The sequence below is a fragment of the Aethalodelphis obliquidens genome, unplaced genomic scaffold, assembly GCF_003676395.1.
Source record: "Aethalodelphis obliquidens isolate GAN/ISIS:26980383/991018 unplaced genomic scaffold, ASM367639v1 scaffold1, whole genome shotgun sequence".
Lineage (NCBI taxonomy): Eukaryota > Metazoa > Chordata > Mammalia > Artiodactyla > Delphinidae > Aethalodelphis > Aethalodelphis obliquidens.
Window position 1 is genome coordinate 71935225 of NW_020837945.1, and position 72089 is coordinate 72007313.

Below are 72089 nucleotides of genomic sequence, written 5' to 3' on the forward strand. Positions count from 1 at the left end.
AACTCATTGTTTGCAGTAACCTCATGGATTAGTCAAGAAATAAATATAAACTATCTTTAATCTTTTATCTAATTCATAATGAATATCACTGGTAGACACAATCAACAAAATAAAACCCAAAAAAAACGCTTATACCGAAACATTTAAAAATTTGTTTTAGCTAAAAATTAAAAAATAAAAATCTTCTAGATAAAATTAAGGCCTGTAAAATTTGAGTCAGAAAATCTGGACTTGATAGAAACAAGAGAAAATCCACAGTGGGTGTATCAGCTAAGGCATTTTCAGTTGCAAGGAACAGAAAGTTCAACTAAATTGGCTAAAAAGGGGGAGTGGGGGAGATTTAATGGCTTGTATAACTGTGAAGTCCATAAATAGCTCTTTCAGATGTAGTTTGATCAGGGCTTCAGTTGTTTCCATGGAGACCTATAGGTCCTGTCCTGCTCTATGTGGTGGCTTAGCCCTCAGCCAGGCTTCCCTCATGGCAATGAAATGGCTGCAGTGCTTCCCAGCTTCACAGCTTCATATCACACTAGTCAATGGAAGAGAAGAGAACTGCTTTCCCAGAACACCCCACCAAAAGTTATTTTCCAGCCTCACTAGCCTGAATTAGGTCACATCCTACCCCTGCAATAATAACAGTTCACTGGAGTTGGGATTTTGATGATGAGCCCTGGCTTGAGCCATGGTCCTTTTTAAGCTGGGGGTGGAGTTAGCTTCCCTCAAATCCCCTGGGTTGCCTAGTGGATATACGGCTACCGGACCAAAGTTGGGGTACTCACCAGGAATAAGGAAATGGATGGGAGATGATGGGACAATCACAGTGTCACTGAACATGGCAGAAACTTTAGTAAAATTTGATACAGATCTGATACAGATAAAGAAACCAAGAAATGAGACAAAACTAAATTTAAAAATCTAAATGAAAAAGAATTGATCCTAGTGAAAAACATTTCAGTTGAATAAAGAGAAAAATGGAAATGTTTCAAATGAGTGTCATAGAAAGATGATCAAGGAATTAAATTGATTTCATGGTGTTTGTTCCAGAAAACACATTCCCGATGAAAATTCATCAATGTTAGTATCATTCATTTGAAATGTTGGCATTGAAAACCTCCTTGGGGACAAAATGGCAGGGATGGAAATATTCTCTGGCCCCCTAGTGACGACTGCCTCTTTGAGGTGCCCATAAGCCATCTCATTAATAATCCATTTTGATTCTGGGACTGGCAATAAATACAATGGCTTGTGATGTGTAGAAGTGAATTTTCTCACTGTTTTGAAAATTGTAATGTGTCTGTCTCCAGAGGTCTGTCATTTAGACAATGCCTCAAGGATAATTCACCTGCAAGTCTCCCCGCAGTCTGGAAAATAATTTCTCTCTCTCTTTTTTTTTTTTTTTTGCGGTATGTGGGCCTCTCACTGCTGTGGCCTCTCCCGTTGTGGAGCACGGGCTCCGGACGCGCAGGCTCAGCGGCCATGGCTCATGGGCCCAGCCGCTCTGCGGCATGTGGGATCTTCCCGGACCGGGGCACGAACCCGTGTCCCCTGCATCGGCAGGCGGACTCTCAACCACTGCGCCACCAGGGAAGCCCTGGAAAATAATTTCTCTTGTCAGATTCTTGGAATTCATATAGAAACACTGGGGTTGTCTTTTGCAATTTTCCCTCCCACCTCGGGTTAACTTTCCTCTGGGCTTTTCTGTTCTAAGAACATTCCCTGTGACAGAGAAAACAGAAGCAAAATACAAATTGAGTTCTGCTTTCTCTTTGTCACCCACCAACATGACATTGACCACAAGTAGTGTATCCCTTTTTTGCTTTGAATATAACTTATGAAGCCCTTTACAGGTCTCAATGCATGTGAGGCTTTCACCTTCTCAAAAGCACGTTAGGCATTTGTTCCACCTTCTTGGGTTCATCAGTGGCTCTGCTCCACCATGTCCATCTTAGGCTTACTTTCTCTTACAATCAAATAAACAAATCTATATGAAACTGTATGATTTCTTTAAGTCCCTTCCCCTTTTTTCACTGACTTGAAATTTCACAGGTAAGGAAGATGTTCTTAAGAAGATACCAGATTCTTGAGCATCTTTCTAAAGTTTCAAGACGTGGTATCTTCTTCTAATTGTTAAAATCTGGGGAACACATCTAACCATTTCTGTCCTACCATTTCTCTCACTATCACAAACTTCAAGAAGACACAGTTGCTCTCTCCCAAGGTTCCTGTCACTTCCACTCTGCCAACCAATTCCTCCTTTTGGCCAAATTTAGGTTTAGAGTGGCAGTTCCCCTTATTACTTCCTCTACTCTTTGGGGAATGAAATTGTCAGCAAGCAATAATACTAGCTAATGTCTATTGAGCTCTTGCTGTGTGAAAGGCATCTTTCCTATGAGGAAGCTGAGGCCCAGGGAAGGTAATATCTTGTTCAAGTTCACCCACCTGGCAGGTGGTAGAGCATGGACACCGGTGCCAGAGTCAGACTCCAGAGGCCACGTTCTGTGTTGGGTTAAAAGAGCTTATCACCCGGGCTGGTTTGAGCTGTGTAGACTTCCAGCCGGCCTGAGGAAGCACTCTTCCCACCAGCAACTTCCCATCTCCATGCCGCTTTTGTGATGTGGAGAGGCTGTGCGCCACTTCCTGCATCTTGTTGTAGGAGCTGTGATAATTCACACCGCAGCAGGCTTCCTGCATCTCTCCTCTTCTTCCACCCTCATCTTTTGATCCTTGTGACCTACCACGCGACACCCTCTTGGTTGTGGAGTTTTCCTTACTAAAGCCCTTCCTAGGGTTACCTAACAGGGTTCCTTGGTTACCTCCCAGGATGTCTTCATCCTCTCCCCTCACAAGTCACACAGAGAGGCTTTTCTTAAACACCTTTGTTTCCCCCCGCCTGTGGACCACTTTGCATTCATTACAGACTTGGCTGGCAGAAGGATAAGGGTGGCACACCTCTGGGGGCCACTTGAGGTTGGTGATGGGTTTCCGAGCAGAAAGGTTATTTCCTGTGGATCCTCCTTTAAACAGTTCTGTTTTTTTAATTTTGTTTTTATTTTTTCTAAATTTAGGTCAGTTGTGGGAATGCCTTGCCTTTTGGGTTTTTTAAGTCATCTTGTTTCAACTAAATTGCTGCCCAAGCCTGCTTTCCTTTCCATAGCCATTGAGAATACATCTGACTTTACCCCAAGTAATAAAAAAACCAATAATCACAATAAAAACAACTAACGCTTACTGAGTTCTTAATATACTCAGACCCTGTTCTAAGAGCTTACGGTATTAACTTATTTAGTCCTTTCAGAACAATTCTACGAAGTAGCTACTTCATAGAATGAGGAAACTGAGGCACAGAGAGACCACACAACTACTGAGTGGCTCATTTCTGTTGATGATCATCCAGTTTGTGCCTAGCATAGAACAAAGCCTATATGAATCTGCTTATTTTACAAACTTTAATTATATTCAGCCAATCCGTATGATTGAAGGGATCCTAAGATGGAAAAAGTATCATTTCATTGAAACTACCTTAAATTCCGTGTTACTAAATTTAATCTATAAACCACTATGTACTTAGAAAGTATTACTTTCTTATTAATAATGCCAATTATAATATTTGTTATTAAAGTTATATAGAATTGTAATTTCAGGATAGCTTAAGTAGTAATTATAACCCAAACTATAAGCATTTCTATCACACATAATCATAAACCAATTCTTATTTTTATGTTTGGTCTGACATTATTTCACCTAGAAAAATTTATTGCTTATTAATTTTTTCACTAATAGTTTTGACTTGCTTCAAATACTTCAGTTCTTCCTATGTTATTATCAAGTTTTGGGCTAACATTTAACTCCTGTTCTTTTACGTGTTTCTGGGTCTAACTTATACTAAAGTACACCAACCAAAAAACATCATCTCAGAATATCAGAACTACTGTCTCTGAAAATAATTCTGTCACTCTATCACTTGAGTGAAATCCTCCTAGGGTAGTGGACTATAATTTCTGACTTGTGCCAACTGAATTGCAATTCTGGTTTCCTGGGAGTCCAGCAGCTTTGCTCACAGTTGCAGGTACTGTCTTACTCTAATAAGACTTGTTGCTGTCACTGCTTTATGCTAATTCCGGGAAAAAGCTTATTTACCTTTCCAAATCCCAATACCTCCTTTATCCCCCTGCTTCTCCTCCTTTGCCCATCACCTTTTTCAACTTCAGGAGTTTTTTTGTATTTTCTTTTTCCCATTTGGAGAATGAGTCGGGGTTCTTGTCTGCAAGCAACAGAAGCTGATTCTGGCTCACTTGAGCAGGAAAGGAGTTCTTGGAATGATTGTAGGTGGATGTGAATGTGGCTGGAGATCCAGATGAGCAAGCGGGCAGCACCAGGGGGAGGTGGGCAGCTGTAACCACTGCCATGGTCATGCCGTGGGGACAGCCTGGTTGGAAGGCTTCATCACTGTGGCTGCAAACCCTGTCCCTGGCACTGTTGCCACTACTGCTCCAGACATCAGGAGCTGCCGCCGCCACCTCTGGAGCAGCCAGCTTCTTTGCATCGCTTGCTCCAGACCCATGGTTCTTGGCACAGATTCAGATGGTGGAGCCTGGATTGTGCAATCGTATTCTAATTTCCTAGGGATAGGGCTCTGTTTCCTACCAAGACCATGCAAGAAAAGGCTCCCCTAACAGGAAGGGGGTTTGGAAACTAAGCACCCCCCAAAAACAGCCCAGCAAATATTGACTATTACAGAACCAAGTCCTAGGTACGTAATCCTCTTTTCCCCAAATAGAAGAAGGGAACCATTTCTGCTCTCAAAAGGATGAGGACCCCTTTCTCTTTAACAATGAATACCAGCTGCCCAGAGTTTTCTGAAATATAATATTATACAATTAATTTGTATATTTAAATTATATAAATGTATTAGTATTTATATACTTATATTATACTTACAATATAATAACTGTTTAACATACAACAGTAATATAATTAATATATTCGTGATCTTTTTTTTTGACCATGTGGCTTGTGGGATCTTAGTTCCCCAACCAGGGATTAAACCTGGACCCTGGCAGTGGAAACGCAGAGTCCTAACCACTGGACAACCAGGGAATTCCTAGATGATTGTATTTTACATAAGAAATCTAGGGCTTCCCTGGTGTCGCAGTGGTTGAGGGTCCGCTTGCCGGTGCGGGGGACGCGGGTTTGTGCCCCGGTCCAGGAGGATCCCGCGTGCTGCGGAGCGGCTGGGCCCGTGAGCCATGGCCGCTGAGCCTGCGCGTCCGGAGCCTCTGCTCCACGGTGGGAGAGCCCACAACAGTGAGAGGCCCGCGTACCGCAAAAAAAAAAAACAAAAAAAAACTATAACTTCAAAATCTTCAAAACATTTAAAAACATTTAAACAGGTGTTAAAGGGAGAGTTCAATAACATTGAAATCTTTTTACTTTGAAAAGCTAAATATACATGTGAAACATTCAACATCTACAAAGAGAAACTGCACAAATTCACGAGAGTATGGTCAAAATTTTATGTCCCTCTGTCACTTAGTATAATCTTTTCAAGCATTAAGATGTTGATAGTTGCTCCTATATCCCATCTGCTTTAGAGTGCAGTGGTTAGGAAACAAGATGTTTTACATAAATGTATTTTCCAGATAACTGGACAGTATCAATGTAAGCATTAATTTTTTTAATTCTGATTTTTTTTTTTTTTTTTTTTTTTGGCCACACTGCACAGCTTGTGGGATCTCAGTTCCCCAATCAGGGACTGAATCTGGGCCACGGCAACGAAAGCACCGAGGCTAACCACGGTACTGCCAGGGAATTCTCTAAAAAAATTCTTAAATCATACAAAATTCTTGTAAAAGAACCTAAGTCTACAGATTCTGGGTTTTTTTTCTAGTTTTATTTTTTATATAAAAGCTTTGTTGAGATACAACTCATATACTAAACACCTATTAAGTGTATGATTCAATGTCTTTTTAAAAACATATTAACAGAGTTGTGCAACCATCACCACAATCAATTTTAGGGCATTATCATCACTTCAAAAGGAAACTCCATACCCATTAGCATTCTCTCTCCAACTTTCCCCAAATCCCCAGACCTAGGTAACCCTTACCTTTCTATTTCTACAGATTTGCCTATTCTGGTCATTTCGTATAAATAGAACCATATAATTGGTTCTATTATGTGGTGTTTTGTGATTGGCTTCTTTCACTTAGTATAATGTTTTCAAGGTTCATTCGTGTTGTAGCATGAATTGGTACTTCATTCTTTTTTATGGCTGAGTAGCATTCCATCCTATGGACATACCGCATTTTGTTTATTCATTTATTCCCTCAATGGATGTTTGGTTATTCCCACTTGTTGGCTATCATGAATACCGCTGCTATGAACATTTGTTTAGAGGTTTTTTTGTGGACATATGTTTGCATTTGCGGGGTGGGGTGGTGGGTACCCAGGAATGAAATAGCTGATTTGTATGGAAACGCCATGAGGAACTGCCAAGCTGTTTTCCAAAGTTTCTGCACCAGTTTACATTCCTATCAGTGGTGTGTGAGGGTGCCAATTTCTCTCCAACTTCCCCAGTGCTTGTCATCTGTCTTTTTTATTTTAGCCATCCTTGTGGGTGTGAAGTGGTATCTGATTGTGATTATGAGCTACATTTCCCTGATGACAAGAGCTGTTGAGCATCTTCTCATTTGCTTATTGGGCATTTGTTTATCTTCTGGAGAAATGTATGTTCATATCCTTTGCCTATTTTTAAATTGGATTATTGTCTTTTTATTATTGAGCTGTAAGAATTCTTTATATAAGTCTGTTCTTGATGACTTAGAGCCTTCTTATGGGCATCAATGGCTGGGGTTCACTGTGATACGGAGGAGCTCTCATGGGTTATAGACCCATGCAGGGCTGTCTGCTCTATATTAAAAGGCAAGGTGATGCTATCAGAGAGCACTAAAAAGCAGTTATAAGAGCATGTCCTTATGTGCATCTTTTTTTTTTTTTTTTTTTTTTTGCAGTACGCGGGCCTCTCACTGTTGTGGCCTCTCCCGTTGCGGAGCACAGGCTCCGGATGCGCAGGCTCAGTGGCCATGGCTCACGGACCTAGCCGCTCCGCGGCATGTGGGATCCTCCCGGACTAGGGCACGAACCCATGTCCCTTGCATTGGCAGGCAGACTCTCAACCACTGCGCCACCAGGGAAGCCCTATGTGCATCTTTTTTTCTTACTCTCTCTGCTATCACCCCTTGTTCTCATGGCTCTAAATATTTATGATTTATGATAATATCAGCTTATCCCATGGGTGAGGTGCCTGGGTTTTGAGACAGCTTTCTGCTGTGTTTTGGGTAATTTAGTTATCAGGAATCTGATTTCTGGGAGAATTAGTGGCACTTTACCTAAGTAGAGGTAGTACATTAATAGGGGAGGATTAATTGGGGCAGATTTTGAGGAGGTGAGTTTTTAGTGAAATCCCCGATAAGGTGGTGATGATAACCTGGCAGAGAAGAATAGACTCCTGTTCTAGGGAATTTGCCAGACGTCTATGGGAATTGCATCATTGGTGTGACCAATGTTGGTAGTTAAGACAGGAAGCAATAAATGGGAAGAGTCTCCTTCAGAGTGGTGAAGGGTCTAAATTCAGACTTGATCTCATTGCCAGGCTGATAATAATTGGTCTGATAGGTCAATCTTCCTCTGGTCTGATGGTGTGAGGAAAAAAAAAAGATCACTCCTCCCTGTTTCCATCTTATCAGCCTCCCCTGACCCTGTCGACCCCGCCCTGCCCCCAGCTTGTGGCTAAATTACCCAACTGCCAATTAAACCCACACTTCCCAGCGTGCCTTGCACCACCCAGAACTCCAGTCCCCACCATTCATTCTGCTCGCCCGCTGAAAGCAGCTCGAGCAAATAACCTTCCAGATTCAGGGCCTCTCGCTCTCCAGGGGCCTCTCCCCCCGCCCCCCCTCCCTTGACTGTGGCTGAGTCTGCTACCACCTGACAGCAAACCACACTTGACAGGGAACAGGAAAGAGAAACGGGCCCACTGCCCTCAGCCTCTATGAAATCAACAAGGTTGTGCTCCTTCTCCCACAGCTGCCGCTTCCAAGCCTTCCACCCTTTTCCCCTCCCTCCCAGGGTCTCAGGAGGCCCAGAAGGACACTTTGGAGGTCTTATCCTGGATGTGTAGAACTTCTCGGGGTAGGTGATGCGGAATGAATTGAGGGGCTTTTGACCTCTGCTTTGTGGCAGTTTGCACCTTGCCCTACTGCCAAGGCCTCTCCGGTCTCAGTCACTGACACCTCCTCCTCCCCCAGGCACTCCCTCACTCCTGAGGACCCTGCTTCTACAGCTGATCTCCAGGCCTGCAGCCCCTCTCTGTTCCAGGAATCTCACCGCCACCTGTTGGCTTCTTTTGCCTCCTGAGCAGCCAGAACCTTGCCTTGCGGTTATGCTTTTCATTCTGCTGCCACTCTAGCATGCCACAGCTGTTGGGAAGCATGGCCAGGATGTGGGACCGGCCAGCTTCAAATCCTGATTTGAAGTCCACAATTCTGAACCCCAAAAAACTCTGAAAACTAAAGGCTTTTTTGGTGAGTTTGACACAAACTCATTTGGTTGCAAAACCTGTGAACTGACAAAAGCCTATTTTGTTCACTTTATCTTTTCCGCATTTAATGTGAATATTTATGTTGGTTGCCAAAATATTAATGTGTTGACTTAGGGTATAGTTCTAGGTCCTGTTGGAGGAATTATGTAATATATGGTATATGTACCATGTAACCATGAAAAATTGTGATTTTTGAAACACTTCTGGTCCCAACATTTTATGATAAGGAATTTTGGACCTGTACTGTAATGCCACACAAAATCGACCTGGATTGGGGCTTCCCTGGTGGTGCAGTGGTTGAGAGTCCGCCTGCTGATGCAGGGGACACGGGTTCGTGCCCCGGGTCCGGGAAGATCCCACATTCCGTGGAGCGGCTGGGCCCGTGAGCCATGGCTGCTGAGCCTGCGTGTCCGGAGCCTGCGGTCCGCAACGGGAGAGGCCACAACAGTGAGAGGCCCGCGTATCGCCAAAAAAAAAAAAAAAAAAAAAAGACCTGGATAATTAACTATTCACATCTAAGTGGCAGAATAGCATAGAACAAATCAAAATCATGTCCATGGACATTTAGGGACGTAGGATTCCAATGTTACAGATTATGTATGTAAACTTACAAAAGAGCATGTGGAATCTGATCTCAACATTGTTTTTTAAAAAGCATATAGCACATGCATAAAAAAAAAGCTGGGCCTGCAATACACCATAATGTTAACAGTGAGTTGTCTCTGTGGCGGATTTTCTTCTTTTTAGGCTTCCAGCATCTAGGTAATACTTTTATAATCAGAAACGTTTTATTTTATTTTATTTATTTTTTTGTGGTACGCGGGTCTCTCACTGTTGTGGCCTCTCCCGTTGCGGAGCGCAGGCTCCGGACACGCAGTCTCAGCGGCCATGGCTCACAGGCCCAGCCGCTCCACGGCATGTGGGATCTTCCCGGATCGGGACACGAACCCATGTCCCCTGCATCGGCAGGCAGACTCTCAACCACTGCGCCACCAGGGAAGCCCCAGAAACTTTTTTTAAAAAAAACAGTAACTGTTACTAAAAACAAGCTTCCACTATGTGGCCTTGGGCAAAAGGCCCACAGGACGTGATCAATCTGAGCCCAATTTTCTCTTCTGTAAGTTGAGGCCATTAGTACCTACTTAAATGGAGTTGTTGAGGGACAATGTACGTGCCTGGGTGGAAGGTAGCTATGACTGTAGGTCTTGTGTCAAGATACCTCTCTCCTCCACCAGGCCTGGACTGCCCACTGCTGTTATGCAATAGTGCAGACCAGGTCCCTCACACATTGCCCGCTGTTTTACAAGTGGATCCTTACAAATGAGGATGATCAACATCTAACGATGATCAACAGGCAGCCTTTCAGAAGCACAGCTATCACATGGAAAAGCTCGACTGTTGTGTAAACTGGATTGAGAAATTCTCTCAGGTGATCCTGTAATTTTTTTTTTATGCTAAAGTAACGTATGCTCGAGCATTCTGGTGTTTTTATATTTGTGTAATAATTTCTTAAAACCATTCAAGACAGATAACTATTTAATTTTTTGAAGAAAGTTGGAAAAGGCTCTCCTCCCAAGGACAGTGGCTGGGAGGAGATGGGGCACAGCCAGTTTCGAATACTGGTAGAGGGTCTAGTGGCTTTTGGGCTCAGCACCTGGAACCACCGACCCAGGCTGGCTCCCCACGTGGCAGCATGTGATCACAGGCAGCTTGGAGTCGAATACAGGCCCTTACGCGGGGGCCTCTGAACCAAGCCTCTCTCCCTTCCTAGGGGTGAGAACTGTACAGAGAGATGGAGTCATCTTCCTCCAGGAAGCCTTCATTCACCCTCAGTGCTGCTGTTGCAACTAGGCTGTTCTGGGCAGGACTCCTGTTTGGGTGGGGAAAAAGAACGCGGAGGATGTTGATTCCCTTCCCTTCTCAGCCAGCCTGACCTTTTAATACCTTTGTAAAAAGCATGTATGTATTTATAGTGTTTTAGATTTTTCTAACTTTTATCTTAAGGGCAGAGCACCTGTTTAATAAGCATTGTACCCCTATTGTTGTTGTTGTTGTTTTTAACATCTTTATTGGAATCTAATTGCTTTACAATGGTGTGTTAGTTTTTGCTTTAAAACAAAGTGAATCAGTTATACATATACATATATCCCCATATCTCTTCCCTCTTGCATCTCCCTCCCTCCCACCCTCCCTATCCCACCCCTCCAGGCTGTCACAAAGCACCGAGCTGATCTCCCTGTGCTGTGCAGCTGCTTCCCACTAGCTATCTATTTTACGTTTGGTAGTGTACATATGTCCTTGCCACTATCTCACTTTGTCCCAGCTTATCCTTCCCCCTCCCCGTATCCTCAAGTCCATTCTCTAGTAGGTCTGCATCTTTATTCCCATCTTGCCCCTAGGTTCTTCTGATCATTATTTTTTCTTTCTTTCTTTTTCTTTTTTTTTAGATTCCATATATATGTGTTAGCGTATGGTATTTGTTTTTCTCTTTCTGACTTACTTCAGTCTGTATGACAGGCTCTAGGTCCATCCACCTCACTACAGATAACTCAATTTTGTTTCTTTTTATGGCTGAGTAATATTCCATTGTATATATGTACCACATCTTCTTTATCCATTCATCTGTTGATGGATTCTTAGGTTGCTTCCATGTCCTGGTTATTGTAAATAGAGCTGCAATGAACATTTTATGTACCCGTATTGTTAAAGAACTGTGTCCTCTCTCTCCTTCTCTCTCCCCCGTAAGTGCCCTTCTAATAAACTTTTCATTGAAAAGCTAAAAAAAAAAAAAAAAGATCAACAGTCCTTTCGGGTCAGTCTTTCCTTTTCCCTGTCACATTGCCTTGATACCTGCCACGTGCAGAGGGCTTGCCACTGTGCCAAGGCTAACCCCCACTTAGAGACTCGATCCCATCTTCACTCATCTCCCCCTGGCCTGTTCTGCCAAGAAAAGAGATGTATTTATATGGCACATCTCAGTTTACAAAAGGTGTTCACATACTGATCCTTCCCTTCATGACCTTAATTCTTTTTAAATTAAATTAAATTTATTTTTATTGAAATATAGTTGATTTACAATGTCATGGTATTCTCAGGTGTACAGCACAGTGATTCAGTTTTATATATATCTTCTTTTCCAGATTCTTTTCCATTATAGGTTATTACAAGATATCGAGTATAGTTCCCTGTGCTATACATTAGGTCCTTGTTGTTCACCTATTTTATATATAGTAGTTTGTATATGTGAATCTCAGACTCCTAATTTATCTCTCTCCACACCTGCCCCCAACCCCTGGATCCCCTTTGGTAACTATAAGTTTGTTTTCTATGTCTGTGAGTCTGTTTCTGTTTTGTAAATAAGTTCATTTATATCATTTTTTAATTGCCACATTATATCTACCTATTCTTTTTCGATTCTTTTCCATTATAGATTATTACAAGATATTGAATATAGTTCCCTGTGCTCTTGTGGTTTATCTACTTTATATGCAGCAGTGCATATATGTTGATCCCAAACTCCTAATTTATCCCTCCTGCATCCTTTCCCCTTTGGTAACAAGTTTATTTTCTACGTGTGATGTTAATTCTTTTTCTTTTTTTTTTTAACATCTTTATTGGAGTATAATTGCTTTACAATGGTGTGTTAGTTTCTGCTGTATAACAAAGTGAATCAGCTATACATATACATATATCCCCACATCCCCTCCCCTCTTGCGTCTCCCTCCCACCCTCCCTATCCCACCCCTCTAGGTGGTCACAAAGCACTGAGCTGATCTCCCTGCGCTATGCGGCTGCTTCCCACTAGCTATCTATTTCACATCATGACGTTAATTCTTGAAAGAGCATTTGTCCCTCCCTGGGTTTACTTTCATACCCCCAGTCACTAACTAACCAACACGTGGCAACCTGGCTCCTGACCCCATGACTCTGCTGCAGCTGTTTTTTTTTTAAAAAATCATTCATTCACTCATTCATGTAGTCCACATAAATTTATAAGCCCCTGTATGTGTCAGTTACAGCCACTGGGATACAACAGCTAATAAACAAATTTCTTTTCCTTAGGAGCACACAGTCTAGTTGGGGTGGCAGACAATTAGCAAGTAAATATATAATAGATATCAGGCAGTGACATGAATAAAAAAATGTTGTGAAGAAAATGTAAAGTAAAGGAAAAGTGACGGGGGTGTGTGTGTGCCACTTTAGATGGTGCGATCAGGGAAAGCCTCTTGGAGGAGGTGACATTTGAGCAGAGGCCTCAGGGAAGTTAGGGAGTGAACTGTGTGGATATCTGGGTGAGGAGGAGAACATTCTGGACCTAGGAAAGAGAAAATGGCAACAGCCCTGAGACAGAAGCCTGCTTGGTTTAAATGGGCTGCAAAGATGACTTCATGCTTTGAGTGGAGGAAGTGATGAGGAAAGTGGTAGGATATGAAATCCAAGAGAGCAGAGAGGAGACCAGATCATGCAGGCCATGAGCCCATGGTAAGGAATGGGATTTAGATTTGTCAATCATGAAAAACGATTTCTTGATGACCAGCAAGTGACTTTTCCCAAGTCCTCCACCTCTCCGACTGCTCTAACCTTCATTCATTTAAGAAACCTTCACTGAGCACATACTAGATGCTAGACTAGGTATTGCTGGGGATACATACAAATGTGAATAAACTAAAGTCCCAGCCAGCCAGGACTCACTGCCCCAGGGGAAGGGCAGAACTGTGACTTGTAAATGATGAAGCCGCTTGGGCAGCACTGGACAGAACCATGAACAAGATGCAAGATGCAAAGAGATACCATCATCACTCCTACAGTGTCTCCTCCTTGACCTGGCTTTATCTCATCCTCTAAATCATCATCATCTTTATCTCTTCTTCAGTCTGACTTCATGCCCAGTCCCGTCGCATGAGGATCCAGTTCAGAGGCCACCTCTTCCCGAAAGCTTTCCTGGAAGTCTCCACCAGTTGAGCTCTCTTCCTCCCATGACTCTCCCAGCACCTCATTCCTGTTTTTCCATGATTTCCTTCCATTCTGCCCTGAACTGAACCATGGTTAGTTGTGGGGGCCCCTCTCCCTTGATGTCCTACTGCTGCCTGTGCCCTGACACTGACATTATACTTCCGTAAGCATTTTGTTATCTTTGTACAACGTGAACTCTTTATCAAATGTTGATATGGTCAGTGTTTCCAGAAAAGGAAGAGGCAGTGTCCCCCAGACATCAGTCACTGGAATTAGTGGCTGAGGGAGGCCATGGACTCATTATCCTGGGAGAGCTGTGTGAACTGCTTAAGTCCCCACCTGCTTGGGCAACAAGGAGCAAGAGGAAGTGACCTCAGGATTGGAGATCTGCCCCCTCACTCAGATAGTTAGAGAAGAGGAGTAAACATGCCAGGAAGGACCTTCAGCCAAGCCAGCCTCACTTGCCCTCAGTCTTTGCATTGACCCCTAAGCTTTTCCAGGACTGGCGTCATGAGGGTTTGAGTGGTACCAGTGTGGGTGGTGCCCTCTCCTCTTTCCGTTTTTGGTTTTTGGTTCTTAAAAACTACATTCCAAATGAGGGAAATGAAACTACTGAAGACTCTCCCCCAGCAGCCAGCTGACATGGGGCAAGAGAATAATCTCCAGTTAAGGCCCCAAAGGAAATCCCCTCCTTGTCATGTGCCGAGGCCAGGAGAAGTGGGGGAGGCACTAGTTCACTGCTTGGCCAGGCCCAGCCACAAAGGTGAAGGGCCAGGATGGAGGGGCTGTGCTGTCTGTGGCCAGGAGTGGAGAACCCAAGGCAGAGTGGGAAACACCACGTGTGAGAGTGAGGTGACCAAAATCTTGGGCCTGGGTGAGCTGCCAGTTTCAGAGGGAGACCGTCCAACTCCATTGCTGGGTAAAATGGATTGTACTCTTCTCCCTCAGACCCATCTGCAGGAAGGAAGCTGGTCCCCATTTCTCCCACTGAGTCCTTTGCACACTTTGCCCCGACTCGGATGTGTCTCTCTTCCTAGTCTCTGCTGTAGGTCTCTCCACCCCCAAGTCTTGAATAGTATCTGGTTATCATCTGAAAAACCAGTGGGAGGGGAGAGAAGAAGCCAGAGTTCCTTTGATCTCTTTGGGAGACGGAGAAGTTCTACCAGTGACAAACTATTATAAAGCTTAGTTTAAGAAAGAAAGGGGAAAAAAAAACCGTCAGAAGGCAGTGCCTAGAGAATCATCGACAAGGTAGGTGTATTGCCTTCCTTTCTTCTTTCCTTCTCTTCCCTCTTTCCTTCTTTAAGCAAATATTTACTGAACTCCTTTCCGTGCTTTGGGCAGTATACTTTTTGGAATAACCATGACCCCTTCTCTCAAGAAGCTTATAGTGTAGTTCAGGAAACAAGACAGAAATCCTAAGTTAGACCACAATACAAGAGATATCATGAGGCCAGTGGATACTGTAGACACTTGGAATCGTGTGTTCAGAGGAAGAGATGGAGGCTTCACAGAGGAGGGGAGCTCAAACTGTGCCTTTGAGATGGGGAGGGTTGGGGGGGCATCTGGGAAGTTGTTCCAAGCAAGAGAACCCTCTGATGGAGGGAGCACAGAGTGGGGAGCATTTGCTCTATGTTTAGGGTTGAAACCCACTGTGGAACATGTGTTGAAGTATGGGAGGTAACAGTGAAGAGAAGCTGGAGACAAGATTGGGCTGAATGAGGCATCTGGACTTTCTCCTCCAGCTGGGAAATGCCTAGCTCCTTGCTTTCACCTCAGATCTCCTCAAGAACCTGTGTGCTGCTAGACACTGAACTTGTCTTTGTTGTGGTTGAGCAGGGAATGGGTACAAACTCACAGCAAGTGGAGCAGGCTCAAAGAAAAAGGTACATGGTCCCCCAGACTTTCACCATCCCATGGAGGTATGTGCTTGGCCAGGGCAGGGCTGGGTGCATGACGGGCTGTGTTCTGGAGGAAACAGCATGGTTGGGAGGTGGCCCAGAGCACCCATCCACGTTGGAGAATCCTGAGCTGTGCAGTCAGGGTTACAGCCTTGCTGGCATGTAAATCGTTCTGTTTCCAGCTGCAAATCAGCATTGGTTTCACCTGGAAGTCTTACAGGTCCTCCCTGCTGAGCCAGCTTGCTGCTGAACTAGAGGGAGAGCAGTGGTGTTATCTGAACAAACTGGCTTGTCTTTAACACCATCAGGATCATTGGTTTTCTAAGTTCTTTTGAGAGGTAGCAGCTGCTTCTCTCAAAAGAAATTCTAAGGATAGATCATATCTTGGGTCACAAATCAAGCCTTGGTAAATTTAGGAAAACTGAAATTGCATCAAGTATCTTTTCCAACCACAAAGGTATGAGACTAGTTATCAATTACAGGACAAAATCTGTAAAAAATACAAACACATGGATGCTAAACAGTACACTACTAAATAACCAAGAGACCACTGAAGAAATCAAAGAGGAAATCAAAAAATACCTAGAAACAAATGACAATGAAAACACGATGACCCAAAACCTGTGGGATGCAGCATACCAGTTCTAAGAGGGAAGTTTATAACAATACAATCCTACCTCAAGAAACAAGAAACATCTCAAATAGACAACCCAACTTTACACCTAAAGCAATTAGAGAAAGAAGAACAAAAAAAACCTCCCAAAGTTAGCAGAAGGAAAGAAACCATAAAGATCAGATCAGATCAGATCAGATCAGAAATAAATGAAAAAGAAATGAAGGAAACAATAGCAAAGATCAATAAAACTAAAAGCTGGTTCTTTGAGAAGATAAACAAAATTGATAAACCATTAGCCAGACTCATCAAGAAAAGAAGGGAGAAGACTCAAATCAATAGAATTAGAAATAAAAAGAAGTAACAACTGACACTGCAGAAATACAAAGGATCATGAGAGACTACTACAAGCAACTATATGCCAATAAAATGGACAACCTGGAAGAAATGGACAAATTCTTAGAAAAGCACAACCTTCTGAGACTGGACCAGGAAGAAATAGAAAATATAAACAGACCAATCACAAGCACTGAAATTGAAACTGTGATTACAAATCTTCCAACAAACAAAAGCCCAGGACCAGATGGCTTCACAGGCGACTTCTATCAAACATTTAGAGAAGAGATAACACCTGTCCTTCTCAAACTCTTCCAAAATATAGCACAGGGAGGAACACTCCCAAACTCATTCTACGAGGCCACCATCACCCTGATACCAAAACCAGACAAAGATGTCACAACAAAAGAAAACTACAGGCCAATATCACTGATGAACATAGATGCAAAAATCCTCAGCAAAATATTAGCAAACAGAATCCAACAGCACATTAAAAGGATCATACACCATGATCAAGTGGGGTTTATCCCAGGAATGAAAGGATTCTTCAATATATGCAAATCAATCAATGTGATAAACCATATTAACAAATTGAAGGAGAAAAACCATATGATCGTCTCAATAGATGAAGAGACAGCTTTTGACAAAATTCAACACCCATTTATGATAAAAACCCTCCAGAAAGTAGGCAAAGAGGGAACTTACCTCAACATAATAAAGGACATATATGACAAGCGGACAGCCAACATCATCCTCAATGGTGAAAAACTGAAACCATTTCCACTAAGATCATGAACAAGACAAGGCTGCCCACTCTCACCACTGTTATTCAGCATAGTTTTGGAAGTTTTAGCCATAGCAATCAGAGAAGAAAAAGAAATAAAAGGAATCCAAATTGGAAAAGAAGAAGTAAAACTGTCACTGTTTGCAGATGACATGATACTATACATAGAGAATCCTAAAGATGCTACCAGAAAACTACTAGAGCTAATCAGTGAATTTGGTAAAGTAGCAGGATACAAAATTAATGCACAGAAATCTCTTGCATTCCTATATACTAATGATGAAAACTCTGAAAGAGAAATTAAGGAGACACTCCCATTTACCATTACAACAAAAGAATAAAATACCTAGGAATAAACCTATCTAGGGAGACAAAAGACCTGTGTGCAGAAAACTATAAGACACTGATGAAAGAAATTAAAGATGATACCAACAGATGGAGAGATATACCATGTTCTTGGATTGGAAGAATCAACACTGTGAAAATGACTATACTACCCAAAGCAATCTACAGATTCATTGCAATCCCTATCAAATTACCAATGGCATTTTTTATGGAACTAGAACAAAAAATCTTAAAATGTGTATGGAGACACAAAAGACCCCAAATAGCCAAAGCAATCTTGAGAAAGAAAAACGGAGCTGGAGGAATCAGACTCCCTGACTTCAAACTATACTACAAAGCCACCGTAATCAAGACAGTATGGTACTGGCACAAAAACAGAAATACAGATCAGTGGAAAAGGATAGAAAGCCCAGACATAAACCCACACACATATGGTCACCTTATCTTTGGTAAAGGAGGCAAGAATATACAATGGAGAAAAGCCAACCTCTTCAATAAGTGGTGCTGGGAAAACTGGACAGCTACATGTAAAAGAATGAAATTAGAACACTCCCTAACACCATACACAAAAATAAACTCAAAATGGATTAGAGACCTAAATGTAAGACTGGACACTATAAAACTCTTAGAGGAAAACACAGGAAGAACACTCTTTGACATAAATCACAGCAAGATATTTTTGGATCCACCTCCTAGAGTAATGGAAACAAAAATAAACAAATGGGATCTAATGAAACTTACAAGCTTTTGCACAGGAAAGAAAACCATAAACAAGACGAAAGACAACCCTCAGAATGGGAGAAAATATTTGCAAACGAAGCAACTGACAAAGGATTAATCTCCAAAATATACAGGCAGCTCATGCAGCTCAGTATCAAAAAAAACCACACAACCCAATCAAAAAATGGGCAGAAGACCTAAATAGACATTTCTCCAAAGAAGATATACAGATTGCCAACAAACACATGAAAGGATGCTCAACATCACTAATCATTAGAGAGATGCAAATCAAAACTACAATGAGGTATCACCTCACACCGGTCAGGATGGCCATCATCAAAAAATCTAGAAACAATAAATGCTGGAGAGGGTGTGGAGAAAAGGGAACCCTCTTGCACTGTTGGTGGGAATGTAAATTGATACAGCCACTGTGGAGAACGGTATGGAGGTTCCTTAAATAACTACAAATAGAACTACCATATGACCCAGCAATCCCACTACTGGGCATATACCCTGAGAAAACCATAATTCAAAAAGAGTCATGTACCAAAATATTCATTGCAGCTCTATTTACAATAGCCCGGAGATGGAAACAGCCTAAGTGTCCATCATCGGATGAATGGATAAAGAAGATGTTGCACATATATACAATGGAATATTACTCAGCCATAAAAAGAAATGAAATTGAGCTATTTGTAATGAGGTGGATAGACCTAGAGTCTGTCATACATTGTGAAGTAAGTCAGAAAGAGAAAGACAAATACCGTATGCTAACACATATATATGGAATTTAAGAAAAAAAAATGTCATGAAGAACCTAGGGATAAGACAGGAATAAAGACACAGACCTATTAGAGAATGGACTTGAGGATATGGGGAGGGGGAATGGTAAGCTGTGACAAAGTGAGAGAGTGGTATGGACATATGTACACTACCACATGTAAAATCGATAGCTAGTAGGAAGCAGCCATATAGCACAGGGAGATCAGCTTGATGTTTTGTGTCCACCTAGAGGAGTGGGATAGGGAAGGTGGGAGGGAGATGCGAGAGAGGGGAGATATAGGGTTATATGTATACGTTTAGCTGACTCACTTTGTTATACAGCAGAAACTAACACACCATTGTAAAGCAATTATACTCCAATAAAGATGTTAAAAAAAAAATTCCGTAGGAGAACCTTAATGTATAAGACATTTAAAAGTGGGGACTTCCCTGGTGGTGCAGTGGCTAAGACTCCTGCTCCCAATGCAGGGGGTCTGGGTTCGATCCCTGGTCCAGGAACTAGGTCCCACATGCATGCCACAACTAAGAGTTCGCATGCCGTGACTAAGAGTTCGCATGCCACAACTAAAGAGTCTGCGAGCCCCAACTAAGACCTGACACATCCAAATAAATAAACAAATGTTAAAATAATAATAATAATAAAATAAAACATTTACAAGTGGAATTGCTTGGGATAAGGAGGGGATGTAATGCCTGGAGTCCCACCAGACAGTCCTTAGGAACCCTGAACCTGCTGAACCTGGTTTTAAACTGCTGATCCATGTAAGAGGCAGTGGCAAGCCATGAAAGGGCTGTAGCAGGGAGTGAGATGACTCAATATATAGTTTAGAAGGCTGCCCATGGCTGCTGGGTGGAATCTTTGGAGGCAGGGAGCCCGGTTTAAGGAGGCTACTGAAATGATCCAGACATGAGTTGATGAGGTCTAGATCCAGGGCAGTGGCATCAGGGATTAACAGTAGGTTCGGATTCAAGAAACGTTTCTGAGTTAGAATCAGCAGGGAATATGAGAGGTGGAGTCTGGGAGGGCTGGAGGCATGCCAAAAATAGTGACAGCCAAATACGGGGAGAGACCAGCTAGGCCAAAGGATGAGTTCAGTTTAGGACACATTGTGTTCTGGCCGCTCTGTCATTGACCAGTGGACAGTTAAAAATATGTTTGGATCTTCTCTCTTGGGAGAGAATGTTGGAGCTAGAAATTACAGTTTGGGAATAATCAACAAATTAGTAGACACAAAAGACATGAAAGTAGAAAACGTGTATACCATGAGAAGAAAAGGCCTAAAAGATAACCTTGGTTTGTGACAATTTGGCTTTTGTTTAGTTTTTTTCCATTGGTGTTATCATTATTACCATTATGAACGAATATTTTAGGGAGCAGAGACAATTTACTGGATGTTTGGGGCAGGAAGGACTTGCTCCTGTTCTCTTAGGATGAACACGCTAATGATAATAATGCAATACAGAATCACAAATCTACAGGCTACAAGAGATGCGAGCGAGCCCTCGAGGATGCTTCAACTCTCCAGATCTGATGGGAAAGAGCAGAACTGGAGATCCTAGCTCTGACTCACGGAGTATGCTTGTTTGTATTACTCTTTCCGAATGCAGCAGACACTGTAAATATTTTGCCTTCTCCACTAGATGGTAAGCTTTTGGGTTTTTTGTTTGTTTTTATTTTTTTAATGAAATCTATTTTTTTAATTTATTTATTTTTGGCTGCGTTGAGTTGTCGTTGCTGCGCCCGGGCTTTCTCTAATTGCAGCAAGCAGGGTCTACCCTTTGTTGCCGTGTGCAGGCTTCTCATTGCGGTGGCTTCTCTTGTTGCGGAGCACGGGCTCTAGGCATGTGGGCTTCAGTAGTTGTGGCACGCAGGCTCAGTGGTTGTGGCCCTTGAGCTTCGTTGCTCCTAGGCATGTAGGATCTTCCCCGACCAGGGCTTGAACCCGTGTCCCCTGCATTGGCAGGCTGACTCTTAACCACTGCGACACCAGGGAAGTCCTAGATGGTAAGTTTTTGGAGAAGAGGAGCTATGAGATAATGCATAGAAAGCGCTTAGTGTAGTGCCTGGCACACCTCTTTGATGGCGGCTACTATGAATTCAATTATCCTTTTGCATTCTTGGCAAGAGCTAGCAGGGAATTTTGTACACATCGGGTACAAAAAAATTCATCCATGCTGCCTACGATCAAGCAGTTCATGGCACCACAAAGCAATTTCCATTTCTTTTTCTTTTTTTGATTTGCTGGAGTCAAGTAAAGACTAGCTGAGCGGATGACTCTCTCCCAATTGGGAAACGTGTATCCTACCCATTCTCAAAGTTTGCCCTAGCTTGACCCTTGGACATAACCTTGAAGAGGAGTTTCTGGGTCAGCAGAGCTCGTAGGCAGGGCCCCCAGTTCCCTACCCCCTCAAAATCTCGAAGGCCAGAAGCCCTGGGGAGCCTTGGTTAGCACTGCTGGGAGACTATAAAAATATGTGGCCTCTTTCGCGACTAATCCAGTAGGTAGTCCGGGGGCCACTGCCTCCCGCCCTCCCGCCCGCCCTCTCCCATCCCCCCTGCCACCCACCCGCGGCGGCAGTTCTAAGATGCCTGCTCTCTGTGAGTGCTGAGTTGCTGAGCTGCTCGTTCTCCATGTGACTTCAGTTTCCGTCAGTTCCTTCCGCAAGTGCTAAAATAACCTGATGCCCCAGAGAGAGCAGGCAGTTCAACCCCGCGTTCGGCTGCTGTCGAGGAGGAGGCTAGAGCCCCGGGAGAGGATGCGCCCCGCGGAGCCGCCTGGGCCTGCGGGAGCCGTGAGTATTTCCTGAGGGGCAGCCGCGGTCCCTCCAGAGGCGGGCGGCTCGGAAGAGTGGGAAGGCAGGAGGTCAGCGTCCATGGCCCACAGCTCGGGGCTGACGGGGAAGTTGTGGCTTGCTGCATCCAAGCTCCACCAGTTCTGTTTGGGGGCTACAGCTCTGGGTGGAGGTGGAAATACCTCCCTCTGGGAGGCTTAGAGGTGGCGTGGTGTAGTGGAAACAGTGAGGGCTTCAGAGTCAGACCTGGGTCTGATTCCTGACTCTGGGGGGGGGAATTCCTGAGCCTCGGTTTCTTTGTCTGCGAAACGGGAACAGTAATGCTCCCTCCCTGGGCTGGATGATTGGATGTAGTGAGACTGCTCTGTGAACACTCAGCCTGCCTTCCCTGCCCAACGACGTGGACTGAGAACCACGATTTCATAGATGAAGACCCTGCACCTCATTAACAACAACATATTTATGGATATCTTCCATGTGCAGGCGAGTTGGAGTTCAAGGTGTTGGGTGGGGCTAGAGCTGTGAAGAAGACAAAGCCCCTTCCCCACAGAGTGTGTGTCCTTGGGAGATTCCCCAGGTTCTGTTACTTGAACCCACAGCCTTACTAGAGTCCAGGCCTCTGATCCCCTTGTACAGTGTTCTTCTGTAGCCCACGCAGCTTCTCCATGTGGGCTAGATTGTGGAGGATTCAGCATATATCCCCCTGCCCTCAGGAGCTGACAGAAGTAAGGAGCCACCGAACGGGCTGTGTGCCGCCCACAGAATGGGCTGCCAGCTCACCGCATCCCTGAGGGGAGGCGACCACGTGTCCAACGGTGGCTGGGACTCCAGGAGGCTGAGGCAAGTTCCTAGGAATGGAGCCCCTGGATAGCGCTGGTCCAGGGTGGCGCACTTCCAGGTGGGAGTGAAGTGACTCCACGGGAGGTTTCTTCCATGACGGGAACAGCCTATTAGGAGTCTGGACAGCAGAATCATTCAGAGTTTGTAGAGTTGGCCTTCTGAGGTCTCCCGTGTCCCCATCACCTACTGGCTGTGCTGCACAGACTCTTTCTGTGGAGGTTGATGGTTTACTGGGTTTTATAGCCCTGAGACTTATTTATTTTCCTCACATACCACATAGGTTTGTACATGTATGTTTGAGAGTTCCTAGAGGGGATTATAGAATCATGGGCCCCGGAGGTGGGGGGTAACCTCAACTCCCGTCTTTAGGTTCAACAAAAATCAAAACCTCTTTCACAAAGAGGGTGATCTCATCTAATGGGTGCCCTCGTGGGAACTTCATGAAAACCCATGTGAACCTGATCCCGTAGAGTCCTTAAACCCATCATCCAAGAACAGGAGGCTCCCAAACAGAGAGCAGGCTCCTGGTAATTGTCCCGGGGCCTGTGTTAGGGATACATTGACCTGTCTGTCTCTAGTCTTTTTGATTCTTTCGAAAGAGTGATGCTAGTACTGATTGTAATTTGTGTTCTGGCTGTAGCGTGCATCCGCATCACAAAGTGTGAGCTAGATTCTTGGATGGAACACTAGGTGTACCTCACATCATGCTCAGATCCACACTGTAACCACATACATTAGGGGAGGGTGGGCTTTCACCCGTGACTGAAAAACATTATCTTTCTAGGACATGCATGTATGGTCAGGGATGCTCACTGATGTATCTGCACATTAGTGACAAATATTTTTCTCTATTATTCTCATTTCCCCCAAAATTATTCTTCTCAACCTCATCATCAAACGAATGTTATGTGTTCAATATGTGGGGGGTTCTGGGCTATGTTAGATGCTGGTCTCTGAAAGCTCAGAGAGGTGAGGAGAGGGAAAAAGGCTACTGATCTTATCAAGCGTCACAAGCAACTGTCAACTTGAGTTTAGGGGTCGTTTAGTTTCACATGACAAAAACCTAACTGAGCTTGGTTTCAGGGGGGAAAAAAAGAGGATTTATTGTTTCAAATGACCAAAAAGTCTATGGGGAATAGCTTCAGGCATGGCTGGATCTGGGTGCTCAAACGTTGCCAGGCATCCCTCTATCTCCATTCCTCACCTTTGCTTTCCTTTGTGTAGGCTTCATTATCAGGCAGATCCTAAAGCTGTTGACAAAGATGGCTGCCTGCAGCTCTCAGCTTAATTCCCACCAGTTTGGCATCTGAAGCAGGGAGAGGAAAGCCTCTTTTCTAATAGTCCTAGCAAAAATGTTTAGATTGATTCTCATGGGCTTGGCATCTGTGCTGTACCTGTTATAAACCAATCACTGTGGTTAAGGAATTAGGAGGCTCTGATGGGCCCAGCCTTGATCATAGGGCTCCTCTTGGAGCATGAGTTGAGGCTAGACCCGAAAGAACACAGACTTTTGAAGAAAGGTAGGGGGTTGGTCGCACAACAGTGTAAATATACTTAACGCTAATGATTTCTACACTTAAAAATGGTTAAGGTGGTAAATTTTATGTTAGTGTATTTTACCACAAGTAAAACATTTTTTAAAATAAAAGGAAGAGAGAAAAGAAAGGAAGTGGTGGTCTCCTCAAAGGGGAATTGAGGAGCTGTTACCAGAAGGAGAAATGAACGTGGGTAGGCAAAACCAACTGATTTCCAGAGGGCGTGGAGTCAGCGGCTGAGACCAAACCACACGTGTCTTCTCATTTTGATGCGTGAGTGATTTCAGGCTGAAGAAAGGGCATAAAAGAGGAAGTAGAACACTGTAGTGGTTCTCACTAGCGAGGTGGGCATGAGGAGCAGGGCTGGTGCTAAACGTGGCCACAAAACGCTGTGAGGACACAGGGACTCCCCACCTCCAACCTCAGCCCACAAGGTCACCTTGCTCAAGTGCTGTGCTGTGTGCCCCAAGAAACTTTCTGTTGGCCCCTCCAAGAAAGAAAAGAATCGGGAGGGGATTTTTCTTCACAAGGTAGCACTTGGGGCTCTCTGTCTTTCCACCCTGGCTCTCTTAAGCAGGACCTAAGTGTCTGAGGCAACCCAGCACCCACAATGTTGCTCAGGGGCTCATCTTGGGGTGCACATCATACTCCCCAATAACTTCATATCATTCTATTTTAGATGTCAGGCTGGACACTGGCCCCTCCTGATCGTCTCTACTTTTGCTCCTTATTAGGCCCAGCCATGATCCCTCAGGTCTCTCCTGCCTTTCCAGTGTCTCCCCTCAGTGGTCCCACCAAAGGGAAAGGCTGAGCTCTCTTCCTCAGCCTGTAGGGTCCGTGGCAAGTGGGTCTTTCCATGCCTGGCCCTGGGCCACCTCCTTCACCCTCAGACATGTTAATGGTCTCCCTATCACTGCCCAGCCTGACACCCTGAGACTTCCTCGTGGGACTCTCCTGATGGCCTTTTTCTTTTTCTAGGTTCTTGTACCCTTCCTCGGGTCCCTAAACTGAAGTTTCCATTTTCACTAATGTTACTGTCTTCTTATTTCCTTCTAAATCCCCAGTTTTTTCTAGGCTTTCTAGCTCTTTTTACAGAACCTCCAAAGGCCCTCATCTCTGTCATAGGTACACCCCATGGCATTGACAGGGTACCTCATCCCCAGAGAAGACCATAGCCCTCTGAACACTCAGGGGTGCTACTCAGGATATCAAACACCACATGGAACGGACACTGACCAAACAGAATGGACATTGTCCTTAGAAGCAGGTTCCTGGGGGCCCCTGCTGGGTCAGATGTTACCTCCTTGGTTGCTGGATCATGGGGGAGAGGGAACTGGGAGTTACAAGAGAGGGGCCAGGCAGCTGGGGTGGGGCTCATGGGATACCTGTTTACCAACAACTACTTACCTGTGCAACCCAGCTGAACATTCATCCAACATATATTCCTCCCATACAGGTGCACATCCAGCACCTCCTACCTGGGCCAGAACTCAGCCCTGGTTTTGGCTTCACTTTCTATAAGCCATGAGACTTAAGATATTCATTTTGGCCTTTTTGAATTTCTTATCTGTAAAATGGGGACAATAAGCAAGGACTCTAACATAGATATTTGTGCACAAATGTTCATAACAGTATTATTCACAATGACCAAAAGGTAGAAACAACCCAAATGTCCATTGACAGATGAATGGAGAAACAAAATGTGGTCTATATATTATTCAGTCATAAAAAGGAATGAATTTCGGATGCATGCTATAACATAGAGGGACCTTGAAACCATTATCCTAAATGAAATAATCCAGGCAGGAAAGGACAGATATTATATGATTCCACTTATATGTGGTACCTAGAATAGGCAAATGTATAGAAAGGGAATAGTGGTTATCAGGGGCTGAGGGGAGGGAAGAATGGGAAATTATTGTTTGATGGGAAAGAATTTCAGTTTGGGATAATGGAAAACTTCTAGAGAAGGATAATGGTGAGATTGCACAACAGTGTGAATGTATTTAATTCTACTGAATTGTACTCTCAAAAGGGGTTAAAATGGTAAATTATATGTATATTTTACCACAATAATAAATGGAGGTAATAATTCCTACTATGTAGAACTGTTGCAAGTATTACATGAGATCAAATATCTATAAGAAGCCTTTGCAATCTCAAGAGCTATTATTATTATTATTAACCAGTAACACTAAATTATAATCCAGTTGTTTTGGCTTTATCCAACAACTCCCTAAAAATCATTATTTGGGGGAGGGCGTTAAAAATATCACATTACTCCCATTCCTCTGTGAACTCAAATAAGTGTTAGAGAAGGGCTTCCCTGCTGACGCAGTGGTTGAGAGTCTGCCTGCCGATGCAGGGGACACGGGTTCGTGCCCTGGTCCGGGAAGATCCCACATGCCGCGGAGCGGCTGGGCCCGTGAGCCATGGCCGCCGAGCCTGCGTGTCCGGAGCCTGTGCTCTGCAACGGGAGAGGCCACAACAGTGAGAGGCCCCCATACCGCAAAATAAATAAATAAGTGTTAGAGGGAGAAAAAGAATTGGCCTTACAACAGGTAACCCACCTTGCTAGTATAATTTGAGGATTTTTAAAAGCGTAAAATTATCTCTCCTACTGTCCTGAAACTACACCATGAACGTTTTATTATTTTTCATTATTACCTATATAAATACCTGTTAAAGAGCAGTTCATTAAAGAGGATATCATTCACTCTTTAGTATGAGCTGCTTTCCTGCTAATTCTGGCTGAGAACACTAAGGCAGTGATTATCAAATCTTTTTTTTTTCTTCTTACAAGACAGAAACTTTTTTTTTCCCCAAATAAAATAGCTGACTTTGCAATCTCAATTAAATTAAGATTAAATTAATTAAATTGACCCAGAAGATTGAAAAAGTAGGAACTTTTTTTTTTTAAGGTTAAATCACTTGATATGCAGGGGCTTCCCTGGTGGCACAGTGGTTAAGAATCCACCTGCCAGTGCAGGGGACATGGGTTTGAGCCCTGGTCCGGGAAGATCCTACATGCTGCGGAGCAACTAAGCCTGTGCGCCACAACTACTGAGCCTGCGCTCTAGAGCCCGCGAGCCACAGCTACTGAGCCCGTGTGTCACAACTATGGAAGCCCGTGCACCTAGAGCCCATGCCCTGCAACAAGAGAAGCCACTGCAATGAGAAGCCCGCGCACTGCAATGAGAAGCCCGCGCACCGCAACAAAGAGTAGCCCCCAGTCGCCACAACTAGAGAAAGAACACACAGCAACGAGGACCCAAAGCAGCCAAAAATAAATAAATTAATTAATTGATTTTAAAAATCAGTTGATATGCATTCTGAAGTATTTAGGGGGAGGTGTACATATGACTCTAATCTGTTTTGAAATGCATCAAAAAATAAGATGGCTTGAAGGATGGATAGAAGGATAGGTAGATGGATAGATATGAGATTAAAAACAAATATAGTAAACTATTAATAGTAGAATCTAGGTAGTGGGTATACCAGTGATCACTGTTAAATTTTTTCAACTTTTCTGTATGTTAAAAATTTTCATAATAAAAATTGGGGGAAAAGTCAAATTACTATTAATACCCAATTACCACTCATATTCTTTTCATAAACATAAAAATAAAATATTTTTTTAAATGTAAGACTTCCATAGGCATTATAACTATACTATAGTAGCATGTTATTTGGATTATTGAATTATTGTGCAGGATATATATGAGGATATACATATGAGGATATGATGAGGAGGTGACACATGTTCTGGGCCTTGAAGGATGAATAAGAGTTCAGCAGTTGGAGAATACCAGAAAAAGGACCTTTCCCACAGAGGAAACAGCGTGTGATTTAGTCAGGGATAGCCAGTATCCCAGGATGGCTGGGGCTTGTGGAATTGACACTGAGTTTTGCTGGCTTCACAGACTAAGTTTGAATTGCAGCTCTAACATCTCTAGCTATGTGGCCCAAACCTTTGTGAGCCTCAATTTACCAAGTGTGAGATGAGGATGATAACATTTACTTGCTAGGATTTTGTGAAGATTATTATATGTAGAGCACCTGGCCTAGCACTTATCCCAAGGTGAGCACTCAATAAACATTAGATACTACAGTTAAGAGCCTAGAAGACAATCTGGGAGCTTGAGTACTATCCCAGTTGAGCTGATCAGTTATCAGGAATCTATATCATTTCATTCCTCAGTTGCCCTCTTTCTCAAGGGAACCAGGGTCGGCTGGTTGGGTGGGAGTGATACATTTCCAGTCTGGGCAATAAATCTCGGTTATCACCTATAACTCCTTCCATCCATAATCTCCCACAGACTCTGGGTATTGTCTCCTCTGAATATCCCAAGGCTCACACATGGAAGGGAGAAGGTACTGCAGTTCCTCTCTCTTAGTTAACACCAGCTCCCTGTTTGCACAGAGGAACTCTGCCTTCCCTTTAGCCTGACACTACCTTATCTTACTAGTGTAATCCACAACATTTCCTTATTGACAAAGCCTTTTCACACACATTCTCTCATTTTTTTTTTTTAATTCATTTTCTTATTTATTTTATTTTTGGCTGAATTGGGTCTTTGTTGCTGTGCGTGGGCTTTTTCTAGTTGTGGCGAGTGAGGGTTACTCTTCATTGCGGTGCGTGGGCTTCTCATTGCGGTGGCTTCTCTTGTTGCAGAGCAGGGGCTCTAGGCACACGGGCTCAGTGGTTGTGGCTCGCGGGCTCTAGAGCGCAAGCTCGAAGTTGTGGCACGCGGGCTTAGTTGCTCTGCGGCATGTGCGATCTTCCCGGACCAGGGCTCGAGCCCGTGTCCCATGCATTGGCAGGCGGGTTCTTAACCACAGCACCACCAGGGAAGCCCTCTAATTCAGTCTTGACACAACCCTGTGAGGTCAGCAAGGCAGCTGTTATTGTCAACCAGAGCCACCACAGGAGTGAAATGATCAGAGAGAACAAACCTATATACTGAACAGAAACAACAAGTTTGAAACGAATGCGTTATTGGTTGGGTGCCTATCCACAGAGAGTATGTATGTCTCTCTATACAAAGGAGACACCACCAGCCGCATAAGAACAAGGTGTTATCACCCCCGTGGGAGCAGATTTGCATCTTTTAAGACCTGTGGCCAGATGCAGCCTGTGTCTATGGAACCGGACAGAGTGACTTGACTTCTGTTGGTTCTAAAGGGCTGACCTTGACCACACAGGGAAGCTGGTTGACTCATTTGTAGCCCCGAGGAGACAAAGTCAGCAGGGTAGCACTCAGGCAGCGCTCCACACCCTGGCTGCCTGGCTTTGCTATAGGAAGAGCCCAAAGGAAGAAGAGCTGCTGTGGCCTCCAGCCTCCCTCCAGGTGGAGGCAGAGCCTCAACCTTTCCCAGACGAAGACTTTTCTCACAAGAGCCTTTGTGGAGCCTGGCTGACCAGATGTGCTAGGCTCCGAGTAGGAAAAAGAGATCTGGATTTTAAACTGGTGCTTGGAAACCATGGCATTGCATTCTCTGTGGCACCTTGTCCGTGTCACTTCATTTCTCTGGCCTGAGTGTTCTCACCTCCGAAATACTGGTGGATAGTCCCTTCAGAATGCTGCAGTTCTTCTCAAAAGGGTGGTCAGTTACAAAATTTGAATGAAAGTGCAGTTGCTAAGAGTCACGTGCCACAGAACTGTCCTTCCTCACATAAATTCTTAGGACCACATATTCAAGGAGCATTCCAACAAATTCAAATGATGCAACTCCTCATTTCTTTGTCCAGATTTAAAGGGGGATCCAAGTCCTGGAAGCAAATGCAAAGGGGCCCCAATAGTACAATAGGGAAAATACAAAACAGAATGTGTAGTATATTTGTTAAAAAAATATGCATGCATCTGCATGTGTGTAGAAAATACTTGAAAGGGTACATACATGTCAGCATCTCAACAGTGGAGAGAATTGCACCTGATATTTACTTTGTCCACATCTGTATTTTTGCTTCTTTGTATTTTCTAATTTGCCAGCCATCAGCTTCAATTACTATATTAAGATAAGCTTTTAAAGAATAGAAACAATCTATTATTAGTTAAAAATTAAAATACACGTCATAATCAGAGCCTAATAAATATCACTGAAATAGAGAATTTCTTATAATTACTTAGAATTGAGTTGATTGTGCTTAAAAGGATTATGTTTGGAGTCAATGGAAGAAAAAATATCACTGACTAATAACTAAAATAAGTTTTATTATACACACTACTTTTACTTTTCAGAGTCCAGGGGTTTTAGATCTGGGGTTGCATATTCTTAGCCCAGCCCCTGGAAAGGTGACTGCAAAGGTAAAGGAAGAGCCCGGGGTAAGGGGACACATGGAACAGGTTCAAAGCCTGGCTCTTATCTTGAGTACATCACCAACTTCTTGGCCTCAATATCCTCCCCAGTAAAATGGGAATCATAATGCCTGTGTTGCAAGGTTATTACTGTATTAAGACAACTTTCATAACAAAGTTCAAAAAATAGTTTTTGTCATCATTATAGTATCCTCATCCCTGGGAGGCTGTCCACCTGCCTGTGCTTTAACACACCTGGGGTGGCAGCTGCCTGTTTAGTGAGCAGGTTCCTGACATCTTTCTGTGTTGAATATATTGCTACTGAAGCATTTTTAATTGCCACACATTATACCTATTGTATAGCTGTATCATAATGTATTTAGCCAATCCTTTCATTGTTGGACTTTTAGATGATTTCCACCTTTTTATTTTTATCACTGAATATTTGCAGTATTATCACTGAATACAGCAATGAATATTTCTGTAAAAATATTTTTACCTATACTGTAATTCCTAAGTATAAATCCCTAGAAGTGGAATTATTGTATAAAATAATGTTTTCAAGGTCTTTGATAAATCGTGTTAAATTGTCCTTCAGAAAAAGTGTGCCAATTTGCTCTCTCCTATCTGCAGGATATGAGACAATTTCGGGGGGCACTCAAAAGCCATTGTATTGCCTATATTTTAACAAATTCATTATTTTTTAAAACTTGAAGTATAGTTGATTAACTCTGTTGTGTTAGTTTCAGGTGTACAGCAAAGTGGTTCAGTTATACACATACCTATCTATCTATTCTTTTTCATGTTCTTTTCCATTATAGGTTATTACAAGATACTGAATACAGTTCCCTGTGCTACACAGTAGGTCCTTGTTGGCTATCTATTTTATATATAGTAGTGTGTGTTTGTTAATCCTAAACTCCTAATGTATCCCTCCCCCACCCTTTTCCTCTTATGGTAACCATATGTTTATTTTCTATGTGAGTCTATTTCTGTTAACAAATTCATTATTAAGAGAGGAAGCCAGAGAAGCAAATTACGAGGTCTGAATTCACACATCTCAGTTCTAAATGCTCTCTTGTTCCAATCCTCAATTTGCAAGTTCTTTTTTTTTTTGCGGTATGCAGGCCTCTCACTGCTGAGGCCTCTCCCGTTGCGGAGCACAGGCTCCAGACGTGCAGGCCCAGCGGCCATGGCTCACAGGCCCAGCCGCTCCGCGGCATGCGGGATCCTCCCAGACCGGGGCATGAACCCATGTGTCCTGCACCGGCAGGCAGACTCCCAACCACTGCGCCACCAGGGAAGCCCTGCAAGTTCTTTTATAATGAGTCAATATTCTTTGCAAAATATAGGAATGTTTGACCAAAAATACAGCTGGTTCTTTACTTTTACAACTATTCTGCATTTTCTTTTACATGTAATTCCAAAATCAAAATTTAAAAATCTTTGGATGCGAAAGTACACATTTTGTACATTTCTCCAAAGAAGATATAGAAATGGCCAATAAACACATGAAAAATGTGCAACATTACTAGTCATCAGGGAAATGCAAATCAAAGCAACAAAGAGATAGCACTTCACACCTGCTAGGATGGCTATAATAAAAACGACAGAAAATGACAAGTGTTGGTGAGGATGAGGAGAAATTGGAACTTTAGTAATGTTGCAGACATCACACCCTTTACCTCTAAATAATTCACTGTGTATTTTATAAGAACAAGGATAGGGCTTCCCTGGTGGCGCAGTGGTTGAGAGTCCACCTGCCAATGCAGGGGACACGGGTTTGTGCCCCGGTCCGGGAAGATCCCACATGCCGCGGGGTGGCTGGGCCCATGAGCCATGGCCGCTGAGCCTGCGCGTCTGGAGCCTGTGCTCCGCAATGGGAGAGGCCACAACAGTGAGAGGCCCGCATACCGCAAAAAAAAAAAAAAAATTAACAAGTAACTTATATTAATAAGATACTTTAAGACTATATTAATATCTTGTTTCCCAACAAATTTTCACTCTTTAGTTTTACCATCCCTTGTGATTCTTGCCTGTAGGGTGCACTTTGAAAAATACATTCTTGCATTCAGATTTCAGCTACTTTCTAATTTTCAGGTAGCATCATAATGCTTGAATGTGCTCCTTTGAAATATTCCGTTCTGTTTTGTCTTTGTGTTCAAGCTTATCAAAGAGCGCACGTCCTGTTTTAGTTAGGTTCTTTTTGTTGCTAAGATGCAACTTTTGGGCCAGCCTATGGGGGTGGTGATGGTGGTGAGGTGCTATCATGAAAAACCATGGAGCTTGGAAATGAGCCCAGCCATTTTCCAAGAACCACCAGGAACCAGAGAGGCAGCCTTGAGCCCATCTCCCCACCCTCTCTCCCAGCCTTCGCAGTCTACCCTCTCGTCATTCTTCCTAGTCCATCTTCTCTGATCTTTGCCCTCTGTTGACTATCTCATTCCTTTCTTTCCATATGCCTTGCCGTCTAGCTTCTGCTTTTGCTTCCTCGTGGCAAATCCCTCAAAAATTCAACTCCACCTCCTCTCTCTGTGCCTCTTGGCTCCAATATCCACTGCTAATTCCCTAATTCTCTCCCTTGTCTCTCTGCGCTGAGATCACTCATAGGGTGACGGCCACAAGTAAGGAGTGACCTCCCTTGGTCAGGTGCTTCCTGAAGGTTCTGTCAGCTTGGTGGAGGTCCAGGTAGTGGTGAGGTCATAAGCTTCTCCTGAGGGCTGCCCCTCCAGAGGGACTGTGGGTCTGGTGGACAGAACAATTGACCTGGACAGTGGAAATTACAGTAGTACATCAACTGTGTTTCCTGAACCACAGTCAGGCCACGTGATCTAACACTTCTGTGCCCCTTTCAGGTGTGAGAGATGCTGTCTGGAAGCTCTAGTTTGAATGTCAAAATGTTAGAATTTTCAGGATATTTTAAAGGTTTATGTGTAATGCATTTTAAATTTAACAACTGTTTCCTGAGTACCTTTCTGAGAAGAAAGTTTGAAAAATGTACATTCCTGGAAATTTGGGGATAAAAGATTACCATAATCCCTCTCCCTTTAGGAACTCCAACATTTATTTTATTTTTCCCATTATTTTTTAATTTTGAAAAATTTCAAATTTAAAGGAAAGTTAAAAGAAAGTACAGTGCTAAATTTTTCAGTTGGTAATAATTAGCTTTAATTCTCTCTCTCTCTCTCCCTCTCTCTGTCCTTCTCACTCTCTCTCTATCTTTGTTGAGCCATTTGAAAGAAGGTTACATAAATTGTAGACATCATGAAATTTCACCCCTAAATACTTCAGCATGCATTTCCTAACAATAAGGCATTTATCTGCATAACCACAACATCATTATCATACCTAAGAAAATTAGCAATAATCTGGCAATATCATTTGTACATAATATCACCTAAAAAGACATCACTTAGTACACATGTAAATTTCCCCAATTGTCTCAAATTTTTCTTTTAGAGATTTTTTTAAAATCCAAAATCAACTCAAGGTACATGCATGGGATTTGGTTATTATGTTTCTTAGTCACTTGTAATCAGACCTCTCCCCTCCCCTGCCTTTCTTTGTTTTTCAAAACTGACTTTATTTTGAAGAGTCCAAGCCAGTTGTCTTGTAGGACATCTTACAGTCTGACTGGTTCGTTATGACTGGTTCAGGGCAAACAATTTTTGGCAAGGGTGCTACCAATATGGGACTTTGTGTTTCCCAAGGCACCACACCTGGAGACTCAGGATGGAGGTGGTCTCATCATGGGAGATGCTAAGTATAACCATTTGGTGACAGTTGAGATCACTCTTTTTTTTTTTTTTTTGCTAAGAATCAGAGACCAGGGCTGCTTGCCTGAGGCATTCAAATACCTCTTGGTAGCAGGAATTATTTGAAGTGGTCATAGACTGGGGTTTCTGTTCTTTATTACCTGTTTTCTGTGGTCTGTGACCAGCTGCCCTTCCCTTTCTCCCAGGGTCCCAAGTGGGATCTGCTCTTTTATTTTTAAACAAAGGCGGACTCCCTTTCTGTGGAGTACTCTACCTAGCACCCGTGCCTTTTGTGTTCAGTGATGTCACCATCACACGTTTACACTCCATACTTGTGCAAACTCTGCTTCTAGAGATTCTGCCCCTCATCCCCTCCCCCCGCCCCACCCACAACCAGTCTATAAATATTTGTTTCTAACACTGAGAGTTCCCCACTTTCACCTGCAAGACCTCTTTCTTTAAAGCTTTTTAAGCTTATCTGATTATTTTGCAGAGAAAATTCTCAGTTACATGCTAATGTATGGATAACACTCTTAGCACTTGCTAATAGTGGCATCAGCAAAGAGCTTGCAGTCCCAGCTCTGGAGGCAGCTGCTGTAGTAGTAGCAGCAGCTGGAGAAGGTGGGGAGGTGAGAGGGAGTGAGGAGGTGATGTTCAGGGTGCCCCCGAATACTAGAAATCCAGCATCCTTTCCTGAAAACGAATCAGAAAATACCAACAAAGCAAAACCAAAACTCAGGTCAGAGTTACTCCTTAGTATTCCCAAACGTTGAGTGTGAGGATACCTTTTTATGGACAAAAATACCTGTAGATCACCCCTTCCCTGATGGTTGTGTTTTACTATCCGCTGATAAAGACATTCCATGACAACAGAAACCTATTTGGAATTAATAACCCTTAAAAGAATAAGGGATATTAATATTTTTTAAAAAATATTAATAAGGAATATTAATACAGGAAAACCTACATCCATGTGAAAAAAAATAGTGTACATGTGTGTTTGTCAGGGCTTCCCTGGTGGCGCAGTGGTTGAGAGTCTGCCTGCCGATGCAGGGGACACAGGTTCGTGCCCCGGTCCGGGAGGATCCCACATGCCACGGAGCGGCTGGGCCCGTGAGCCATGGCCCCTGAGCCTGCGTGTCCGGAGCCTGTGCTCCGCAACGGGAGAGGCCACAACAGTGAGAGGCCGGCGTACTGCAAAAAAAAAGAATGGGACTTACTATTTTCTGCTTCCACACTTGGAAAGAACTCTTCAACCTCTTTATCTGGTTTAAGAAGAACAGATACAAGCAGATTCTGTTAATGCCATCTGCTTCTCATGTCAGGATCTCAGGTCTTCTATGGGTTATTTTCCCAGTGGTCACCTAGACCAGGAGGAAACATGGTACTTTTTCAGACCCTACTTGGAAAATGGGTTGATTTGCTGTTCTTTTGTATTATTCTGTGGCTCCCACAGTGGTTCACAGCCCATGAAATAGGCACCCTTGGTCCAAGCCCTTTTAATTATAACAAGGGGAGGTTCCAGGTGACCCCATTTAAATTGTTAATGTCATACTGTCATGTGTGCTCTCCATCATAATTGTTCTTCATTCGCTTCCCTTTCTCCGCCAAAAATGTATCTAAGATGAGAAACATTTGGCTTAAAAAATGGATGTATTTTTCAGAAGATATCAGACAGATAGGAATAAAGTGGGATGGTTACTTTTTAAAAAGCACACTCAAGCGTAGACGCTCTCATACATCTGGAGACACTGTTGAGTGGTCCTCGCCCAGCTGAGGGTAAGTGTGGGTGGAGGGAAGCAGTCCTGTGCACACAGTAGGGGGCTCATGGGATTTTCCAATGAGACTTGGCATCCCAACTGTTTATCTTGTACTCCTCACCATGCCGTGGCTCTGAGGAAGGCTCCTGCAGCCACACACCCCAGGAAGAGTGTTTCTCAACCTAAACGGTTATTATTTTGAAAGTCTCTTATTGCTTTTCAGAGTCATTACATACCTTTTTGTTTTGTATTGTTCCAAGCCCATTCTCACTTACATCATTGTATCCGTCAGGCTCCAACCAGGAAACAGGAACACACAGATTATTTAAAACAGAGGAAATTTAATGCAGGAAATTGGCTACACGTGATGAAAGAGGCTGAGAAGCCAACCGGAGTACAGACAGTTAATCCAGAAACTAGCAACTTTGGGAAGCTGCCACCTCCCCTAGGTAGGGGGAGGATACTGGGAGGACTACCAGAGCCTGGGAGTCACCAGAAGAAACTCAAGGACTTCTCTAATCTCCCAGTAGTGCTCCCCATTGACCAAACCAGCCGGAGGCCAGCTGACACCCAGAGCCTTCAGAAATCAGTCCCTGCAAACCAGAGCTGGGTGGGGCAGGGTAAACTATGGCTCTGAGAACAAACTGCTCTCAACCAGCACAGTCATCTGTTACTGGGATTAGCCTTTTTTTTTTTTCTATTCAAATAAGTTTTTTCTGGAATTTATTAACGCAGAATTTGTAGTCCAACCTTCCCACGTAACTTTCACACATTTAGTTGGTAGAATGATTTACTCATTCTTCCAACAAATTATTCATTCTTTTCCCTTTTTTCTGTGGCTGTTCAATTACCTTGGAGATTACACATAGGAGTAACAATCACTCATCCAGCTCACTGGTGTTAAGAACTCATAAATAATAATTGTTATTAAGTACCTTCATAGTTGAAGCACTTATGTATATACTATTTGATTCTCATAAAAATTCTGAGTAGTTATTATTATCTCTGTTTTATAACAGGATTATCTGAGTCTCGGAGAATTTATGTGAATTGCTCAAGGACAAATAACAAATACTGGAGCCAGAATTCAAATCCTGGTCTGTCTGGTTCCAAATCCCATAATTTTCTCAGGCTGTCTCATGAGAGATGGAGTGCCCAGAGGGCACAGCAAGAGTTTTTCTGGGCTGGTTGACTGAGTTTAGGAGAAAGGAGAAAATATGCTTTAAATTTGCAAAACTTTTCTTGTTGACCCAGAAATTAAAATTACACTCTGGGCATAACGGACACCAGACCCATCGAGCATTCCAGTCTGCACTCTAGACCTGAACACATCTAAACTCAATATCAATATACAGAGTTGACTGTTCTAAAAGGCTCAGTGTCACAGCAGCATGTACCATCCCAAGCCTGACAGAGGAGATGAAGGACGAAGGGAGTAAGTCCATGGTTCCCATCTTTCTGTCTCTCCTCAATTCAAACCCAGTGAAATTTGAATGTTGGACAAATAATGAATTTTTTTTAGTATAAGTATGTCCCAAATATTGCATGGGACATATTTACACTAAGAAGTTGTTTTTTGTTTATCTGGCATTCCAACAGCATCTTGTAATTTGCTAAGTCTGGCAACCTTATCTCAAGGTGGGCAGTGATCCTACCGTGTGTGTGTGTGTGTGTGTGTGTGTGTGTGTGTGTGTGTGTGTGTATTGGGAGTTCACTGAGGACAGGAGCCCATATGGCCCTGTTTTTGCCATCTGTGCCCTGTACGTGCCATGAGGTAATAATTCCTGCACAGGTGCAGAAGTAGAAGGAGAGCCTGGGAAGGGGACTCCCAGTGTCTGGCAAATATGGCTGAATTCTGAATTGGAGGTTCCCTCTGTGGTAAGGAAAGCTGGCCTGACCTGAAGTGAAAGTTAAAGCTGACTTACCTGGATTCACTTAGCTTTTCTGTTAGTCTTTCACTGGTGAGTATTCAAATCTGACCAGAAAGTTAAAATTAGCCTTAGAGATGTGTAAACTTATTCAAAGAAAGGGAAAGAGGAAGGGGCCCAAGATGGCTAGATGCGTCAGGCAGAAATGTCTGTGGGTCCCATGGAATAGGTGAGGAGTCCATGTTAGCACTGGAACTGCTGGCCCAGGAGACAATTCAAGGGCAGACCCTGTGGTCCTTCCTGTGGTCCTTCCTGGGGGGATGTCAAGGAGAGGACAGGGCAGGCAAAATGCTGGGACCAGGCTCTTGCCTCTGATTCTGAGGAATGCAGAGCTAGGAGGGGATGCCACTGGGCTATAAACTCTCCCAACAAGAGGGTAGTCAATTCAACAGCGCCTACTGGGAGAGAAATTACCCTGGCTTGGGGGTGGGGGTTCTGGGGGCTACTTCCAGCCCTGCCACTAAGTCGATCTGGAACCTTGAATAAGCCCTTACTACCTGTGGCCTTTTTATCTTTGGCCCTGTAAAAATGTGGCAGTGGAGGGTATATTACATTTCCATTATGGTTTCTCTTAGTTCTAAAATTCTATTGGTCTATGTATAATTTTATGCCTTCTCATGACTCCAGTTGTGTGCTCACCGGCCAGGTAAGAGAGCCGGTAACCACACTTCATCAATAACCCTTACTATATCTGAAGATTGCTTTTTCATTTTTCCCTCAGCATTTTCCCTCATGCAGGCAAAATATCAAAATCCTTTTTTCTAAGGTCTCTATTCAAATGAGTTAATCAGTGAGGTCTACTCTTTTCTAAAAGCCTCATGTTGACACAGCAATTAGTAACTCCATGAGACCAGAGGCTACAATTAATGTTTCAGTCCCAGTTCACTATTCATTCATTCAGCAGATATTTACTGAGCTCAGGTGATGGATGGCAGATTTGAGCTTTGAGAGGAACATTTCAAGAGAACTATGAAACATGGCAAACTCTAGGTGACCTGAGACCCAGTTCCTCAAATGATTTGCTTCTCTCTTCTGTTGCTGGACTCTTGGGAGTTTCAGGTTCAGCCACCTGCCCATCAAATGGTAGAAGCAAAATGAAAATGAGTTCTTGTTGACAGTTGAGTGAGAGGTTAAATGTGTTGGCTAAGTTGAGGTATTTGAATAATCTGTGGGTTTCCACCTCCCTGTAGCCGTGGGCCTCCAACAGCGGACATACTGAGAACTGGCTCTTTCTCCCGGGAGCGCATAGCATCCCTCTGGGATATCCTTCTCTTACCCGCTTCTTCCTTGCCCTCTGTCCACAGTGCTGCACTTGAGATGGAGTTACTGCCCCTCTGGCTCTGCCTGGGTTTTCACTTCTTGACAGTGGAATGGAGGAATCCAAGTGGAAATGTCATGGCCACTTCCCAAGGGGGCTGTGAGTTGGTGAGTTTTCCCGGGCACTCCAAGTTGTCTGTTGCTCCTGTCCTGACGAGGTTGGGTCCATTTGGAAAGCTGATGGATTGTCAGTCAAGGAGGGAAGGGAATGAATAAGTCTGAATCACTCTGTACCTACTTACCACGATGCCATGTGCAAGCTGCTCTTTAATCAAAGGTAAAGATGATGCCTGGGAAAGGCCCTGCCCCACCTTTCTCATACCTGCTAAGGACAGGTGATCCCAGAGACAGGCCAAGGTCAGCCACCTGGAACAAGAACACCTTGTTAAGAATCTGGATGATGGAGCTCCACTAATGGTATCAGAATCTCTTGGTGGGGGGGAATATTAAAGTTGAAGAAGCCCTGACTCAGAGTCTGTGTGTGAGCCCGTGGCAAATGCTTAACCAGCTGTACTGAAGAGCACGCTGCCCAGGCTGCCCTGCACAGCAACGTCCTTGACCACGCTCAGGCTTACAGCAATCCGGGGAGAGATGCCTGAGCTTTTACGGTTCACCCTCTCCAGGGCTTTCAGCCTATATGTGGATGCAGACTTGGCTCCTAATAACTGAGCACTCTCTAGAAATTTTCTCCTTTGCCTATAACTTAGTGGTATTAAAAGTTGAGCAACATACATTTAATGAATATTCCTTGAGCCGTGTTATATACTGGGCACTGGGAAGACAAAATGGATGTCAGGGTTAATAACATTCAAAAATGTGTTCTTAAAGGTGATGAATCTTAAAAACCCAGCTGGTCGTGGTTCTTGACCACTTTTAGTAACCTCTAACCACTGCGCTGAAGTAGACTTCGGTAGGGGGTAGGGATTGTGAGCCAGACCAGGTTTAAATCCCAGCCCCACCACTTACTAGCTGGTGACATTGGGCCAATCTGTGCTTCAGTTTCCTCATCTGTAAAATATGTAGGTAATAATAGTACCAACCAATAATACCATAACACTGGGCTGCAATGATGACTAAATGAGTTAATGTATGTAAAGCACTCAGAACAGTGCCTTGTGTGTAGTAAGTGCTATGTGTTTTATCTACTGTTATTATTCTTTTTTTTTTTTTTTTGCGGTACGCGTGCCTCTCACTGTTGTGGCTTCTCCCGTTGCCGAGCACAGGCTCCGGACGCGCAGGCTCAGCGGCCATGGCTCACGGGCCCAGCTGCTCGGCAGCATGTGGGATCCTCCCGGACCGGGGCACAAACCCACGTCCCCTGCATCGGCAGGCGGACTCTCAATCACTGCACCACCAGGGAAGCCCTACAGTTATTGTTGTTAGTCTCTGCCATACAGACGTCCATTGTTCCCTTACAGAGACAATGAAAGATTAACTTCACAGTAGCTAATTCAGGAGTTACCAGGCATAAGAAGAGGAGGGAATAAAGCGCAAGTTCTTTGACAGCTTGCAGGGTTCAGGCTAGACTCCCTGCCTGACCCTCTGCAGCCTGGTGGGCAGGAGTAGGGACTCGGCTACCAGTGAGATCAAAGAGTGGCTTTCCAGTGCTCTTTTGAATTGAGGGTTGAGAGATTGAAAGTCCAGCTACTCTCCAAAGCCCCTCCTTGCATTAGCCATGCAACATTATCACGAAGTGTATGTGGTAAGCTTCCTTGGGCTCTGATGGCCACGTGGACTTTTTGCAACACATCAGTGGGGCTGCAGGAATTGCAGAGACATGTCCCCAGCAACTGCAGCAACTCTGGTGAAACAGGGTCTCACAGCTTGAGGAAAGCCCCTAACCACAGCACTCTCCAGTCCACACGGGGGGAAGACCAACACTTACTCAAATAAAGAAATACATCTTGTTTCTGTATGGGGAGATTCAATTTTGTAAAGATGTCAGTTCTCCCCCAAATTACTCTGTGATTATAATGCAATCCCAATCAAAACTCCAAAGACTTTTTTGGAGGGGAGGGGAGGTGTAGAAAGAACTAGAAAAATTCATTCTAACATTCATCCGGAAATTAGATATAACTCAAATGTTCAACGATAGGAGATTAACTAATTAGAGCATGCTAATAATTGTTCCAGCAAACATTTATTAAGCATTTATGTGACAGGTTCTATGTTAAGTGCTTTACATAAACAATCACACTGAATCCTAAAAAGAAAAAAAAACCCAAGGGAAAATTACAAGTATAATTTACATTTTACAGGTGGTGTAATGAAGGTCCCAACTGGTTAGGCACCAGCCCAAGCTCACCCATTTGATAAAAAGCAGAATCAAGATGGGCTGATCGTAGAGATCTGGCTCTTAGCCACTGTGCTATTCATGCAATGAACTAATATACAGTTGCCTAAAAGAATGTGATCAAATTTACTTTTATTGCCAAGGCAATATATCTATCACATATTATTAATGGGGGAGGGGAGGAAGTCGCTTACTGAATGGTTTGTAGAGTACAGTCTCATTTTAAAATGTTTTTTATTTTTTATTTAAAATTGAAGTATAGTTGATTTACAATGTTGTGTTAGTTTCAGGTATACAGCAAAATGATTCATGTGTGTGTGTGTGTATATATATATATATATATATATATATATATATATATATATATATTCTTTTTCAGATTATTTTCCTGTACGGGTTATTACAAAATATTGAGTACAGTTCCCTGTGCTATACAGTAGGTCCTTGTTGGTTATCTATTTTATATACAGTAGTGTGTATATGTTAATCCCAAACTGCTGATTTATCCCTCCCTAATGGTAACCATAAGTTTGTTTTCTATGTCTGCGGGTCTATTTATGTTTTGTATATAAATTCATTTGTATCCTTTTTTTTTTTTTATAGATTCCACATATAAGCGATATCATATGATATTTGTCTTTCTCTGCCTAGCTTACTTCACTTAGTATGATAATCTCTAGGTCCACCCATATTGCAAAGAAAAATTTTTTTAAGTTAGAGAATGTCTTTGGGAAAGAGTCCAGAGGAGATGTAACAAAAGGTTAACAACGTTTCTTTGAAGGAGAGGCTGAGGTTACTGAATAGTTTAATTTTCATTATTTCTACAGTGGATCAATTTTTAATTATGAGAAGTTTTATTTTAATAATCAGATAAAGAACTTGGGGTTCCAAGAGGTTAATTCCTTGCCCAGAGACCAAAGCTAATAAGTGTCAGAGCCAAGATTCAGACTTGAGTCTGTCATCTTTTCCAAAGCTGTGCTTCTTCCTCTCTCTCAGGAGTTTTCTCCCCTGTTCCACTACTCTGCTTGCCCCGTGGGACTGGGCCCACAATTTTAGGCAATCACTGACCTTGTTGTACTGACCAATCTGTGGAAAGAAATGCCATTGCCCTTCCATCTCATCACTTACAACTTTTTTCCTGGACACCGAAGGGATACCCTGTGGATGATTGCTTTTCCCAATCTTGTAGAAAGTGGGCTGAAGGAAAGTATCCTGAGGCTTGTGTGATTCCTGCAGTGAGACCAGACCCATCCATCCTGGCAGCTTCGCCACACAGTCGCGGTAGAATGGCGTTCAGGAAAAGCACTGGATTGGGCGATAAGAGCTCTGGGCTCCGGTCCCAGCTCTGTCACTGGCTCTTCACCTGTCCTCTCCAGACCCTTTTACTTCTCCATATGATTCAGGCTGGTGATGAACTCTCACGTCCTCTTGAGCTGTAATATTTATCAATCGAGAGCATAAAGGAGGCTCCCAGGCAAAATTCCTTCAGGTAAAATGAAGATGCCACAGTGCTGCTGGTTCTTGGGCAGCGTCCCTGTTAAACACACAGCGTTATGATCATAGCGATAACAATGCAATAGTGACCATTTGCATTAATAGCGTCCACTGTGTGCCAGGCACTGTGCAGCCTCTTGCCTAATCTCACTACAATCCTCTGAAGTAGGTGCTAACTTTATCTCCATTTTTCTGAGGAAACAATAGATTTAGATTATTTGCTCAAGGTCCCATAGGGAATAAATGGCAGAGGTGGGATTCAAACCCAAGTAGAGACCTGATCCTCAGTTCCTCTCTGTAGTTAACACCAAACTGCAATACAATGGTCAGCACTCAGCACCCGATGGACAGGTTCTCAGATCTTCTCTAATATGCTGTGTGTGTTGAGTGAGGCCTGGAGCCTTAGTGAACAGTCTGATGAGTGAACTAAGTTTCTTTACACAAACCCTCACCTCAGAGGCCCCCGCCCTGCTGACGTGTGTTTTTGGACCTAGCTGGATGGAGTCGCTGACTGTCGAGGGCAAAACCTTGCTTCAGTGCCCAGCAATCTCCCGCCATCCTCCCAGACACTCCTCCTGGATGCCAACCCTCTCAAGACCCTGTGGAACCACTCGCTGCAGCGTTACCCTCTCCTGGAGAACCTCAGTCTGCACAGCTGCCACCTGGAGCACATCAGCCGTGGCGCCTTCCAGGAGCAGGCTCGCCTGTGCAGCCTGGCACTGCCTGACAACTCACTCTCCGAGAGCTACAAGGAGACAGCAGCTGCCCTCCACGGCCTGCGGGGTCTGCGCAGGCTGGACTTGTCAGGGAACTCCCTGACGGAAGACATGGCGGCCCTCATGCTACAGAACCTCTCTTCGCTGGAGTCCGTGTCCCTGGCCAGGAACACCATCATGAGGCTGGATGACTCTGTCTTTGAGGGCCTGGGCCACCTCAGGGAGCTGGATTTGCAGAGGAACTACATCTTTGAGATTGAGGGTGGTGCTTTCGACGGCTTGCCTGAGCTGAGACACCTCAACCTGGCCTATAACAACCTTCCTTGCATTGTGGACTTTGCCCTCACCCAGCTGCGGTCCCTCAACGTCAGCTACAACGTCCTGGAGTGGTTCCTGGCATCGGGGGGAGAGGCCACCTTTGAGCTAGAGACGCTGGACCTCTCTCACAATCAGCTGCTGTTTTTCCCCCTCCTGCCTCAGTGCAGCAAGTTGCACACCCTCCTGCTGCGGGACAACAACATGGGCTTCTACAGGGACCTGTACAACACCTCGTCCCCGCAGGAGATGGTGGCCCAGTTCCTCTTCATGGACGGCAACGTGACCAACATCAGCACCGTCAACCTCTGGGAAGAGTTCTCTTCCAGTGACCTCTCTGATCTCCGCTTCCTGGATATGAGCCAGAACCAGTTCCAGTATCTGCCAGACGGTTTCCTGAAGAAAATGCCTTCCCTCTCCCACCTGAACCTCAACCAGAATTGCCTGATGACGCTCCACATCCGGGAGCACGAGCTGCCAGGAGCGCTCACCGAGCTGGACCTGAGCCAGAACCAGCTGTCGGAGGTGCACTTGGCTCCGGGGCTCCCTGGCTGCCTGAGGAGCCTCCGGTCCTTCAACCTGAGCTCCAACCAGCTCCTGGGTGTCCCCACTGGCCTTTTTGCTGATGCCAGTAACCTCGCTACAATCGACATGAGCCACAATCAGATCTCACTTTGTCCCCGGCCGGGGGACTTAGACCCCGGGGGCACCCCCGGCTGTGTGGACTTCAGAAATGTGGCATCTTTGAGGAGCCTGTCTCTGGAGGGCTGTGGGCTGGGGGCACTACAAGACTGCTCGTTCCAGGGCATGGCCCTCACCCACTTAGACCTGTCTGGTAACTGGGGGCTTCTGAATGGGAGCATCGCCCCTCTCTGGGACATTGCCCCCACGTTACAGGTCCTGTCTCTCAGGAACGTGGGCCTCAGTTCCGGCTTCAAGGAGTTGGACTTCTCTGGGTTTGGGAATCTGAGGGACTTGGATCTGTCGGGAAATGCCTTGACCAGTTTCCCAAGGTTCAGGGGCAGCCTGGCCCTGCAGACCCTGGATCTCCGCAGAAACTTGCTCACGGCCCTTCCTCAGAGGGCTGTGTCTGAGCAGCTCATGGGAAGTCTGCGGACCATCTACCTCAGTCAGAATCCATATGACTGCTGTGGGGTGGAGGACTGGGGGGCCCTGCAGCGCCTGCACACTGTCGCCGACTTGGCCATGGTCACTTGCAACCTCTCCTCCAGGATCATTCGCCTGACGGAGCTGCCCGGAGGCGTTCCTCAGGTCTGTAAGTGGGAGCGGGTAGACATGGGCCTGCTGTACCTCGTGCTCATTCTTCCCAGCTGCCTCACCCTGCTGGTGGCCTGCACTGTCATCTTCCTCACTTTCAGGAAGCCTCTGCTTCAGGTAATCAAGAACCGCTGCCACTGGTCCTCCATATACTGACCTGGCTACGTGCCAACATTAGAAACTTGGTCTGTACACGTAAGGACACTTTCTCTGCCAGGTTTCAAGATCTGGTGCAGAGGACAAGTCTGAAGAACTGAGGTTTAAATTAAGGTTTAAAATGTTTCCATCCCTTAGTTGTCCCAAGTTCTTCCTCTATCATTGTGAAGCAACTTCAATCATCCTGGTAAAATATTTATTAAGTGACATCCTATGAAAATAAAAAATGTGTCCTATAAATATTTCTTAAATCAAATGCAGCTTGTGTTTTTTTCTTTCCTTACTTTTTTCTTTTTGGTCGTTTCATTTAGATTATTTTTGTGCCCTTCCCTTGGTGACATCCATGGAACAGGTGAGAAAGGGAAATCGTTCAGTGCTACCCTACGGCAAAAACCACTCCAAGAGCACATCCTACGGATGGCGAGAGTCAGTGTTCTGAGGGTTCCCCAAGGACAAGTCTTTCAGAGCCAAGCTGGGTAGTCTGAGATGGGACCTCTCGCCTCCTGCCTGGGCTTGCATCACCGCTGCGGCCAGAGTGGGCCTGCGGCAGAGTCCTCTCTGGGGGCCCTGGTTCCCGCCTGGAGTCTCCAGCAGGCAAACCTGACCCTTCCATGGAAAAGTTAAGAGAACAATAATCGAGGGCCCTGAGTTTATCCAGGCAGTCACTGAACGCTGGGCACAGTCCTTGTTCTAAGGGAAAGTAAAGAGGACTGCAGAAAGGAGGGAATTCTACTAACTTGTGAACTGCCCCTACTGTCCACAAAACCCACAAACAACTTCTTAGCAGATGTTCAGTATCTGTACTCACTACATTCCTAGTTTCCTTTCTCCTTCCCTCCCCTCAGTGAACGATTTCTATGCTCCTCTCTGAGGAAAAGATCATAAAGACACAGCCCTTTTGGTAGTTGAGAATTTACTCTGTCCTTACCTTTTTATCCCTGCTTACTAAATCATAAAGGGCCTAATGCAGGGGTGGTGTGGGGATGGGGAGGGGATAGAAATCCCACAGGCTGCTTACTGTTACCCTGAAGGCTAAGTGTCAACAGAAACGTTTAGGCAAACCAAAGTGATAAAATCAGTGGTGTCACTTTGGCAAAGCATTAACTTCCCTGGAATGCTCTACAAGTGTAAACAAGGCCCTTTCAGCCAGCTTCCACAGTCAATAGCATTAATGTCAGCCCGTGTTAGCTATTGCTCTTATTGTGGCATCATCTTTCCTGTCATCGTATCTCTCTCCATCATGTACTGCCCCAGCCTAGTCCCTTGGATATCTGTCCCTCGAAGCGTCTGCCCAGCGTCCTTCTGGGCAAGCCCATCAGCTAATGCCCGTAAGAACAGACTCTCCTCCGCCATCAACAAAAACTCTTTCCCGGGGTCCTGCTGTTTCCCAAGGTGACAATTAGCTAATTAGACAAATGAATCTATCTGTGGCTGGTACGTGGAAGGCTTCTCTTGAGTTAATGTTTCACCCCCTGTGTCAGCCAGTGTTCTTAGCTTCTTGCAACTAAGGATGACTCTGTGTGATTTAAGCAGCATGGGGATTTAGTAAAAGGATACTGGGAAGCTCTAGACTCTCTGGGAAGGCTGAGGAAAAGACTTTAAAAATGGGCAGGAACAGGAGATGCTACACAGCAGTGGGGACCTCAGCCCAAATCACACCATAAACAATAATTGTGGGAACAGGACTGCAGCCTCTCCCTACTGCTGGACACCACGGTCTGCACTGCTGCCACTGACAGCTCGGGACAGGGCCCCTGGCACAAGGCTCACCGCCACTGCTGTCACCCACTGCCCAGTAAGTGCTCTCCCAGATTCTGCTCTCCTGTGTCATCAGCTCCACATGCACAGTCTGGAGCAAGTGGACCCGGCTGGTTGACCTCAGCTCCTGTGCCCCTGCCCTGGCAAAAGAAAATGGGCTCTGCTTCCTATAAATACTCATAAGGGGTGAAGTTCTCAAAACAGGAAGGGAAGTTAGATGTTGAGAAGACAAAAGAGAAAGACATGTGCACCACACCCTTTTAAGTAGTGTGTACATTTTAGCAGAGGACTTCTTGAAGCAAATTCTTTGCATAAAAAAGTGACTCAAGTGATGAAAACTTCAGACAGATCCTCAGGCCAGCAAGGGAGATAGTTTGGGGTCAGGCAGGCCTTTTGAAGCCCCTCCAGTCATACCATGTAGCTCGCCACCCATTGTACCTGTTTTCAGGCGCCAGCCTTGCAGGATGGAGCAAACTGAGAAGACATTAGGACAGAACCCTACCCCTGCCTGTGGCAGGAACTTCAGAAGGCTGTAAGCTTTTCTTAGTCTGCTAGTTCATCACTAGGGTCCAAAGGCTGTTTTCCAAGTTTATTTCCGTGTAGTAAGAAGAAAGGTAAGAGCAGGGGGATTTCTGCCTCCAGTCCTGAGCTGTGGTTTCTCCAGCAAATTCTGTACCTTTGTTCTGCTTTTCCCACCTCTACCTCCACCTGCAGGAGAAGAGTACACTCTGATGTCCACTCTGCGGGTGCCAGAGGGGGAGGACCCACAGAGCCTGTCCCCAGAGTTCCCTGGGGAGACCAGCATGGTGTCTGCCTAAGTTCTCCCATACAGCCAGATGGAGCACCAAGCGATTCTTCCTCAGTGGGTGGGAAGTGGGGGCCACCCCCGGATGCCACAAGCCAGAGTATTCAGACAGGAGAATATTCAGAATCAAAGATAAATAATGTCAGAGTTTGGACCTGTTAGCATAAGTAACAATAGTGTCGATTTTGAAAATCCCATCACAAAACAAAATCTTAAGGCTTTTCTAGAAGCCCAAAATAAGTTATTAGGTTATTATTGATAATAAGTTATCAAGTTACTGATTTTTTCAAGGACCCTAGTTGCGAGAAATTGGATCAACTATAATCCTTGGTTCATATCACTGGTCGTCTTTGGGCACTGCTGGTCCATGCATGGCCCACTTTTAACTATGTGATGTGCCAAATTTCTTCCATTTGCTTCTCTAGATCCATTCTCTACCCTTCTCTATCCTGCTCCAGGAGGCTGACCTCAGTGGGCTCCCTCTGGCTTTCTATTGTATTTAGTTGAGAAGGAGCCTTGGTAGATCGGAGAGAAGGAAGAAAGTGAGGCCAGAGTCTTCATTCTCCTGACCCCTCCATCTGGATTTGTCTCAAACCAGCTGCACTCACAACGAAAGCTCACATGCCTCTCAAGGTGGCCCTTTCCACACACACCTCTGCCTTGGGCTTCTAGGAACCACTTACTTCACGGGTTCTTTCTTTCTGGGCCTAGGGACGGGGAACAACTCTGGCATCACCAGCCCTGTGTGATTGCATTATCCCTTGTGGTTTGCCTTTCTCTGCCCACCCCTCTGTAAACAGTCCCTTTATAAATTCTCCTAGAGTTATCCTTGTTTAAATGCAATTCTTACGTTCACCTATCTGGTTCCTTCTGGGGCCCTGGGTGAGCTGGTTGTTTATTCAGTAATACTGAGCCAGAGAAATGCTGGTACTTGTATCCGGGCGCCACAGACAGCTACGAATGCAACTGGAGGTATAAAGGCAAATCGCCCAGAGATGGTTGTCCCTCTGATTCCTATGGATGGGCACCTCATCATATTACAAGTAGTATATTTAAATGTAACCCAAATTGGAGAGGGAGGAGATTCCAGCCTTGGACCGTCTCTAAAATAATGTTGTGGTTGCGATGGCATGGGGCCAAAGGAAACACGACAGGTAGAGAAAAAGTGTTATAAAGAAAAGAAAAGGATTGGTGGGAATGTAAATTGATACAGCCACTATGGAGAACAGTACGGAGGTTCCTTAAAAAACTAAAAATAGAATTACCATATGATCCAGCAATCCCACTACTGGGCATATACCCAGAGAAAACCATAATTCAAAAAGAGACATGCACCCCAATGTTCATTGCAGAACTATTTACAATAGCCAGGTCATGGAAGCAACCTAAATGCCCATCAACAGATGAATGGATAAAGAAGTTGTGGTACATATATACAATGGAATATTACTCAGCCATAAAAAGGAATGAAATTGGGTCATTTGTTGAGGTGTGGATGGATCTAGAGACTGTCATACAGAGTGAAGTAAGTCAGAAAGAGAAAAACAAATATCATATATTAACGCATGTATGTGGAACCTAGAAAAATGGTACAGATGAAACTGGTTTGCAGGGCAGAATTTGAGACACAGGTGTAGAGAACAAACGTATGGACACCAAGGGGGCAAAACCGCGGTGGGGGCTGGGGGGTGGTGGTGTGATGAATTGGGAGATTGGGATTGACATGTATACACTGATGTGTATAAGATTGATGACTAATAACCTGCAGTATAAAAAAACAAACAAACAAACCAAAAACCAACTAATACTAAACTTTCTTTGGGTTATTTGTATGGAAATATGTTAATATAAATGTTTCAGACATTAAAAAAAAAAAAGAAAAATACTCCCCACTAACCAGCGTCTTCTACTCCATCCTCATCAACAATTACCAAGCCTTTATTTTGTGCTAAGTGCTTTATGTGGAATATTTCACTTAAATTGGGAAAACCCTAGGCTGAGAGCAGTTCAGATTTGCCCATGGTCACAGAAAACTGTGATAACGACATTTAGCATTAGGCTGGAGAAGAGACAGCAGCTTCAACAACTTGATCATCTCTATCAAGTCTAACAAACTGTCAGTCTAGAGCAATCTGTAGGCAGCTGGTTGTTACTGAATAGCACACATTTGCTGGTAAAATGGCAAAAGTGCAAAGGTTCATATGGTGCAGAGGTGAGGAAGTCCAGAGTAGTTGAAGGTCACCCATCCTTCTGAGGCTGTTCTGAAGGCAGCAGCAGGGTTTGGTGACAGCCTGCAGGTAATTTACAACAGAGGAATCTCACTCAGTTCCTTCCTCCTCCAGTCAGTCATGCAGCATCTTCCCACTCAACCATCAAGACAAAAGGCTGAGGCAAAAGGATTCTAGTTTTCACCATGATTTTAAAGGTTCATTGTAGGGGAAGGGACTGACCAGGAAACTATCTTTGCCAGGGAGGAGACCATTTCTGGGATAACCAAGTTTTTCAAATGCAGAACCCAACTTTTATAGATGCATTTTCTCTGGGAAGAAAGGTTAGGTGAAACATCAGTGGACATGGTACTCCCTCAGAGACTTAGGAGTTCTTAAGACACTGACCCATTCACTCTAGGACATCTGAGAGCTCAGGCAGTTCTTGGTCTTAGCGTTAGTTACCAGGAGTAGTAGACCAGGGCCAGCTAAGCCCCAGGAAAGGCTGCAATGCACGGGCCTCGACATTCCAGATGGAGTCTCTCTCAAATTACACTTCTCAGTGGTCCTTAAAAACTGTCTTCAGTGACTGCTCCCAAGAGCTGCTTGCATCTTTCACACACAGGCTAGCCACGGCTCTCGTTTTAATTTGTCCCATCGTCATGCCAGTGCAATGACCATTCTCGGCAGCATTTTGGCTGTTCTTGGTCCTGTGGTCATTCCTCAGGCACTCAGTCTTGTACTCGCCCCATCTCCAGAACCCTTCATATGAAAAATATGGAAACTAGATTCTAAACTTCGGTTATATTTAACTCTTATCACTGGACACACTGAGTTTGTAACAAATAATCTGCCCCTCCCCTGCTGATTTCAAGGGTGTTTGGCTTATAAAGGGCAACCCAGCAAACCATTTTTCATTTAAGAACATGCATAGCAATACTGATACCAGTGGAGTCCGTGTCACAATGATTCACGCTTAATAACTTTAGACAACCGTATCACACGTGTTTCTGAAACTGAGAGAAGAAGTTTCAAAGTCTCAAAATCTTTGGAGAAGTGGCATTAGCAGAACGCAGTTTGACAACAATCTTTCCCACAGAGCTCCAAAAAACGTTGTCAGAGAGGTGGGCATGGGGAAGGTACAGGGCCAATCCAAATTTTAATGCGGATAAAATTGGCTTGAACACTGGAGTGGCCTCCATAGTGCAACCCTGATAGAGCCTGTGAGGCTCCGAGGAGAAGGGGGGCCACACGGGGAGGACACGGAGAGTGAGGGGGAGGGTCATGCGTTCTGGAGGGTGGGTGTGTTTTCTTTCTTTTCCGGCTACTGTTATCAATGTGGTGAGTGCATCCCTTCAGTTGAATGCCCTGGAGAGGAAGCCCAGGGCTTCCTGTTGTCTTACCAGTGCTGCAAAATGCAAGTTAGAAATAAAGAAAAAAGGGAAAAGGGCAGGGGGGGAGTGGGAAGCTCCTCTGGGTAGGTCAGGGACGCCAGCCTCCACGAGGGAACCCAGCTCACCTTTTCCTTGAGATGTTGCAGCAAGGGCACATCCTCAGCTGCTTCTCAAATCAATCAGGATCCAGAAAATAATCTCTCTCCAGAAAAAGGACATTTTTGAGCAACAACAGAATAGATAAGAAGGTTGGAGACCTTAAAAGGAAGGATAAGGTAATACGTATAGAGGGATACTGCCAAAGAAATATACTTCTCCCCTGCTTAATGCCCTTAAAATACTTCTATTTGTGGGGCTCTACCCCAAAGTTTTGCAGTGTTAGAAAGAATCATTTAAATATCAGATTCTGGTTTATTTTGCTGCTATGCGCTCTTAGCTATCTATGAGATGCTTGATGAGATTTAGCTGAAATAACATCCTGGCCCCTGGGGTGAAGCACACAGGCGGTGCCAACAGGTTGCCACATATTTACCTATTTACCTATTTATAGCACCATAATCAACATAAATACTTATTTATATCACCACATAACTTACCACTTAATAAAATAGCCTGCCCTCGCCTTGCTTTTCAGTGGCCAATTTTTTTCTTCTGTTCTTCAAAAGGCCAATTTTATCCCCTTTGAAATTTGGTTTGGCCGTGTACCTTCCCCACACCCTCCTCATAGATAATATTTTTTGGAGATCTGTGGGAAAGACTGTGGTCAAGCTGCAATCTGTCACCTGTCCTAAGATTCTGAGAATCGGCAAGAAAATTCTCTTAAACTTTTCAAGCCAACCCTGACTCTCTTGAACTAGATTTCTTTAACAATATTATCTCCCTCTGTTGCCTGTGTTTCACATCACAGCACATCCTTCCTTTGAAAGAGAGATAACAACAACAAAAATTCCACTTTGATCGTAACAGTCGATTAGAAAGGGAAACTCCCTCCAGTTTTCTAACTTTTCAAACATGCTATGCTTTCCCCTTGAAAGAAACGTGAGTTTTGCATCCCCAACTCCATTTCCTACTGTTTTCCTAAAGGACTGCCTGGTAGGTGGAGACAAAGGGAAAGAGGCACAGACATCTTTGTTGCTAGCATCACCCTCAGTTCTTTTTTTTGTTACATCCAGCTGTGTTTCTAAAGGTGATGTTTTGTTACCTCACTCTTCTTTACCAGAAGTTCCAACAGTATTTGAATTATCTTCTGGACTGATATTTATGGAAGACTATCAGATATTCTGCAATATGTATCATATCCCAGAGAAAAGACCTTACGCATGTGTTAAGTACCAACCTACAGTGCAGTAGGTTTGCAGAAGGAGGTGCTCGGCTCGGCTCTGTCAGCTGGATCTGCTGGGGAGTGGGGAGCATTGTGACATAGATTGAATTAAGCTTTTTTTTCTTTTTTCAGTTTTGAAATAAAAACTGTCATTAATTGCAAAAATGGCTACAAATTTTGCTGAAGCATTCATCCGAATAAATACGATAAATAAATAAATACATTATGAATGGGAAAACGGAACAAATATAACCTGGGAATTGATAGTTTAAATGATCATGATGAAAAGAGATTTAATATTATGTGGATTGGGTGAAAATGAAAATACAGTGAGGCACGACAAATTGTTGAGCAAAATCAATCTCTTTATTTTTAAAAAATTTTATTTTATATTGGAGTATAGTTGATTTACAATGTTGTGTTAGTTTCAGGCTACAGCAAAGTGATTCAGTTATACATATACATATATCTATTCTTTTTCAGATTCTTTTTCCATACAGGTTATTACAGAGTACTGAGTAGAGTTCCCTGTGCTATATAGTAGGTCCTTTCTGATTATCCATTTTATATATAGTAGTGTGCATATGTTAATCCCAACCTTCTAATTTATCCCTCCCCTGCAACTTTTCTCCTTTGGTAACCATAAGTTTGTTTTCTAAGTCTGTGAGTCTGTTTCTGTTTTGTAAATAAGTTCATTTGTATCATTTTTTTAGATTCCACGTATAAGTGATATCCTATGATATTTGTCTTTCTCTGTCTGACTTACTTCACTGAATATGATAATCTCTAAATCCATGCATGTTGCTGCAAATCTCATTATTTCATTCTTTTTTATGGCTGAGTGATATTTCATTGTATATATGTACCACATCTTCTTTTTCCATTCATCTGTTGATGGACATATAGGTTGCTTCCATGACCTGGCTATTGTAAATAGTGCTGCAATGAATATTGGGGTGCATGTATCTTTTTGAATTATGTTTTTTTCTGGACATATGCCCAGTATTGGGATTGCTGGATCATATGATAGCTCTATTTTCACTTTTTTAAGGAACCTCCGTACTGTTCTCCACACTGGCTGTACCAATTTACATTCCCACCTACAGTGTAGGAGGGTTCCATTTTGTCCACAACCTCTCCAGCATTTATTATTTGTAGACTTTTTGATGGTGGCCATTCTGACTGGTGTGAGATGATACCTCATTGTAGTTTTGAAAATCAATCTATTTAAAGGATCTAGAGAATGGATCCGTTCAATGGATCTAGAGAAACGAATTGCCGACGATAAGACAAAGAGACATAGGTCTTTAAGTTCCAGTTTCACATGAACTTTAATACCATTTGGCATGTGTATGGGGATAAATGAATGAAGAAATTACACATGAAAAAAAGAGGGTCCAAAAATGGAAAAAAGTATGATATATCACAATTTCATAAATATTAAAGGAATTAAAAAAGCTTAGTACAACAGTAAAAATTCAAAATGTACAAAAGTATGAAATAGTTCAGTGGAAATATTTTCAATAGGGCAAATTAATTACAGAAAAAAAAAGATTAGAAGGGGGAAGAATAAAATATTTGAATTTGTAAAAACAGTTCATTTCCAGGTGAAAGAACTGTTGCCATAAAGAATGTGTTTACAAACAAGAAATTGGTACTATGAAGTCAGTCCCTGGAATATGGTCCTATGTTTTGAAGAGAATGAAAGTACAAAATTTTTTTAAATTAATTTATTTTATTTTTGGCTGCGTTGGGTCTTCGTTGCTGCGCGTGGGCTTTCTCTAGTTGTGGCGAGCGGGGGCTACTCTTCGTTGCGGTGCACGGGCTTCTCATTGCGGTGGCTTCTCCTGTTGCAGAGCATGGGCTCTAGGCGCGCGGGCTTCAGTAGTTGCAGCACACGGGCTCAGTAGTGTGGCTTGCGGGTATAGAGCACAGGCTCTGTAGTTGTGGTGCATGGGCTCAGTAGTTGTGGCTTGCGGGCTCTAGAGCACAGGCTCAGTAGTTGTAGTGCACGGGCTTAGTTGCTCCGCGGCATGAGAGATCTTCCCGGACCAGGGCTCCAACCCGTGTCCCCTGAATCGGCAAGCAGATTCTTAACCACTGCGCCACCAAGGAAGCCCCAAAATATTTTAAAAATGTGCTTTATTTACTTTTGGCTGCAGGTAATTTTACTGAGGTTTTCGAGGTGGGGAGGGTTTCTACGACTACTGAGTTTCCTCTTGGTATTTTAACTCTCCCACTTCCCGCAGGAGGCAGAACATCTTTCCTTGTACTTTTTTTAGTTTATTCAGACCATTGGTGAAATCTTTTAACAACTGGATTTTGTTTTTTCTTTTTGATAGCTGTTAACTTGAGTACTCTCCCCCTTTTGGCATTTAAGATCTTGTAAACAGGTACAATTTGTTTCTCAGGCTTCAAAGGAAGAATATTGCTGATACTTCTTTAATTATGTGAGAAGCTCAGCCTCTGGTGGCTGGCATTGAATTCTAGTTGGGTCATCACTGAATTTATCATCTTTTCCCTTCCTGATTTATTTCATCTTTTTCTCCCCAGTTGGCACCCACTCATCCCCCTTCCCCTTTTCTTTCATTTTCAGGTGCTTTTCTTGGATGTATTTTTGTGAGTTCATGACCAAATTTTACTTCTTTGGGGGGGCTTAGCTTTCCAATGTTGATTTCTTTGCCTCATGAATGTAAATCTCTGTGCCGTTGCAAAATGTTGAACTGTTTATTTTTGTATTTTGTTCATAGTTCTAATCACTGAATCATTTAGGGAGTTGTGATCCTGTTGCATGGTAACCAAGATGGTGCATGGCTTGTTTGTTAAGACTTAGCTGGTACCTGAACTTTCATGTCCGTGAGGTTTGTTCATTTTCAGAGGACAATTTAAGTTTGAGTTGCTAGCCGAAACTACTAGGTTCTCATATTACTGGGTTTCAGTATTACATTCTAGATTCTCCTTAATTTCTGGTGCTGGATGACAGTGCTCAGCACCTCCTTTGTGATAACTGAGTAAAGCTTCGTTTGGAGGCTTGTATCAAATGAGGGAGGGTTGCTAGTTGAATGGCCCTCCTCCTTTGAGTTCTCAATGGCTAACAGTTTCTATCTTTCATGGGACATCTGCATTTTCCCAACCCCAAGCTGCTCTTTTCTACATAGATAAATTTTTTTAACCAACTATTTGATGATAAGTCTTTCCACTGTCAGTTCCTGAGCTCTGTTAGGTAGGAAGGTAGGACAGTCTTAGGTCTGGGTATAGAATCTACTCTGAGGTTACCCAAGGTAGGAGAGCAGCACTGGAGTAACAAAGAGCCTTAAACTGTGAGCTTATACTTGACTTCTAACTCGACGTGACCCTTAAGGCACGCGTTTTCCTCCTGGACTTCACCTTCCCCACTTACAAAATAAGGAGGCTGAACTAGATCATTTCTTCAGTGACTTACAAATCTAACATTCCATGATTCTCAGGAGCTTTCTGTTCATCTCTCTGTGTGAAGTAGGCAAGTATTATAAATATTTATAAATAAAATATTAATTGAAAATAAAATTCTGAAGAATGGGCGGTCAGCCTCGTTAAGAAACAGCGCAATCCGGAGGTGCCTGGTTTGCTGACGGCAAAAGATGATGATGGAGCAGGCTTACCCTCCGTTACCCCCTTTTATCTTATTGTGTATAACTGGGAGCTTCCAGATTTGTGAGAACACATGCACGGATCTTTTTTTGTTGTCTGCAAAGGTTTTAGCCAACACATATCCATTCTTGATCCAGTAGCCCTCTGAGACTGGTGTGTTTCAGATCTACCCTTCTCATCAGGGTTCCAGGATGCATCTAAGGGATAGAGGGCAGGAACCTCCCGCTTAGTGCCCCTAAAATGGGCTGGAATTCCCCTCTGCCACAAACCAACTGACAGTAACTGAGGAGGACAGGGCAAGAGGAAGGTTAGAAGTTACTGAGCATGACAAGGGGTGCTCTGCTGGTGAACTGCCCACGGGTTTCTTGGTATCAGTCAACTGGAGCTTAAAAAAACCCCATCTTCATCATCCTACCCCTACATCCTCAAATCTGACATCCTAATCACGGAATTACAGCTCAGTGTCTTCCTTGTGATTTCAACATTGCAGACCTTTCAGGTTTGTTAACTTTTAAGAATATTCATTCATTTGCTTGGGGTTTATTTCAAGCCCAAATGCACAGAAATACCTTACTTTTTTTTTCCATGCCCTCCAGTATTCTATAATGAGGGAACGGGCACACAACCCTAAGATATTCATTCATCCAGCAAATATTTATTGAGCCCCTGCCATGTGCCAAGCAATACTTAGCCCTGGAAATACAGATAAAGCTATTTTTCTTCTCATTGGTTTCACTTGTAGTTACTTTTCTTCACTTCCATTTCTCAGACCCTCCACTGTTCCTGACTCTCCTCAGTATACTTGAGAGCTGAGTACTGAACCACTCTAATTAAAATAGGCCTGAAGGGGCTTCCCTTCCCTGGTGGCGCAGTCTTTGAGAGTCTGCCTGCCGATGCAGGGGACACGGGTTCGTGCCCTGGTCCGGGAAGATCCCACATGCCGAGGAGCAGCTGCGCCCGTGACCCATGGCCGCTGAGCCTGCACGTCCGGAGCCTGTTGCTCCGCAACGGGAGAGGCCACAACAGTGAGAGGCCCGCGTACCGCAAAAAAAAAAAAAAAATAGGCCTGAGGTACTCCTTGCTATATTTGGGCACTTACCAAAAGGGTGTGGCACATGTGTAATAGAAGTTCTTTTCTGTGTTTTCAGTTTTCTTAATTTAATATGCTTCTGAGAGAGCAGTTTCTGTTCCTCTGTCAACACAATGGTCCAAATAATGCATGTAGACGCTCCTCCCTCTAGGAGGTGAAGCTTAGGCTCCTCCCATCCCCCTTGCTTTTGGGTGTGGGCTGGACTTTGTGACTGGCTTCCAAGGGATAGAGTGTGAAGAGGGGAAAATAGCAGCTTTACAGTGGAGAGACCTGGCAGATATTACTTTAACCAGGCAATCAAAGTTGACATCACCAGGGATGTCATGTGGATATTACGCACCCCTGATATGACGTGATGAGATAGGTACATCGCCTCATGGAATTCTTTCCACAAACCCATAATCTCAGTCTAATCATAAGAAAAACATAAGACAAACCCAATTTGAGGAACTTTCTACAAAATACTTGACCAGTACTCCTCAAAACCGTGAAGGTCATGAAAAACAAGGAAAGACTAAGAAACTAATAACTAAACACAATGTAGTAACCTAGGACAGATACTGGAACAAAGGTCATAAATTAATGAAAAAAATCTAGTAACATATGAATCTGGAGTTTGGCTAGTAGTAACATACCAAGGTTGGTTTCGTAGTTTTGACAAGGGGAAACAAATTGGGTGAGAGGGGTATGGGCACGTTCTGTACTATTTTTGTACCTTTTCTGTAAATCTAACATTATTCCAAAGTAAAAAGTTTATTTTAAAAAATTCCTAGCAAGACTGATAAAGAGGAAAAAACACAAATTATCAATATCAGGAATGAAAATAAGAATATTGCTGCAGACCCTACAACATTAAAAAGATAATAAGATGGTATAACTATCTTTGTGCAATAAATTGAACAATTTAGATGAAATTAGCAAATTCCTTGAAAAATACAGGTAAAACTGATATAAGAAGAAAGAAAAAATCTGAATAGTTCTATAAATTGAATCTGTAATTAAAACCTTATCACAGGGACTTCCCTGGTGGTATAGTGGTTAAGAATCCGCCTGCCAATGCAGGGGACATGGGTTTGAGCCCTGGTCTGAGAAGACCCCACATGCCACGGAGTAACTAAGCCCTTGCGCCACAACTACTGAGCCTGCGCTCTAGAGCCTGTGCTCTGCAACAAGAGAAGCCACTGCAATGAGAAGCCCCACACAGCAATGAAGAGTAGCCCCCGCTCACCGCGACTAGGGAAAGCCAGTGTGCAGCAACGAACACCCAACGCAGCCAAAAATAAATAAATAAATATATTAAAAATTAATTAATTAAATTTAATTTAAAAATAAAAACTTCTCACAAAGAAAATTTCATGTCCAGATGGCTTCCCCAGTGAGCTACTCAAAATATTTAAGAAAGAAACAATATCAATATTGTTCAAATACTTTCAAAGAGTTGGGGAAAAGGGAATACTTTCAACCTATTTACAATACTAAGATAATCCTGATGTCAAAAAAGAAAAATTACATTACAAAAAAGAAAATTATTAGACAATATCTTTTATGAACCTAGATATAAATATCCTAACCAAAATACTAGCAAACCAAATCCAGCAATATCCAAAAAGTATATCACATCTTGATCAGTAATGCCAGATTTGTTTCAGTAATGCAAGAATAGTATAACATTTTAAAATCAATCAGTATACATTTTGCATTAAAGATTAAAGGAGGGACTTCCCTGGCGTTCCAGTGGTTAAGACTCCAAGCTCCTAATGCAAGAGGCACAGATTTGATCCCTGGTCTGAGAACTAAGATCCCACATGCTGCATGGCATGGCCTCCTCTCCCCCGCAAAAAAAAGGTTAAAGGAGAATCACCTCAATATGTAGAAAAAGCATTTGACAAAATTATAACCAGCTAGTGATAAAACACTAAGCAAACCAATAATTGAGAGAAACCCTTATTAATCTAATAAATGGTATCTATCTCCAAAAAGCCTATAGGTATCATCACACTTACTGAGCACTTCCCCCTAACATCAGAAACATGACTGATTGGTGGTTCTGTTACCACCAGAATTCAATATTGTACCAGAGGTTCTAGCAATTACTATAAAGCAAAGGGAAAAAGGCATAAAAATCAGAAATAAAAATGGCATTATTTACCGATGACAAGATAATACACATAGAAAATCTGAAAGAATCTGCAAATATACTATTAGAATTCAAAAATGAATTAAGTAAGGTTATTGGATAGAAAATCAATATACAAAAAACAACTGATCATGTTTTATGATCAATTAGAAAATGAAAATCTTAAAAATATAATTTATAATAACTTAAAAACACTAAATATTTAGGAATAAATATAATGAAAGATATGCAAAAGCCCTACACTGAAAACTACAAAACATTAAGAGAAATTAAAGAAAACCTATCAATGGAAAAATATACAATGTTCATGGATTAGAAGGCTCATATTACTAAGAAGTCAAATCTCACTAAATTGATCTATAGATTCAGTTCAATCCCAATCAAAATCCCAGGAAGATTTTTTGTAGAAATTGATGGGAAGATTCTAAAATGTATATGGAAATGCAAAGGACCTAGAAGAGTCAAGGTGTATTCAAGAAGATCAAAGTTGGAGGAGTTACACTACCAGATTTCAAGACTTAATATAAAGCTACAATTAACAAGACAGCATTGTATGGGGATAAAGACAAAGAAATACATTCACAGAAGAGAATAGAAAGTTAAGAAATAAACTCAACACATATAGAGTCACTTGATATACAACAAAGTCACCACTGAAATTCAATGGGGAAAGGATGGTCTTGTCAACAAATGGGACTACAGCAACTGGATATTCTTACAGAAAAAGAAAAAGGAGAAACTCGATCCTCTATTTGACACCATAAGCAACATTTCATTTGAAATGGATTATAGACCTGAGCATTAGAACTGAAACGATAGAATTTATGTAAGAAAATAAGAGCATATCTTCATGACTTTGGGGTAAGCAAGATTTTTTTAGGCAGGACACACAAAGCAATACACAAAAGAAAAAAATTATGCTTCAGATTGATTAAAATTAAGAGTGCTTATCAAAGACGTTATTGAGAATGAAAATCAAGCCTTGTACTGGAGAAGATTTTCACAATGTATATAGTCAACAAAAGCCCCATTATAAGAATATATAAAGTATTTCTAAAAATAAGTAAGAAAAAGACAACCTAATTTTTTAAAAATGGGCAAAAGACACAAGCAAAATTCCTCAAAAGAGGTTATCCAAATGGACAAATAAGCACATAAAAAGATGTTCAAATAAGCAAAATGCAGTTAAATCTACAATCATTTACTAATACCCGTTCACTACAGTGGTTCAAACTTAAAAGACTGACAACAGTCATTAATGAATATATGAAACAATTGAACTCTCTCCATTGCTGGTGGGAATGTATATTTATGCAACTTTGGGAAATTGTAGGATAGTGTGTGCTAAAGCTAATTGCATGCCTGTCCTACAGCCAAGTAATCCCATTCATAGTATACCTCCAAGGAAAATGAGTCCACCAAAAGACAAGTGCAAGAACGTTTCATAATAGCCAAACACTAGCAACAACTTCAGAGGGATGGATAACCAAATTGTGATATATTCATATAATGGAATACCACACAGCAATATAAAAGAGTGAATTACTGTTACATGCCACAGTGGATAAATCTCACTGCCCTGTGTCAAGCAAAGAAGCTGGATGCCAAAGAGTACATACTCTTTCACTCAATTATGTTCGAGACAAGATGGAAACACTCTATGGTAGTATCAATAGAAGTCAGAGTAGTTGTAACCTTTGGGGGGCTGGGTATTGACAAGGAAGGGGCATAGGGAGCCTTCTGGGGCACCAGAGATGTATACATATGTAAATATTCATTGAACTGTACATTTTAAATTGATGCACTTTGCTACATTTCTATAAAATAAAAGAACAATGGAACAAAAATAGTAACCAATCTAGACAATAATAACAGTGTAGACAATAGATAATGAAAGTCTGGAGCAAAGAAGTGAATTTGGAGACGGATGTTGAGGGGGCAGTGTCGTAATTCCTGAGTTGACTCTTCAGGACTCCATTAGAATCCAAAGACATCTCCTTACCAAGAAAAAAAGTGTAAAAATAGCCACCCCATAATGATTAAATACATTTATTTTCTTTTCAATATTATCTTGTATTTCAATGGAGATTGTTGCTTTAAACATTTGAGATAAACGTTTTTTCAAAAAGTGAATTGCCAGTGTTACCACCCTGCTTAGGAAAACTTGCCAAGGGGCTTATTAACACACATGCTATTGCCTGTGAGAAAGTTAAAAAAAAAAAAAAAGGAGCTGTGGGAAACAGGCCTCTGAATAACAGAAAGGAAGGAAAGCTATTTCCTCCAGTGAGTGGTGAATGTGTGGAGAAGGGACGTAGGTGACAATCCTTCCTCCCTGTACTTTTCCCTCATGCAAGAAGGAAAGAGATGCAGATATATTTCCTGAGGGGATTTTCTCCAAAGCAAGGTGTAAGCAAAACATAGTGAACCAACCCAAGGCAATTGGGCTGTTCATAATTATGAGGGTTTATCTGGTAGATAACACATGAGGTCCATAGGTCTCCCAACCCACAGTGTTGCCGCTACAATGAAAGCAAGTCTCAGCCCAAATTTGGCCACACACACACAATGGTTATTATCAGGCAGGCTTAGAAACCCGTCTTAAAACTTGTTCTGTGGACTTGATGAAGCCCCAGGTGGGTGTTGTTTTAAGAACTCCATCTCACTTGAAACAAATAAAACGTGAGTCTCCTGTGAGGATTCAACTGCCATCTTGTCAAACTCAAAGGTCCAAGACTCTTCTGAGTCAGTGGCTGGATTACAGGACCATTTAGGAGACAAGCCCAGAACACCATTCTACAGAGTTTGGGCCACCAGCCTGTGACTCTGACCATGCAATGGCAGGGTGCTCTTCAATATTTCCAGGGAATCCACACCTCTTGGGTCACTACTAATGTCACCAAGGGAAACATGTCTAACATCCATTTTGCTAGTTAACAAAGCCTCCGGTGTGAACTGGACCAGGAATGTGGGAGATATTTCATGACAAGCTTTGCTCACCACCTCTGGAGAAAACACTCCTGCTTAGGACATCTGGCTGTCTCAGGCTTGTAAATCCAGTGTACTTCACACATGTTTATATCGCTGTGGTTCTGCTGAAGCCATCAAAGTAAATTATAGACAACAGGACAGAAGCTGTCACAGAACTGATTTCTTAACTGAGGGACATAAAAGTCAAGGTTGGTGGAAGGGAACGAGGCTCTCTCTTTGACATTAGGTCCAGGGATGAAAGAAGAATTGTGAATGACAAAAATTAGGAATAAGTGAGAGAAAATAGGAAAAAAGAAGCAGTTACAGTAACATTGTTTAAGCTTTTCTTAATTTATTGCCTTTAATAAAAGGGGGTTGTAAACCTTTGGAAAAACAATGTGGAAATCAAAGCCACAAACTCAGGTGAGCACTAAAAGAGCCTGCTGGGGGCTTCCCTGGTAGCACAGCGGTTAAGAATCCGCCTGCCAATGCAGGGGACAGAGATTCGAGCCCTGGTCCGGGAAGATCCCACATGCCACAGAGCAACTAAGCCTGTGCACCACAACTACTGAGCCTGCGCTCTAGAGCCCACGAGCCACAACTACTGATCCCAGGAGCCACAACTACTGAAGCCTGCATGCCTAGAGCCCGTGCTCCACAACAAGAGAAGCCACTGCAATGAGAAGCCCGCACACCACAACAAGGAGTAGCCCCCACTCACCGCAACTAGAGAAAGCCTGCACGCAGCAACAAAGACCCAACGCAGCCAAAAATAAATAAATAAATAAATAAATAAATTTTATTTTTTAAAAAAAGCTGGATGGATTACCAAAACCAGTGTTCAAATCCTACCTCTGCCACGCACATGATGCTGAGTTGCCTACTTTTTACTTCTCTCTCCCTTAGCTCCTTAACCTGTGTAGTAGGAACAGTAATTCCCTCCTAAGGAAATTCTCTGCAAGGAAACCCAAACCCAGCGGTTTCAAACGCCTGACATTGGCACACTTCTGCCCCCTGGTGGCTATTTTTAGAACTCTGTGGGCCGTAGTAAGGGCAAAAATTAAAGGTGGAAACTGTAAAACAAAAATCATGAGATGCCTTCCTTGTAATGCACAATAGCTTTTTTAAAAAATTAATTAATTAATTTATTTTTGGCTGTGTTGGGTCTTCGTTTCTGTGCGAGGGCTTTCTCCAGTTGCGGCGAGCGGGGGCGACTCTCACAATAGCTTTTTAATTGCTAATTTTCTTACCTTCTCAGTGCCTTTCCCCTCCTCCTACTATCAGTAGTACACACACTGCAGGAAGTTTCAGGAGTCATCCAATTACCCGGGAGGAATTGTAGTATATTTATTTTCATTTGTCTTTTTCCTTCTCCTCCAGATCACAAGGATTTAGGGAGCATATCCATGTCTTTATGTCCTTAGAATGGCCTTTTTAGGAGATGTGACCACAGAGTCAAAGCTGTGGGAGTTACACAAAATCCTGCTGGAGATCATTTAAACATTAAAACTTGTAGTACTAGCAGGTAGAGAGAATATGAAAAGAATTCAAGATTGAATGCAGCAGTAAATAGATTAATTGGATTTAATTAAGAAGTGAAGCAACTGATTTATAGAGCTTCACCCATCCTAATTAGCTGATAAAATGGAAAGAAGCTCAAGTAATTAGTAGGACTTGTAATTGGAACCCAAATGAATAGGAATACTAATCCAACTCCATCGATAGAACAATTTTCTTTTTAAAAAATATCATGAATTTCCCCATTTTTCAATACTGTCAAATATGAGTTTGGAGTTGGAGTGGGAGAGGGAAGCAACAGAAGAAGTGAAAGGAGTTGGAGGAAGATCTAGAAATGGGGATGGAGTGGGAGCAAAGTCCTGGCAGATGGATGCCAAAGTCAACACTTGCCCTGCTCCACAGCTGACGTGGTGCCAGTCCCCAGGCCTTTCCCCCACCTTGTGACCTGGCACCCTCATGTTGCTTCTTAGTTGACCAGGGCTCCTGCTCTGTCTTCCCACCTGGACATCCCTCAGTGGGTCTTGGCCAGGACCCCATTGCTACCCTTAACACATGGGTCTTTTGTCTGCTACACTTTTTCATTTTCATCTACTGGCTCCAGCCTATCCCTGAGCAAGGTAGTGATGTAGCTGAGGTATTTAGGTGTGATTCAAGAGTCCTGAAAGGAGAATTATGAGTTTTGGCTTCCAGCTCCAACTTGGTAATTAACCAAGCCACAATGTCCTGAAAACTTGATTTCCTTTTCTGTAAAATGGGTATATCTATCTTCCCTAGCCCTAGGAAGGATCGAATGTGTAAAATACATGGGCAAGTGCTTATAAAAGGTAAGGCTTGTATCATGTAAAGCAGTGTCATCGATAGCTAGTTTATGATAACCTGCCTCCTCCAGCCTTCCACATAAGAACTTTGTGGTGCTCTCAAGCTGTCTCCTTCCTGCCTGTTTTTTCCCTTTCCCTATCACAACCTAATCTTTGTGTATAGTTGCTATTTACACCTTAATAGTATTAAATCAGAGATTTGGACAATTAAATCCAAGATAGTTATACCTTGCCCAGAGATATTTGCATGTTAAACCAAATAGGGTAGTAAAAACATTTAATCCTTGTTTAAGAAATGTTAACCAACAGTTTGGAGTAGGGGAGAGAAGCGAGGCTTTCCTTGAGCTCTGAAATCACTTAATTCATGCCTGAATTATCCCATCTGAGCTGGAATTCACAGTGAATATTTGGATCAGTGTTTTAAAAGGATAGCTTTAGAGACTTGAATTCCATTTTTTTCTATACATATGGTTTGTTTTTTAACTGGGATCATATTACATTTATGGTTAACATCCAATGGCCCAACATGGTCCACTGAGAGACATAATAGTGAGGTGGTTTAGTGCACAAATTCTGGAGCCAGGTGACCTCAGCTCAAATCCTGGCTCTCCCATGTATTACCTGCATGTCCTTGGGTGGGCTATTTAAGTGCTCTGTGCCTCAGTTTCCTTATCTATAAAATAGGCTTATTGGGCGGATTAAATAAGTTAATAATAGGTCTAAAACATGTAGAATATGAGAGTTCCCTAGTGGTCCAGGGGTTGGGACTTGACGCTTTCACTGCCCAGGGCCCGGGTCGGGAAACTAAGATCCCGTGGGTGACGTGGCCAAAAAATAAAAATAAAAAATTACATGTAAAAATTGAAACCATTTAGAAATTTATTTTTAAAAACTAAAAAATCTCACTTAAGTTCCTCCCCTCTCACTTAAACTTCACTCCCCTCTCCACAGGCCATGATTAAAGTTAACTTGTGATGATCCTTCAAGAGTTTTTAACTGATTTTTTAAAAAATCATGGGAATATAATTTAATATAATTTGGCAACTGGTTTCTCTCAACAGTGCAGCTAGGAGGTATTTCCAGGTCCCTAGTCTGCCTCTTTGTCCCTATGGGCTTCCCAATATGCCCACAGCACAATTCACTTAACCCATGTCTTATTGATGGATATTTGGGCTTTTTCCAATTGTCCACTATTATGTTCCCTTTTCACTCATTCTTTTCTTTTTGTAATTCAAAACCATCAAGCTGAACCTTAGCAGGGCTTCCTCATTTCACAATCATAGCTCATTTCCTATTGAGCAAAGCTTCTTCCTCAGGTCAGCTCTTGCCACACCCCTAAGGGTGGGGGGCTTTTTCCACAGAAAGAAGAAGTGGAATTAGCTATCCTGGGCCTTAGGAGCAAACATGCTCACTCTCTTGACGGTGATGCCCATGCTGCTTGGCCCACGCAGCACTGCTGCCCCTGGGGCTCCTGAACAGCTAATAACCTGAAACAACAAAATCAACGTCACTTTGCCTCCAGTGTGGTTGGTAAGTTTGTAATAGATGTGGAAACAGACAGGATGCCTTCCCATGACATATACCACCTCATGGAAGAGAGGTGTGTTCCAGGGTGGGTCTGTTTCCTCCGTGTCATTCCAATATACGCTCCTGCTTTCAGGGGTCACTGGCGATAGGCTTCCCTGTCATAAATGCTCTTTCCTCTCCCTTTGAGGATGCACTGAAATCTGACCCCTTTTTTTTGAAGCTTTCCCAATTGCTCCGGCCTATAATAGTACTTCCCTTTTCTGAATTTCTTCAGCAAGAATGCTTCTAAGTGCAGAACACCTTGTAAGGGTGAACCCCTGGGCCACAGAACCAGGGATTGTGGGGAGGTTTGAGATAGAAGCCCATCGTATACCTGAATCTCATAGAAATAATGTAGTTACAAGAGGAGAGGCCTATAAGCAGAGAGACACTATGGGATATACTGGAGTTAATATGTACGAAAGGGAAGTGTAGATTAGAAGCATGTATACCCACGACAAGAAAGAAGGAAAGCAAGAGTCTAGTGCAGTATTCCTCAAAATGCAGTCTGGGGAATTTGTTAGAAATGCAAATTCTTAGACCTCTCTGCAGACCTACTAAGTCAGAAACTCTAAGGGTGGGGCCCATCAATCTGTTTTAACAAGCCCTCCAGGTGAGTCTGATTCATTGGGAAGTTTGCGAACCAGTGATAGCAAAGAAGAGACTTTTGCAACTGAAAATCTCGGGAGAAGTAGAGCAGCTAGAGGGACTCCAGGCGCTGCTCATGCTTCACCCATTGTCAGCTGCTGCAATGTGGATCTGGTGGTAGGAAGTGGAGGAACAAATCCAAGTGACACATGGTCCTGCCCTTCAAGATGTGATGCATAAATAAGACAGCAGTCCTACAGAGTGAGATGGACTCTGTGCCAAAGTGATGGTTGAGACCAGTGGTTCCCAACTGATGTGCCTTGGGGAAGCCAGTCTGTTACAAATACAGATTCCTAGATCCCACCCTGAGAGATTCTGATTCGCATCTGAGGAGTGACTGAGTCTATACTTTTAAAAGCTGCTCAAATTTTTATGACAACTGTAAAGAGAAGCCTGGTTTGGGAAGCCTTGTTATAAATAGTGGTAACGAGGAGGTTCTGAGTAGGGAGGGGAGAACTCAAGCCTGGGGTGGGAGGGAAACTCCACCTAGTAGGAAGGGATAAGCTCCCCTCCAAGGGCCTGTGCCCGTCACGTATTTCCTGGAGGGCCTGCAGGGACAGGAGAATTACCGCCGTCCGGGGCTAAAGTTCTGCCTGAAACTTGGCCCCAGGATTTCTCTTCCCCGTGCCAGATGTGGAGACTGATGGAGGAGACACGACAGGAGGAAGGCTTTTGGGAAGAGGGCGTGTGATGAAGGCTTAAAGGTTAATGTTAATTATCCAGCAAATTGTCAGACCTTCTCAAGAGCTACTAACCAAAAGACTGAGACTGCTTTTTTTTTTCTTAAGGGAGTGGGGGCGGGAGGAACAATTTAGAAAGCTCCAGAAGTGATTGAGCTCAGGCAAAGCTAGGATTTATCTAGTCCCTGCTCTAGACTGCTCTCTGACAGTCGTAGTCCTAAGAGAGGGGGTGTGGGGTCACCACCTGAGTTGGTGATAAAGCCATCATCTCCAATGGTCTGCAAAAGTTGATTTTATAAGCAGAGCCTTAAGAAATATCTCAGGTGGAACTCTGAAATGGGTTAAACTTAGAAACATAAGGACTGAGCTGCTGTGGTTAAGCTGGGGGTCCAGTTCCCACATCCTTGGTCTCCTTCCTTCCTATCACTCGGGAACAATTACCATTCCCCACCCCTCCCCTACCCCGGCTCCCTGGGATGACACTCCGTAGAGAGCGGTTTGAAAAAGACTGATCTGGTTGACCTCCCATCCAGAGCCTTGAGAGATTGCTTTCAGGGACAGCCAGATCACTACTGCATGAAGTCATCCTTCCTACTGCTGGAAGCTTTCATCCTCAGAGACTTCTTCCTTTTACTGAGGTAAGAACTGCTCCCTAAACTTCCACCCACTGTGCCTAATTTTTCCCTCCGGAAGTACTGCTACATTCTTCCACATGAAAGGTCTTTAAATAAATGTTCATAAAGACCATCTTCTCTTTTCCAGGCAAAAGCCTCATCACGTCTTCCAATAGATTCTCGTGTGACGTGGTCACTCCCTGCGGAACATACTCCAGTTGGTCCATGTCCCCTTTAAGATAAGGCTCCTGAAGGAGAATTTGGCTCCAGACAGGATCTGGCCAGGGCGCTGTGCATCGGGGCCATTCCTCCCCTTGATCTGGACATTAAGCCTCAATTAGTGCATTGTGGGATTACATTAGCTTCCTTGGCAGCCACTCTCCAGTCTGTTCATACTGAATCTGCTGTCTACAAAACCTCCTCTGTTTCACATTAATTGCTTTTAAGTGAATTCTTTCCCATCCTGTGCTCCTGCAGTTGACATTTCTTAATGTAAGAACTGGACGTTACTTTTAGCTCCATAAAATTTCATCCTGTTGGTTTTAGTCCAGTCATGAAAAATTTTTTAAAATCTTGATTCTGTTTTTCAATGGCTATTACTTCCCAGCCTTAGTTGCCTTGAATTTTAGTGTTACTTTTGTACATCTGGAAGACTGCTAACGTATATCTGGAGCTTAGGGGGGAGGTGGAGGCGAGAAACACTTTTTTAAACTTCCACTTATTGAGTACACTCTTATTTAATCTTTCATCTTTACACTGGCCCAGTGAAAACAGATACTAATATTGCTTTTTTTTTTTTTTTGCGGTACGCAGGCCTCTCATTGCTGTGGCCTCTCCCGTTGTGGAGCACAGGCTCCGGACGCGCAGGCTCCGGACGCGCAGGCTCAGTGGCCATGGCTCACGGGCCCAGCCGCTCCACGGCAGGTGGGATCTTTCCGGACCGGGGCACGAACCCATGTCCCCTGCATCGGCAGGCGGACTCTCAACCACTGCGCCACCAGGGAAGCCCTAATATTGCATTTTATAAAGGAGGAAACTAAGGGGAAGGGAGGAAGATGAAGATCTTCCTCAGTTACCAGCCTCAGTGACTACTGGGCATGCAGCTGCTTCTACGCATGCACTCACACATGCAAGTTACATAAGCTCCACCCCGTAGTCTTAAAGGAAGGTTTGGGTTCAGCTGTGACTAACAGGCTTATTTCCAAAGGGTGGAAACAAGAAAAACTAACTCCTGTGTCCTTCTTCTTAGAGTGACATCTCATTAGCCTTTTGAAGAAAATGAAGTCAGGCATAGGAGTGGATGAAAATTGGAAACAGCTAGGAAAAGATGAAGTTGGATTTTAAAAGTAAAGCTTATTGAGCATATAATGCCATAAAATATGACTTGGTCTTACAGGTGTTTTAGTTACATGGTCTTGGAATTTGCATTTTTGGCTTTATCAGGCTGATAGAATTTTTTTCCTTGTCTTTTTAGATGCTGCAGGAGGAAGCGATGATTAAGTGAAGGATTTTCCCCATATTACCCTACTTTAATGTATCTTCACAGCGTTTATGATCACATGATACTTTTCTTATTTACTTATTTCTCCCCACTGAAATGTGAGCTCCGTAAAAGCAGGGTCCTCTCTGCCTTGTTCTCCTCTGTATCCCTGTTGCCTAGAATAGTGCTCGGCACATATTAAGTGTTTAAAATGAATGAATCTAAGTATGACACAGAAAACTTAGCATTTTAAAAAGAGTATTTAAAAACAACATACAAGGCTGAGCAAGACTCACTCCGAACTCACTCTGGATGTAGATGTAGGCACATTGTTTAAATTTTAAGAAAACACTACTAACATCCTTCCAGGGCCAGGTCAAAGCTACTTTTTGATAAATTTTTAAAAATGTACTGCCCTCTGATGGTAGTGGGGGGGTTAATTTTAATTTTAGCATCAGTAGTTGGACATCCCAGTTCCCTAAGACCAAACCATGGCTTTGGGTAATGGCAGAACCAAGGTGTGGCCTGGGAGGGCCTATAAAATACACAATGTGTTTGCTATGCATATTCAAGACAATTCCCCTAGCTACTGCTCCTACTTACCCCCAAACTTTCCAACCAGGTTGCTGTCTCCAGCCCTCTCATTCTGGGGTCCCAATGGTCAGCTTGGCAGTGCTAGGGTGGGCCTGCTCAGAGGTGGTGTCAGAAAGATGGTGACACCGCTTGCTTGCTTGGGCCTGCGGGGACCCTAAGCGGTGTGAGCCCTCATATGGCAATTGTCCTTTATTTGTCTAACTTCTCAACTTGGCCTCTTTGTCTTTTGCCCCAAGCTTTCAGCTCTTTCCTGCCTCCTGTTCCTAGCTCCTCTCATAGGTGGAAATGTCATATTTGAAAGTTAAAAAAATGTCAGCACATTATATCAAAAGCATGCTTCCAAAGTCTAAAAAGATGTTAATCCTTTTATCATAAGGGCTATCAGGTGTCAAAGCATAATTTTCAAAATTTTAAAAACGTAATTCTCATAACCAATATAAAATGAACACATGCTAAGATTCATTAACTCATTGATGAAGGGGACCAATTAGATGGTAAAGCTGGTTCCAAAAGTATTTTGAAGGACTAAGTGTTTATACGTTTTCACAAAGGAATGTTAGAATAAGATTGCTAGGTTAGATACAAAAGTGGTTAATGTCCTATAGGCAAGTAAACCTATAGGTTATCTCGTTTACTGGACAGAAAATTTCATGTTAACAGTGTCTGGGTTCCAATCAAATAGTAAACCTCAAAGTCAAACACAGATACATTGTCCTAGAAAATTAAGCAATCTTTGGAAAAGCTTCTACACAATGCTATAGTATAATATTGAAAAGACATGTGGCCCTCATGTTTTGCCTTATTTTAAGTTCGGGATAATTTTTCATAACACAAGTTTTTTTCATATATATATTAATATAAAGTTTATATATATTTCTCCTGTTAGCCTTTTCCCTGTTTTGGACCATGTTAGTATTTTTCAAATGTTGAACAGTGGATAATGAGAGAGAAAACATAAATCTCACAAAACTTCTTTTGTTACTAGTTGATAACTCTAATTTCAGGGTGAAAGTGTTTGGCGTAGAGTGGAGGGAAAGAGGGAAAGTGAGAGAAGAGTTTAAAGGTTTTGGCTAAAATGCACTTTGAGGATTACATTAGGATTTTAATTTATCCATTTTATTATGGTTCATTATCAGACATAATGGATACCTCTAAGTTTCTTGTTGGTGGAGAATCCATCAGACCCAAAACATGAAAATTATGTAGTACCCAGTATCTAATAACAGGGAAGAGGAACAGTGGAATCAACAAGTATTTAATGATAGTGATGACAGTTGCTTGGCTCTGGTTAAGATTTCCTTTTAAGTGTAGAGGCACATGGTAATTTTGCTGTCCCAACTATGTAATGC

The 72089-nt window shown here is 43.2% G+C and overlaps 1 protein-coding gene and 1 long non-coding RNA gene across 4 annotated transcripts; one reads left to right on the forward strand and one right to left on the reverse strand.

Moving 5' to 3' along the window:
* The first annotated feature begins 21707 nt into the window (after positions 1 to 21707).
* NRROS (negative regulator of reactive oxygen species) lies at positions 21708 to 45773 on the forward strand. Of its 3 annotated transcripts, none has more exons than XM_027107958.1 (3): positions 21708 to 21827; positions 39249 to 39369; positions 43543 to 45769. In XM_027107958.1, the coding sequence occupies exons 2-3, from the start codon at positions 39262 to 39264 to the stop codon at positions 45511 to 45513; spliced, it is 2079 nt and encodes a 692-aa protein (XP_026963759.1). In that variant the 5' UTR covers positions 21708 to 21827; positions 39249 to 39261; the 3' UTR covers positions 45514 to 45769. The 3 variants fall into 3 exon arrangements, with proteins under 3 accessions (XP_026963759.1, XP_026963748.1, XP_026963766.1); XM_027107947.1 differs by lacking the exon at positions 21708 to 21827 and adding an exon at positions 21902 to 22310 and having other exon boundaries at positions 43543 to 45773; XM_027107965.1 differs by lacking the exon at positions 21708 to 21827 and adding an exon at positions 35521 to 36465 and having other exon boundaries at positions 43543 to 45773.
* LOC113621157 (uncharacterized) lies at positions 42446 to 47448 on the reverse strand. The gene is made up of 2 exons (XR_003433068.1): positions 47284 to 47448; positions 42446 to 43088 (listed from the first exon to the last, which is right to left on the reverse strand). It is a non-coding gene; the product is annotated as an uncharacterized LOC113621157 (long non-coding RNA).
* Positions 47449 to 72089: the final 24641 nt, after the last annotated feature.

Excerpts from the sequence above, each read along its gene's own strand:
- NRROS (XM_027107947.1), top strand. Across the intron at positions 39,370-43,542 it reads CCCAAGGGGGCTGTGAGTTG|CTGGATGGAGTCGCTGACTG; the intron begins GTGAGTTTTCCC and ends TTTTGGACCTAG.